Below are 72,089 nucleotides of genomic sequence, written 5' to 3'. Positions count from 1 at the left end.
CAGGTACACATGGAAAAAAGAAAGTGCAGTCCAAGTAAGATTGACATTGTGTTCCTTAAATTTGTTGTCCAGTGCAGTTCAGGCCAATCCTCCCTCAAGATCTCCATTTTTAACCTACACATGGCTTCCATTTTATGGTTTTTATTTTGTGTATTTCAAACTTTACTTTTCTCTCCTATACAAGATATTTTCTTGACCATTGCTGATTAGTATAGTTACATGTATAATTTTTTAAAAAGCGAGAAAAAGGAAAGACTGGGCTTGACCGGAGGCGCAGAATTCATCCAAAATGAGCCTGATTACAGGTTTCCACAATCTAAAAGTACAGCGTTCCTTCGAAACCTTTACTAAACCAAAATGGCATGGCAGAAGAGTATCCCCCACTTTCTGAACATTGGAACTACTTAGTTTTTATGAAAGACTTATATTAGTATGGTAATGGCTTTTTTCGTAAAAGCGAAAATGCTCTTTGGATTTCTTCTGGGTAGCAAAGCCAGTACTAATGTAAGTCTTTTATAAAAGCAAAGTGGGGCAAAGCGAACTTTAGGAAACAAGAGATAGCTGTATTCAAAATACCAAAGGGCCAGCTGGCAGGAAGCACTTTTGCGCCAGGCAAGCGTGTCTGTGGCGCTCAGTCCACCAGACTTCTGGGTTTTTGGAGACGTTTCGGCTCCAGAAAGACATGTCTATGGAATATTTTCCCCTCCAGGATTCTGGGAAATTTAATCCCAAATAGTGTGGTAATCCACATCTCTGCCAGAGTGTCGGAATTCTAGTCATTGTTACCCTTGGGCATTGCAAGAAGCAGAGTCCAGACGCTCCCAATGGCCCCAAGCACTTGTGTCCCTGGGAAGCAGGACCCGTGGACTCGCTCTCCCCGGACACTCTGGAAAGTGGAGTTTAGAAGCTCGGGGTAGTGGGAGGACTTCTGTTCCCCAAGGGCGGGGCTGTGGGTTGTGTCCTCGTAGGCATTCTGGGAAATGTAGTCCCGGAACTCCATGTAGTCTCAGGCACTTCCGTTCCCGAGAAGCCAGTCCTGGGAAATTCTGGGAAATGTTGATCTAGAGGGGCTAGTGGGGGCGGGCACTTCCGGCCCAGGTGGGCGAAGTTGTGACTATCTTTTCCCTCCCACTGGTTGTCAGTCGGGTATCCCGCTTCACTTTGGAACTTTTTTAAACCTGCTCTTGAATCAGCAACAACTCGTAGTCAGTTTGGGGGGGCGGGGAGGGAGGAAGAGCTGATGCTTGAGGTATGGGGAGAACAGTTGTAGTTCACTTAGACGGAGCCTTCTCGCGTTTGGGAAGGTTCTTGCCTCCCTGGGGCGGTGCAGCTTGGGTTGCAATTATCCGCGTTCCACTCCCCGCCGCCTCGCCCACCTACCAGCCATATAACAGTACAACATTGGGAAGAGTTACTTAATCTCTCTGTGCCTTTGTTTGCTCATCTGTAAAATAAGTTGAGAATAGTGCCTTGCTAATAGTGTTGGAATGGCCAGTGTAGTTTGTTCCAGCAATGGTGATATTTCACAGCCTCCTTTCCTTCCCCAGCCCTGATTTCTCAAGAAGCACTGCGTGGAAGTGGAGGCAGTGACCCCTTGGCTCCTGGCAGCAGGGCCCCATGTGAGTAGGACTTAGCATTCTTCTCCTACAAAAATATTCACGTAAGTTGGAGAACATGTGGAATGTGTACTTGGTCGTGAGTAATGCCAGTAAGTAAGCCTTAGTTTTTAAGTTCCAGTCTAAGGGCTTTCTTTGTACTGTGAAAAATAATAAAGGGAAACCTCATTTAAAATGGAGTGGGGAGACCAGAAAGGGGAACTCTCACACCCTATACCAATTGAGGTCAATCACAGAAAGAATTGTCAATTACAGACCCTTACAGAAGAATCTTCAACAGGAAAAGAATTAATTAAGGCCCCCACAGGAAAAGAGGTACATTGCATCTCCTACAAGCAATTGCCCCAACACCATAGCCAATGAGAAACCTCATCACTCTGAACTGTTGCCTTTCTCCAATGGACTTTCATTCAAAACCCCTCCCAATTTCCTCCTTCTCTATAAAATAACGTGCCTCTCCTTTGTTGCTCTTGACTATGGTTTTGCCATAGCTTCCATGTCCCAAATTGCACTTGTCTGCTATTCCCAAGTAAACCCGTTTTTCCTAGTAAAATAACTTTTATTATTTTTTAACTTTATTTATTATGTTCAATTAGCTGTTTTATTTTTAAGGTCAACAATACAAATTACATTTAGAGTGGTGCTATGAAATGTATATTGCTATTTAGGAATTAGTACTTAAGCTTTTAGTTTATTAATTTATTAAAAAAAAAAAACCAAACCTATAACATGAGACCATAAGTAACAGCATTTATGAGGAAACTGTATTTCCAAAAACAAATTTAATGAGAAAGGTGGTAATGTTTTAAATTTTTGTAAATCTCTTTAATTTTTCTGCCTTTAAGAAAAACAGCTAGATTTTCTTATCTTCTGTGTTCTATCTATTGTGATAATATTGTTTTGGTTGAAGTAGTGAAGATAATCCAGCCTCAGTTAACCCATAGTTACAGTTGGAAAATAATTACTTTATCTTTTTCAAACTTTATTTATTTTAGGGGTGAGGGGCAGAGGGAGAGAATCTCAAGGAGACTCCCCACTGAGCATGGAGCTGGACCAGGGGCTCAGTGTCATGACCCTAAGATCAAGACCTAAGCCAAAATCAAGTGCCAGCCACTTAACCAGCTGAGCCATCCAGGCACCCCAGAAAATACTTTAATACACTACAGTATCTTCTTTGATACTACACCAAAGCTCCACAAGTGATAGTTTCTTCTTCTTTTTTTTTTTTAGGTAGACTCCATGCCCAGTGTAGAGACTGACAAATGATAGTTTCTTAAAGATTATTGCAATGTAGAACCTGAAACCATGTCAGTGTACTTTTTGTGCTCTGTTACATTAAAATCCTTTAGTCATCTTGTACTTTGAGGGTTTTTTTTTTTAAGATTTTTAAAAATTTATTTGGCAGAGACACAGTGAGAGAGGGAACACAAGCAGGGGGAGTGAGAGAGGGAGAAGCAGGCCCCCCACCCCAAGCAGGGAGCCTGATGCGGAGCTCGATCCCAGCACACTGGGATCACGACATGAGTGGAAGGCAGACGCTCAACAACTGAGCTACCCAGGTGCCCCTTGTACTTTGAGTCTTTTATACATTCGTGGTTTTGTGACATTATGTATTGCTCATTTAGAAAATATTAAATGGCTGCGTTTTGCATATCTTTCAGATATTGACACATTTGATTTTACAATATTTTAAAAAATTACAATCATCAATATCACCACTCATGTCATCAGAAAAGTTTTGTTTCTAAAGACCTTAAGTCTTTAAGTAATGGGAACTTGTCAAGCTCTCAATGGTGCAATTTTTTCAAAGTTCTGATATTTGCTTTACCTCATAAATTTTGTCATTGACAACAAATGCTGTCAGTAATTTTCTCTCAAGTGAGTCTTATTTTGTTCATTTCCAAAAGTTCTGCCAAATACGTAGGTGTGAGCAACTGTAGTTTGTCAGTTCTTTCAAGAGAGGGGTGTCCAATGGGAAAAGACGCCTAATTCACCTCATAGCTCAAAGAATGGCACAACTGCTTTTCCTATGAACAATCATTGTATGCAGCAGTGCTTTATGCTCATCTGATAAGTAAGTAAACATAAATTTTACCACAGAATATTACAAGAACATATACTCAAGGATTGAGATGCAATAAAATTTATAAGTTTACTATTTCATCAAGTAATTCTTAAGTGAAACTTGGGGCTCCTGGCTGGCTGAGTCAGTTAAGCGTCTACCTTCAGCTCAGGTCACGATCCCAGCATCGTGAGACTGAGCCCCACATCAGGCTCTCTGCTCAGCAGGAAACCTGCTTCTCCCTCTCCCTCTGACCCTCACTCATGCCTGTTCTCTCTCTCTAGTGCTCTCTCTCTCAAATAAATAAATAAGTAAAATCTTTTTTAAAAAAGAGTTCATAATAGTTGCTGACTTACAAGTGTTTATAAATCTAGAAAATATGATTAGGTGTACATGTTGTGCATTAAGATATAAGCTCTATGAGAGCAGAGACGTTATTCACTGCTGAAGCTACAGTCTTTTTTTGCCCAAAAAGCTTATGTTTTATTTTTTAAATATTTATTTTATTGCTTTAATTCCAGTACAATCAATGTACAGTTTTATATGAGTTTCAGGTATACAGTATAGTGATTCCCCAATTCTATACATTACTCGGTGCATCATGGTAAGTGTTCCCGTAATCCCCTTCACCTATTTCACCCATCCTCCACCCACCTCCCCTCTGCTCACCATGAGTTTTTCTCTATAGTTAAAGAGTCTGCTTATTTTTTTTAAAGATTTTATTTATTTATTTGACACAGAGAGAGAGAGAGAGAGCACGAGCAGGGGGGAGCAGCAGGCAGGCAACGGGAGAAGGGGAAGCAGGCTCTCTGCTGAGCAAGGAGCCCGATGTGGGGCTTGATCCCAGGACCCTGGGATCATGACCTGAGCCAAAGGCAGCTGCTTAACCAACTGAGCCACCCAGGCACCGCAAGAGTCTGCTTTTTTGTTTGTCTCTTTTTTGTTTGTTTTGTTTCTTAAATTCCACATATGAGTGAAATCATATGGTATTTGTCTATCTTTCTCTGAATGACTTATTTCACATAACATCATACTTTCTAGCTCCACCCATGTTGTTGCAAATGGCAAGATTTCTTTCTTTTTTTGTGGGTGAGTAATATTCCATATATATATACATATATGTGGAGACTGTATATATTTCTCACATCTTTATCCATTCATCTATGGATGGACACTTGGGCTGCTTCCATAACTTGGCTATTGTAAATAATGCTGCAATAAACATAGGGGTGCACATATGTTTTTGAATTAGTGTTTTTGTACTCTTTGGGAAATAACCTGTGCTGGAATTACTGGGTCATATGGTAATTCTATTTTTTAATTTCTTGAGGACCCTCCATCCTGTTTTCCATGGTGGCTGCTTGAGTTTACATTCCCACCAACAGTGAAGGAGAGTTCCTTTTTCTCCACATCTTTGCCAACATTTTTTGTTTCTTGTGTTTTTGATTTTAGCCATTCTGACAGGTGTGAGGTGATATCTCATTGTGGTTTTGATTTACATTCCCTGATGATAAGTGATGTTGAGCATCTTTTCATGTGTTTATTTCTGGGCTATTTTGTTCCATTGATCTGTGTTTATTTTTGTGTCAGTATTATACTGTTTTGATTACTATAGCTTTGTAGTATATCTTTTAATATGGGATTGTGATGCTTCCAGTTTTGTTCTTTTTCAATATTGCTTTGGCTATTTGGGGTCTTTTGTGGTTCCATACAAATTTTAGGATTATTTGTTCTAGTTCTGTGAAAAATGCTGTTGGTATTTTGATAGGGATTGCAATAATCTGTAGGTTGCTTTCGGTACTCTGGATATTTTAACAATCAATATTCATTCTCCCAATCCATGAGCATGGACTATCTTTCCATTTGTTTGTGTGCCATCTTCAATTTCTTTAATCAGTGTTTTATAGTTTTCAGAGTACAGGTCTTCTTTCACTTCCTTGGTTAAGTTTCTTCCTAGGTATTTTTTAAAATACCTTGTAAAATAGGATTGTTTTCTTAATTTCTCTTTCTGCCACTTCATTATTAGTGTATAGAAATGCAACAGATTTCTTTATATTGATTTTGGATCCTATGACCTCATTGAGTTCATTTATCAGTTTTAGTAGTTTTTTGGTGGAGTCTTCAGGATTTTCTATATATAGTGCCCTGTCATCTGCAAATAGTGAAAGTTTTACTTTTTCCTTGCTGATCTGGATGCTTGTCATTTCTTTTTCTTGTCTGATTGCTGTGGCAAAGGCTTCCAGTACTGTGTTGAATAAAAGTGGTGAGAGTGGATGTCCTTGTCTTGTTCCTGACCTTAGGGGAAAAGCTCTCTATTTTTAACCATTGAATATGATCTTAACTGTGGGTTTGTCATGGCCTTTATTATGTTGAGGTATGTTCCCTCTAAACCTACTTTAAGAGTTTTAGTCATGAATGGATGTTGTACTTTGTCAAATGCTTTTTCTACATCTACTGAAATGATCATTTGGTTTTTATCCTTTCTCTTGTGATGTGATGTTGATTTGTGAATATTGAACCACCCTCACATCTCAGGAATAAATCCCACTTGCTTGTGGTGAATGATTTTTTAATGTATTGTTTGATTCAGTTTGCTAATATTTTTTGAGGATTTTTTGCATCCATGTTCATCAGAGATACTGGTCTGTAGGGTTTTTTTGTAGTGTCTTTATCTGGTTTTGGTATCAGGGTAATGCCTCATAGAATGAATTTGGAAGTTTCCCTTTCTCTTCTATTTTTTTGGAATAGTTTGAGAAGAATAGGTACTAACTCTTCTCTCAGTGTTTGGTAGAATTCACCTGTGAAGCTGCCTGGTCCTGTACTTTTGTTTGGTGGGACTTTTTTGATTACTGATTCTGTTTCATTGCTGGTAGTTGGTCTGTTCGAATGTTCTATATTTCTTCTTGATTCAGTTTTGGGAGGTCATATTTTTCAGGGAATTTATCCATTTGTTCTAGGTTGTCCAATTTATTGGCATATAACTTTTTCATAATATTCTCTTATAATTATTTGTATTTCTGTGGCGTCAGTTGTTATTTCTCCTCTTTCATTTCTGATTTTGAGTCCTCTCTCTCTCTCTATCTCTCTGATGAGTCTGGCTAAAGGATTATCAATTCTGTTGATCTTTTCAAAGAACCAGCTCCTGGTTTCATTGATCTGTTCTACTGTTTGTTTGTTTCTATTTCATTCACTTCTGCTCTAATCTTTTTATTTTCTTTGAAGTAAATATTTATTATTTAAAGGTGTGATCACTGTGGCCATATCTTTCTTTTTTAAATTTTATTTTATTATGTTAATCACCATACATCATTAATTTTTGATGTAGTGTTCCATGATACATTGTTTGCGTATAACACCCAGTGCTCCATTCAATATGTGCCCTCTTTAATACCCATCACCAGGCTAACCCATCCCCCCACCCCCTCCCCTCTAGAACCCTCAGTTTGTTTCTCAGAGTCCATAGTCTCTCATGGTTTGTCTCCCCCTCCAATTTCCTACCCTTCATTTTTCCCTTCCTACCATCTTCTTTTTTTCTTTTTTTCTTTTTTTAACATATAATGTATTATTTGTTTCAGAGGTGCAGGTCTATGATTCAACAGTCTTACACAATTCACAGTGCTCACCATAGCACATACCCTACCCAATGTCTATCATTCAACCACCCCATCCCTCCCACCCCCCACCACTCCAGCAACCCTCAGTTTGTTTCCTCAGATTAAGACTTCCTCATATCAGTGAGATCATATGATACATGGTCTAATCTTTATTTCCTTCCTGCTACTGATTTGAGGTTTTGTTTGTTCTTTTTCTAGTTCCATTAGGTATAAGGTTAGGTTGTTTATTTGAGATTTTTCTTGCATCTGGAGTTCAGCCTGTATTGCTAAACTTCTGTCTTGGAACAGCTTTTCCTGCATCTCCAAAATTTGGGACTGTCGTGTTTTCATTTTCATTTGTCTCCGTGTTTCTTTTTATTTCCTCTTTTTTTTTGAGCAGTACAAATAGGAAAGTTTATTAAAGTGAGAGTATACTCTTGAGACGTGAGAGTGGTGCCTGGGGTTTGGGTCTCTTTTATATTCAGTTAGCCAACATATAGAACATCATTAGTTTCAGATGTAGCATTCAGTAATTCATCAGTTGCATATAACACCCAGGGCTCCTCACATCACGTGCCCTCCTTAATGATTTCCTCTTTGATTTCTTGGTTGACCCGTTCATTATTTAGTAGCATGTTATTTAACCTCCATGTATTTGTGTTCTTTCCAAATTTTTTCTTGTGGTTGATTTCTAGTCTCACAGTGTTGTGGTTGGAAAAGATGTAAGGTATGACGTCAGTCTTTTTGAATTTGCTAAGACTTGTTTTGTGGCCTAATTCATTTGGGACACATTCCTCTGTCTCCTCATTTTGTCTAACTCTCTGTATCTGTTTCTATGGGTTAGGAAAGTCAGCTATGTCTCTTGATCTTGAAAGTAGTGACCATATGAAGAAGAGGTCCTGTAGTGCCCTGCAGTGCAATACCCCCTATTCATGAGAACCTGGCACTTCAAGTATGTTTCCTCTGTGTTATGTGCACCTGACTGTTGTGGCTGAGCTGCATTTGCCTTCAGTCCAGTCATGTGCAGTGCCTCTATTTCCTGGCTATGGGCAGGGTTTGGTCCTTGTGTTGTTAGTGGGAAGTCTGAGGCCACCTTGGGCTTGAGTTGGGTCAGATCAGGCATTTGCCAGAGATGCAGTAGTACTGAACTGCAAGGCACTCTCCCTGTGTTGTCTCCTGAGAAGCTTTCATTGGTTGGCAGGGCCTGCAATCAGACCAAATATTTGCCCCCCAGCCCATTGCTAGGGCCACAGTTGGATGGATGTGTGTGCTTATCTTTCCTTATCCCTGGAAAAGGAGTTACTTTGGAGTGGTGCCAGCCTCTGTTGTGGCTACTTGCAGACTGCCATGCTTGTGTCACCACTTTGGATGGACTCCTACTGAGGGTGTGTGCAGGAGAGTGCAAGGCATATGATGTTAGCCAGGTTTGCACAGGTCTGCTTTGGGGGACCTGTAGCCACTTTGGAATACTGCTGAGGGTGGGCTAGAGGGGGTCATCTGCAGGAGATGTGGTGGTGGAACACACTGTTAGCAAGCTAGGTGGAGAGTGTTCACACTGCACTGGTTCCTGCAGGTATCTGTGTATCTAGACTGGGGGTTGTGGAGGGAAATTGTGCCTGCCAGTTCTTTTGATCTTGCAGAAGTCTCCTAAAAATCCCTGCCCCTCTAGCACATGTTCTGAGATTAATAAATAAATCTCCTTCCCATATACCCCAGGCATTTTTCAAACTGCTGCTTCTGTGCTGTATCTCAGTGGGGCTGTTTGTTATGCTCTTTTTAAGTGGGAGGGTGGGGAGGCTCTGTTTCCTATCACCCTCCAGTTCTCCCAGAGCCAAGCCCCACTTATTTTTAAAGTTCCAGGTATTAAAGCCCACTGATTGTAAGAACTCACGAGGTTAAGCCACTGGTTTTCAAAGCCAAATGTTCCTGGGATTTGTCTTCCCATTTGTCTTCCCCCATGCCTAGGGTGCCTGATATGGTCTGCTTCTCTCGCTTCTCTGTTCTTGAGGCATCCTCTCTCATGTACAGCCCTGCAGGTCAGCTTGGTTCCTATCCACATCTTCACCCTTCCTACCCTTTTTGATGTGTCCTCTTCTCTACATTTAACTGTAGAGAGTCTGTTCTGCCAGTCTAAGGGTCATTTTCTGGGTTACTTACACTGATGTGGGTGTTATCTAGACGTATCTGTGGGACAAGGAGAGCTTAAGATCCTCCTACTCCCCCCTTCCTGAAGCTACACAGTCTTACCACTGCTTAGCACTTTGTAGTTGTGCCCAGAACTTACTCGTTAAACAGGTAAAAGGGAGAAAATGATATTGAGTTAATCTCAAAAATTTCATATAAAATTTATTCAGAAGAATCCTGCAAAAGGTCTTAATAAAATGAATTCAGGTAAATAAAATGAAGGCCAGTGATACTGCAGTCTGTGGTACTAATTGGGCATGACACTGTTGTGATCAGCTGTATCCTCTCCAAGGCCTCTGTTCCTGTAGCTCGAGTATTTGGGGGGTGATCAAAGAAAAAGACATGACCACGAATTGGCAGTAACACACAATGAGTTTCATTTGGGTGGTGCTTTGACAGATATTCATGTGAGAGGGAAGTTTCTCACAACACAAGAGCTTCCAGAGACAACAGGGTTGTGGCCCCCACCCAGAAGACGAAGAGGCAAGGGAACTCGAAAGGGAAACAGAAACTGGAAAGGGAATTTATAGGTCCAAGTGATGGTGCAATAAGGAGTCTCTGGGGCAAAGACTGCAAAAGGTGGGAGCAGTTTAGGGTCTGTTATAGCTGTAGGATTTGCTTTATCTATGGCTGGCAGATACTGGCTGCAGTTTTGCAGAATATACAAAAGAAGCATGCCCTAAATGATTAAAAATGTGCTTATTTGGGCTATAATTAAACAATTGAATGTGTTTAATTGGATTTGAGTGTGGCACCATCAGGCTTCTAAGCTAGTGGTCCCAGCATGCTCTGAAGAACTGAACAACATAGGGCCAAGATACAGAGGCCATCTTTGGCTAATTTATAAAACAGTTCTCAAGTTGGTTTCTTATCATTTGGGATTCTGTCTAGTGTTCCACTGCTTATATACAATGTGAGTTTAACCATCCTTTGTGATTTTTATGACAGTACAGCCTAACTGAAAATTATTTTTGTTAGCTTTTCAGTAACAGGATACTACATAACACTTGAATCTTATGTCCCCACTACAGTGTTAAAGTAGAATTTTAATGTAACACTTAGAAAGTGTCAAAAGTACATAATGAAAAATAAAAAAAGTAGTTACTAATGACAAAAATTGTCATAGTAAACTCTCAATTGGTAATTGCTTTTTTATTCTGTATATTTTCTTTCTTTCTTTTTTAAGATTTTATTTATTTATCTGACCGAGAGAGAGATAACAAGAGCAGGAACACAAGCTGGGAGAATGAGGGAGGAGCAGGCTTCCCGCCGAGCTGGGAGCCCGATGCAGGGCTCCATCCCAGGACCCTGGGATCATGACCTGAGCCGAAGGCAGACACTTAACAACTGAGCCACCCAGGTGCCCCTATTCTGCGTATTTTCACTGAGGCTTTGATATGATTGTATTCAGAGTGTGGTAACATTTCTTCCATCAACTTTTCAGGTAGGGTTATGTTGAATTTAAAGGATAGTAGTTTTCTCAAGTTCCCTATCCAATATTCTCTCTCCCAACCCCCAAAGGAAAAGATTGTTAGCATTTGGTCATTTAATTTTTCTTTTAAAAGTAGGCTCCATGCCCAGCATGGAGCCCAACATGGGGTTTGAATTCATGATCCTGAGACCAAGACCTGAGCTGAGATCAAGAGTTGGACACTTAACCACCCAGGCACTCCTGGTCATTTAATTTTCAAATGTATTCATTATTGGGACAGGGTTGACATCTTTACACACTTTTCTCTATGGGTGCCAGTAAAAACATGCATAGAGGTTGGAAAGGAATTGGCCAGTATATTTTAAACTGTTTAATGTGTATCTCTTAGATCTACAAATCCTAGAACAGGAAATTTAAAACAGAAAAGATAAGTATCGTATCAATGATGTCATTGAGTTTTTACAAATGGTTATAACAAGTGTTCATCAATAGGATTCCGAAAAGATTTGATATATTCTGTAACAACATGGAGTTGTTAAAATGATAGCATAAACATGACAAAACATGGGACACCTGGCTGGCTCAGTCAGTGGAGCATGTGACTCTTGATCTCGGGGCTGTGAGTTCGAACCCCATGTTGGGTGCGGAGATTACTTAAAAATAAAATCTTAAAAAAAAACATGACAAAACATAATGTAATTTACAGAAAACAGGTTTTAGTTTTCACAGATTAATATCAAAAATATGTGTTTGTGTCTGTATACATGCATCAAATAACGTGCAGGATACCTCACATAATTATTCTGATAAGGAAGATTTTATGTGGGTTTCTTCTGCTTTTAGATTTTGCAGTGAATGTCACTTTACCAAAGTAGTAAATCTATATGAAATGTAGTATCTGAAATTATTAAGTAAATATTAATCCTTTCTTAATTTCAGTTTTGGATTGTCCATTGCTAGTGAATAGAAATTAATTTTTTATGTTCATCTTCTGTAGTCTTGCTGAGCTTACTTATTAGTTCTAATAATTTTAAGTCAACTTCATAGGATTTTCAGTATACAAGATTGTCATATGCAAATATAGTTTTACTTCTTCCTTTTCAATCTGAATGCCTTTTTTTCTTCTTCTTGCCTACTGGCCCTGGCTAGAAACTCCAGTACAGTGCTGAAGTAGCAAGAGCAGATATTCTTGCATTATTCCTGAAACCATTCAGTGTTAGCCGAATGTGGGTTTTTCACAGATGTCTTTTATCCAATTGAGGAAGTTTCTTCTATTCCTAGTTTATGGACTTAATAATGTGGGTTTTGTCCTTTATTCTATCTGTATGGTACATTGCATTAATGATAACTCAGATATTAAACCAACCTTGCATTCCTGAGATAAATCCCACTGGTCATGCTGTATAATCCCTTTTATGTACTGCTGGATTAAGTTAGCCAGTATTTCATTCAAGATTTTTGTATCTATATTCACAAGGAATATTAGTCTTTAGTTTTCTTTATGATGTCTTTGTTTGATTTTGGTGTTAGACTAGTACAGGCCTTTTAGAATGAGTTGAGAAGTTTCCCTTGCCTTCTATGTTCTGGGAGAGTTTGCAAAGAATTGGTGTCAATTTTTCTTTAAATATTTGGTGGAATTCACCAGTAAATCCATGGGCCCTTTTGTAGGCCTTTGAGGCTTACCCCAACCTGAGGAGGGCTCTTCTTAGCCATCTCTCTCTCTAAGAGGTATTCTGATTTGGTTGCTGCTACCATGGAGGTACCAGCTTCCTCTTAATTCCTCTTCTCCAAAATCTCCCTTGTTTTGAACAATGACCTTAGGCTTGAACTCACCCACACTCTTTCAAACAAAGTCAGTCCCTTTAGGGAGAGCTACAGAGTTCTCTGTTCTTATGGTCTACCTCTCCTCCTGGGCAGAATGACACTCCTCTGGGGCCCACAGGGGCTAGGACAGTGACCCTCCTCTCCATAAGCAAGGTACTATATAGGGATAGTAGCCCTTGGTTTATTAGCTAGCTTTTCCTGAGGTAAGACTTCTGTCCCACGAGCAGACTGGGACAGGATCAGTCAGGGTCCATTTTTCTGGTCCTCACTCCAAGTGGGGACTGACTGTGGAAAGGAGTCCCAGACCTCTTGGCCATGCTTGCCTGGAATAGCGTTTCTGCAGTATAAAGCTGGAGGGGAAGACAAATGATGTTAGCTTGTCCCTCCTGGGTAGAAACCATAGCCCCATACTGGGAAATGGAGGGATAGGGTCTTTTCTTCTTGGCCCTACTTGCCTAGAGTAGAGCTTATGTCACACTGAGCTGGGGGATTCAGTTAGAGGAGATGATTCATGGCTGACATAGCATGGACTCATTGGTCCTAATGAGATTTAGTGGATTTTCCTGAATAAGTGTTTCTCCATTTCCTGTATGCCTTTGGGACAATTTACAGAGACTAAGTGATTGTTGTTTTCAAATTTTCACCATTTTGGTGGTTTTTCTGGGGCGAGGCCCTGTGGAGCTCCTCACATTGCTATTCCAGAAGTACTTCTGAAAAACTTCACAAGAGACAGGGAATTAGATGCTTACACAACTGTGGGCAGGGCTAAGGAAAATAAAGATCAGCATCAAAATGGGTGGTTTTCAAGAGCTTCCCCTGAGACTTCTGTCAGTCATAAGACTTTCTGGGATGACTCCATCAACAATCTGAATTTGTAGCAGGAAAGTGGGTGATCTGGAAATTGTTTTATACTTTACTTCTTCCTCCAGCCACCTTCAGAGAATAATTTCTCTCTTCTTCCACCTTCTAAATATTACACAAGGGCTTCCTTAATTGTTATTTGTAACTTAGAACCATGTTGGGAGGAGTATCTGGGAAATGGAGAGATACTGACTTATTTTCTTCAATGTAGAGTAGTCCTTAGAAGGGATCAGTGATGGTGCCAGGTCAACAACAGCCAATCCAACACAGGACTTTAAGGACTTGGCATACAGCACAAGTCTCAAGACACATCAGAATCCACACACCTGTGTCCAAACCATATAAAGGCATACCTCAGCGATATCACAGGTTTTGTTCCAGACCAACACAATAAAGTGAATATCACAATAAAGCAACTCAAATGAATTCTTTGGTTTCCCAGTGCATGTAAAAGTTATGTTTACACCATACTGTATTCTATTAAATGTGCAATAGCATTGTGTATAAAAAAGTACATACCTTAATTTAAAAATATTTTTTTTATTGTTGAGAGAGAGAGCACAAGTGGGGTGGGGGCAGAGGGAAAGGGAGAGAGAGAATCTCAAGCATGGAGCCCAATGCGGGGCTCGATCCCACAAATCCCTGAGATCATGACCTGAGTCGAAATCAAGAATCTAACACCCAGGGCGCCTGGGTGGCTCAGTTGGTTAAGCGACTGCCTTCAGCTCAGGTCATGATCCTGGAGTCCCGGGATCGAGTCCCACATCGGGCTCCCTGCTCAGCGGGGAGTCTGCTTCTCCCTCTGACCCTCTTCCCTCTCATGCTCTCTATCTCTCATTCTCTTTCTCTCAAATAAATAAATAAAATCTTAAAAAAAAAAAAAAAGAGTCTGACACCCAACCAGCTGAGCCACTCAGGTGCCCCTAAAAATATTTTAATGCTGAAAAATGTTAACCATCATCTGAGCTTTTAGCAAGTCATAATCTTTTGGCTGGGGGAGGGTCTTACCTCTATCTTGATGGCTGCTGACTGATCGGGGTGATGGAGCAGCTGTGGCAATTTCTTAAAATAAGACAGCAACAGGCGTGCCATGTCAATTGACTCTGCCTTTTACTTGAATCTTTAGAGGCCATTGTAGGGTTACTGATTCATCTATTTTCAGTGTTATTTTGTCAGGGAAGAAGGGGCCCTGCGAGAGGAAAGGAGACAGGGGACCAGCTACTGAGTGGAGGAGTTAGAACACATTTATTGACTAAGTTTGCTATCTTATATAGGTACAGTTCCTGGTGCCCCAAAACCATTACAATGGTAACATCTAAGATCACCCATCACAAATCACCATAAGAAATATAATAATGAAAAAGTTTGAAATATTTTGAGAATTACCAAAATGTGACACAGAGACATGAAGTGAGCAAATGCTTTTGGAAAAATGGGGCCAATAGATTTGCTTGACACAGGGTTGCCACAAACCTTCAATTTGTAAAAAATATATATAAAATATCTGTGAAGCGTAATGTGATATGCAATAAAACAATGTATGCCTGTATGTGTTGCTGCAGTAAGGGCTACAAGTTCTTACCTGCTTGTAGACATCAGAGTGGTTGACCATCCCTATCAGTGATGTGTGAGGCAAGGGTTTTAGTGATAGCTCAGATGGAATATTTTCAGTGTGTCAAAAAAAACCCAAAGGATGAGAAATCAAAAGGAAAACCAACAACACACATATTTAAAAAAATCAAAAGGTAAAATTAATAGAAAAAAATTGCCACAGGAAATGAACATGCAAGTCACTGAAATAAAAGTCCAAATTGTCAGTGAAGATATGAAAGGATATTCAACCTTCTTGGTAATTGGAGAAATCAAAATCACAACCAGATCCATCCCTCCAAGGTTATAAACATTAATTTTGATATCAACTATTAAAGGAATGGAGAAGCAGCTACTCTCATAAACTGCTAGTGGAAGTGTAAATTAGTGCAGTCACTTTGAAGGATTACTCAGCAGTAGCTATGAAATACTTAAATGTGCAGACCGCATGACCTTACAATTCCATTCCTAGGCCTCTTTCATAGAGGGTGCTCATACTTGAATGATCACAAGCATGCATGGACACGATGTTTTCTGCAGCTTTGTTGTAATAGTGAAAAACTGAAAACAATTTCAGTATCTTCCATCAGCAGGAAGATTAAATAAACCATATGGGCGCATTTGTAAAATAATTATGCAGCATATAAAGTGAATGATATTGTTTTCATCTTATAACAACATAATCTACACATTTAAATGGATAGAAAGTAGTCTTAAAGGATAGATACTAAACTGATGTTGGCTTCTACCTCAGGGAGTGGAAATGGGAGAGTACTAGGCAGCTATGGTGGTCAAAGGAGAATTTTGCTTTATCTCTAATGTTATGTTTACAAGAAAATAGTTTATTGTTATTTTTATGATTAGAATCAGTGTGAACATCACTACTAACAATAATGGAAATTAAATTAATAAATGGCCCATGGCATCCTAGGAATAGAAAATGCAGTTTCTCAAGCTTGAATGAAGGGAGGAAATATTTCTCAAAGTTTAACTAAATATACTATCAACAGAAGTGTGTACTGGGTGATATTCCAGATTGGCATCCTTTCAGGGAAAGCAGGCTTTTTGCCCCACAGAGAGCCATTGTTGCAAGTTGGGTTCTTTGGGCAGAGGCTCTGAAATGGACATGCAGATTGTTGATACAAGTACTCTTGAGATCACCACCTGAGGAAGGGCCAGGAAGAAAGCAGGATTGGGCAGGGGGAGACACTGACCTGCAGTTCAGTCTAATAAAAGATTCATCAGACCCCTTGGGGAGCATGAAGATACAGTGGCCCTTCAGAGTTGTCCCAAGTTGGAGCAAAGCGCTAGGTCATTATACCCCCACGTCAGCTAGTCATTGGATGTGGGTCACCCCAGGCAAGACATGTGGCTTAGGAGATGTGTCACTTTAGCTGAGGAAGTTCCAAATGCACTTAAAATATTTGTTGAATGGGGGCCACTTGGTGGTTCCGTTGGTTGAGCATCTGACCCTTGATTTCAGCTCAGGTCTTGATCTCAGGGTCATGAGTTGAAGCCCTGTGTTGGGCTCCACTTTGGGCATGGAGCCTACTTAAAAAAAATATTTGTAGGGGCACCTGGGCAGCTCAGTTAGTTAGGCATCCAACTTGTGGTTTTGGCTCAGGTCATTATCTCATGGGTCTTGAGATCAACCCCTGTGTCAGGCTCCATGCTCAGCCGGGAGTCTGCTTGGATTCTCTCTCTCTGCCCCTCCCCCCTTGATAAATAAATAAATCTTTTAAGAAATATTTGAATGAAGGAATGAATGGAAAAAAGTACAGTATTTCAATGCGCCAAGTTTATAATTCTTGCCAGACTTTCTCATTCTGGATATTTGCTTTCTCTTTTTTTTTCTTCCTTGCTTCCTTTCAAACAATTGATTTAAATTTAGTTACTACATAATCACAATTACAGCTGGGATGTATGCACCTCTTGAGCACAGCAAAACTTCTCAAACCTTGACACCAGACTGGATACTGACATCCGCACTTCCTCACTCTTGAGACACCCACTGAGGCCTTTTCCAACAAAGAGGAAGAAAGCTCTGGCTCCCTCACCTGGACTACAGGGAAGCCCATAGTGTTATTCACCTACAGGTCTGAGCAGCTGTGGGCTGTCTCAAAAAATACAGGTAACTGGGAATTAGGAGTAGAGAGGAAGGGGGGCCCATTCAGGACATCCTGTTCCTGTAATGAGTTGTTTGTTTGACTGTTTTTCTATTGGCTTGTGCCTCTTCTAATATTTTTAATATAAGCCCTCTGTCAGATATATATGTACTGTACATATCTTCTCCCACCCTGTGATTTACCTCTTCACTGTCTTATGACCTGTTTGTTTTTTTAAAGAAAAAATTTAAATGCATATAATATAACGAACCATTCTATACTTATTACTGAGTTTTAACAAATAACTCCTCATAGCTAATCTTATTTTATCTCTATCTCCACCTGCTTTTCCCAGCCTGTATTATTTTGAAGCAATTTCCAGACATTTCATCCACATGTATCTCTAAGAGAGAAGAATTTTATTTTTAAAACATACCACAATACATTCTCTTCCTCTATTTCTTTTACCCCTTCTTCTCCTCTCTGCCCCAAAGAATAAAACATTCCTTAACATCAAATATCCAGTCAGTATTCATACTTTCCCAAATGTCTTAGAAATGGGATTTTAAAAGGATTTTTGTTCACTGTTAAAATGAGGTCTCATAATGTTTTGTGATGAACAGATGCATTCTTAATTTGAATAGGGTCTAATGTAGCAATCTTTCCTTTTATTATTAGTGGACTTAGGTGCTTAATAACTTTTCCTACCCTGAGATCATAAAAGTATTCCCCTATGTTATTAGGTGGTACGATGACTTCTGATTCTAACTACCCAGAGGTAGGTCAGACTGCACATTTTAAGGGCACAGTCCCCATAAGACTTCAAGTCCTCTCAAGAGCTGCAAGTTCAGGGGCTCCAAAGCCACCATTGCTTCTGACCAGCTGACCACCAACCCCTCAGGTTTGATAATTCACTGTAACAACTCAGAACTCAGGAAAGCACTATATTTACAAATTATAGTTTTATTTTAACAAAAAGATATAAATCAGGACCAGCCAAAGGGAGAGACAAATAAGCCGAGGTCTGGGAGGGACATGTTGCCATCTCAGCACACAGATGTGTGACAGCACACAGACTATTGCCAACTGAGGGGGGCGCCTGGGTGGCTCAGTCAGTTGGGCGTCTGCCTTCGGCTCAGGTCATGATCTCGGGTCGTGAGATCAAACCCCAAGTTAGGCTCTCTGCTCAGCGGGGGTCTGCTTCTCCCTCTGCCTCTCCCCACTGCTTGTGCTCTCTCTCTCTCTCTCTAATAAATAAATAAAATATTTTTTTAAAAAGAATATTGCCAACTAGGGAAGCTCACCTAAGCTTCAGTGTCTGTAAACTTTATTATGTATACATGATCGATTGAATCATTGGTCTTGTGGCTCAATCTCTAGCCTCCTTCCTCCCTACAGATTGATATCACCTGGTTCAAAGTCCCAGCCCTCGAATCACGTGGTTAGTTTTTCTGGTGTGATCAGCCCCCATCCTGAGTCATCCCATCATCATAAACTATCTAGGGGCCCCCCATAACTCATCTTTCCAGCATAAACTAGCAGGTGTAGTCTGAGGGACCCCCATGAATAAGAAAGACTCCTATCACTCAGCAGATTCTAAGGATTTAATGGCTGTCTTCCAGGACCTGGAGACAGAGTTCAGCCAACCTATTTATTATACAGGTGCATACAATTTAGAATTGTTCTGTGTTCCTAGTGAATTTAACATTTTACCATTATGAAGGGTCTCTCTAGCAATGTTTTTTAAATGGCTGTATTGATATAATTCACATATAAAATTCACCCTTCTAAAGTATACAATTCAGTGGGTTTTCAGTATATTCATAGAATATGCAACCATTATTCTTACTCCAGAACATTTCCATCACTCCAAAATGAAACTTGGTACCTATGCACAGTCACTCCCATTCTGCGTTTCTCCTAGCCCCTGGCAACTACGGATCTACCTTCTGTCTCTATGAATTTGTCTCTTCTGGACATTTCATGTAAATGGAATCATTTAATATGTAGCCTTTTGAGCTGGTTTCTTTTATTTAGCATAATGTTTTCAAGGTTCATCCATGTATCAGTACTTCATTCCTTTTTTATGCCAAGGTATATTCCACTGTGTGGATAGACCACATTTTATTTACCCATTATCAACCCATCAGTTGATAGACACTGGTTTCCACCTTTTAGGATATTGTGAATAATAGGCTGTGAACATCCATGTGCAACTTTTCTGTGGTCTATCAATGCTTTTTGCCTTAAAATATATTTTGTCTGATATTAACATTAAAAAATTTGTCAGAATAATTTCAGGCTTAAGGTGTTATCTTTTGTCCAAAGAGGATATTCACTTGACTCTCAGGTAGCTGAGGGTATTAGCAAATTCAGGATTCTTTTTATACAGTTTCAAGGATATAGCTAATTTGGATTTGGTCTTCAGACCCCTGCCAGGGCAGATCTATAAGCTGTTTACTCTTTCCCCTAGGTGCAGTGGTTCCTGGTATCCAACACAAAATATAGGAGTTTTTTTTTATTAAAGATTTTATTTATTTATTTGACAGAGAGAGAGAGATAGCGAGAGCAGGAACACAAGCAAGGGGAGTGGGAGAGGGAGAAGCAGGCTTCCCGCGGAGCAGGGAGCCAATGTGGGGCTCCATCCAGGACAATGGGATGATGACCTGAGCCAAAGGCAGACACTTAACGACTGAGCCACCCAGGCGCCCCAAAATATAGCAGTTTTATCAGTTACCTACTTTTGGCAGGTCCTGGACTCAAACTTTTATAACCCTATACCCATGCCCATGTCAAAAATAAGTGTCTTGCTTCTCAACCTTACTGTTTCCAGGACTGGCCTATGCCCCTGAGGGGAATAGGAGCTCCAAGTAACCAGCTTTCTCTCTAGATTTCCCTATTCTCCTGAATTACAGGCTTATTCATTCTGTACACATTGTCAGCTTACTGATGCTTACCAATAGACTTTGTGTGTGTGTGTGTGTGTGTGTCTAAGTTAATGGTAATTGCCTATTTTGCCATTACTCAAAATGGAAGCCTCTGTTATATTTTTTAATTTGGCAGTCATTTTTGTCTTTCCTATTATCAGATTGATCCTGTTTAATATAAGAAACTGCAAAACAAATATTACCAAACATTTTTACTTTTGAGAGGAATCCTTTGATCTTAAAAATGGTTAATCCTTAAAATGGTTCTTTTCTTTAAAACCATTATTTTTCACATATTTACTGTTATTTTTCTATTCAGAGGAACACTGCCCAGGATTTGAATTGGCTTCAGTTGGCCTTGTTCAGATATTTCCAGTATCATCCATGGCTTTTTTGTCAAAAGAGATGAACCTAAATCTAATCAGGACTTTAGATGTAAACTTTACAGGAATTGAATCACTATATTGTACACCCGAAACTAATATAACACTGTATGTTAACTAATGGAATTAAAAACTTGAAGAGGTGCCTGGGTGGTTCAGTCGGTTAAGCGCCTGCCTTCAGCTCAGGTCGTGATTTTGGGGTCCTGGGACTGAGCCCTGCATTGGGCTCCTTGCTCGGCGGGGAGTCTGCTTCTCCCTCCACTACTCCCCCTGCTCTTGCTCTCTGTCTCTTGAATAAATAACATCTTTTCAAACAAAATAAAAACTTTAAAAAATAGGGGTGCCTGGCTTGTTCAGTCAGAAAAGCATGCAACTCTTGATCTCAGGGTCATGAATTTGAGCCCCAAGTTGGGTGTAGAGATTACTACTACTACTACTAATAATAATAAACAACTTAAAATAATAAACTTTACGGGAAACACATAGGATAGAGGAACAAATTATTTAATGACACAAAACATAATTGGAGAGATCCAGGATGTGGGACATCATGACAACTGACCCGATTCCTCAACAGGTCAAAGGTTTGAAAAAAGGAACAGAAGGGTAGTATTCAAGAATAAATGTGCCTGAGCAGATAAATAGAATGAATGGACTCTGTTTGGACATTGACTTGAACAAAGCAGTTATGAGATTTTGGAGGTAATTGACAAATTTGAATAGGGATTGGGTATGTCAAAAAGCAATTTCTGCTTACTGAATAAAACAAAGCAGAAGGATGTGTTTACTGCAAGGCTTTTGACCTGCAAACCAGGAAACTCGAGGCTACAGAAACAATGAGTTCTGAGTTGTTCACAGGCTAAGGGATATTTATGGGATAAATATAAAAGTCATTTGGCTTTTTTAGTTGATTGGTTGCCTAGTCATCTTCTTTCTTATTTGGATCAGGGTAGCTGAGTTAAGGAAAGGAAGTCCAGAGATGGCCATGAAGAGACCTGGCATTTGGGAATTGGCTGGTGTCTTCTGCTGATTTCTGGGAAGAGATGTAAATTCCTTGAAGGTTAGGTTATAAGTTTCCTTTCTTGCACTTGCATTCACCATCTCCATTTTGTCCCTGATATAAAGAGACTCCATCTTAGTTTGTTTCTGTAACCAAACTAATGTGAGTTTGCTCCTTGGTGAGTTACAGATAGAGACTGTACCAGGTGGAGTTGTCACACAAGGGAAATTTTATTTGCAGCAAATAAGGCGATCACAGGAAATAACTTCCAAAGCTGTGACTCCCCTAGCAGGGATGAGAGGTTTCTTTTTAGGGGTTAGAATGAATATTCAGCAAAGGGAGAGTTGTCATTGTATGCAAAGGTGGGCATAGGTTATGCATACTATTTAGAAAACATGCCTATACAGGCATTCTGTATTATGTAAATGAATCTTGAGTTCCTCCTAGGGTGAAAACTTTAGTAGTATAATGAAGCAGAGGTAACTGTCGGACAAGGGTAAGGGGCTATGGGCATTCTCTGAGACCCAGTATAAACTGAATGAAGGTCTTGGTCACATTGTCTTGGGTAAGGAACGCAGGGTCTTGCTTACTTTTGAAACAGCACTGGGAGTTCTACCACTGATTTATTGTCTCTGATATGGTTAGGCAATATCCTGGGCTGCTAGAGACAATTTTTGCATTTTCTTTGTTCCCTTAAAATCCACAACTACTGAGGTTTTTGCATTTCTTTGTAATTCTGACACCTCCTAGGAAGTTCTCAAAAGGTGTGCTAAGGCAAGTGGAGCCAGTAGGGCATGGATAATGGAAAATAGCTGGGGGTCTAAAGTAACTTCTGCCATGAAAGCCGTCTCTGCTTTCTTTTTCTGGAGACCCCTAACTCTTTCTGCTTACAGTTCTACAGGTATTAGGAGATATGAAGGATTTATTGGTAATTATTTATTGAGTGTGATAATGATATTGTGGGTTTGAAAGAAAATATTTTAAGCAAATATTTAGCAAAGTATTTAGTGGTTAAAAACATGATGCCAGGGTTTTGCCTGGGTGGCTCAGTCGGTTAAGCATCTGCCTTCTGCTCAGGTCATGATCCCAGGGTCCTGGGATCGAGTCCTGCATTGGGCTCCTTGCTCAGTGGCGAACCTGCTGCTCCCCCTGCTTGTGCTTTTTCTCTAATAAATAAAATCTTAAAAAAAAAAAAACATGATGCCAGAGATTTGTTTGAAAATTCTGTAACTAAAATTTAAAAATGACAGATGAATTAGATGGTTAAAACAGTATTAACTTAAATTTGGGATATGATTATATGGGGTACAATTTCCCTGCTTTTGTATATGCTTGAAAACTTTCATAATAAAAAGCTACAGATGCATTTCTGGCTGAGGAGAAAAGTCGTGGCTTCCTGGTTTCACTTGGGTTATCAATCACAAAATATTTATGTCTGGAGCAAAACAGTAAAAGTATGTAATGAAATAATCTGAAGCTGAACGTGAATTACAAAACAATTTAAATTTTATATAGACACACATCACTGTATTTTCTGAAATTCCCTGCAATAGAGCTATTTTCATCTGCCACAACTATAGAAAGAGAAAGAGAAAGAAAGGAAGGAAGAAAAAGAGAGAGAAAGCAAAAGAGAAAGAGAGAGAAAGAAAAGAAAGAAAGAAAGAGAAAAAGAAAGGGAAAAAAAAAACAAAACAACTAACGAACAGGATTAAGGAGTCACTTGCCCCCAGGACAGCAAACTAAGACTTATTTCCCAGGAGTGGAATTTTAAACCCATCAGCCTGGAATTCCCTGGTCAGCATTAGTGAGGTAATTTGCTTGGTAAGACTCCCTGCCTTCCCCTAAGACAAGGTAACCTGGCCTGAAATAATCCTTTCCTTCTTTCTTTCTTTCTTTCTTTCTTTTTTTTTTTTTTTTTGCTAATAACCTCCTTATATGGGAGCTCCCTTCCATTTACTAGAAGGGAATGCTGCTCAATTCATGAATCGTTAAATAAAGCCAATTAGATCTTTAAATTTGATTTTTTAACACAACTCATTTTTGTAAATGAAATTCAAGATATTTCTCTTTGGAGCATAATCAATGTTTGTATCAACTTTTTCTAAATTCCCAGCTTATTGGAATGAGTAGCTCATGCCACAAAACAGTGTCAAGTGCCCTTAGGTGCCTTGTGGAATAAAGGAGGCAGAGGAGTCAGATTCCCCTTATCTCTGTTCCCTCCCCTCCCCACAAGACACACTGCGTGGACAGCTTGGACAGTGAAGAATGAAACTTCCTATCTACCTCCCTCCCTTCCCACAATTTACCGTCTATGTTAACCTGTTGTCATTAGCACGCCTTTACTATTCCAGGAGATTCCTGTACAAGCAAATTGCTTGATTGTTCATCACAGGTTACATCAACTCTTCAATCTTCTATCAGCTCTTCAATCTCTTCGAAAGAAAGCAACAGTTGGCACCTAAAAACCCTTGCTGTTCCCCCCAGTCCTGAACTGTAGTACCATGATCCTTGCGCAAACCTAATCAAGTCCGTCGCATTGAAACCAAACTTGTAATTCTCAGTGAATTCCAACCTTGACTTCGTGGCCGCGTCAAGGGGCTGTATGTAAATTACGTTTATTATCGACGGTTGTATTGGTGATATCGGAGGAGCTGACATTTGATGCAGGTTTAAGATCTTAAGTTCGGCGTTAGGCGGTTCAGCCTGAGTCATTACGTTTTCCATTTTTAGCCTACCCCTTGCTCCCGCTAAAGATTTTGGTTAACTTCACAGTGCAAGCTTCGTTTTTCTCTTTTATTCCACCGAATTTTTTCAATTCGCGATTACTTTCTCGTGAGCTTTAAGAAATGTATAAAACAAAAATAAATCTGACAGTTACAGCGCCAGTGAATGACTCAAACTGAACCCCCTCTCGGTCCGAAACGAGAGCCAGCTGGTGGGAAGCGCGGTCCCGCGAGCTGCATTCTGGGAAATGTAGTCCAGCAGGTGCGCGAAACCCGAGGCGCTTCCCCTTGGGCATTCTGGGAAGTGTAGTCCAGCAGCTGGGTACAGTCGGAGGCTCGGCGGCATTTCCGCTCCGGGAAGGCGAGGTCGGGGCCGAGATTGCTGGCCGTGAGGTGAGTTAACCCGCGTCCCTGCGGTCCCTCCGAGGCTTCTCGGCCTCGGCGTGGGGCCAGCAGCCAGCCGGCGCTCGCTCCTGGGGAAGGGGAGTCGCGGCCGGAGGCTGAGGGCGGGGACAGAGGCAGCGGCGGCAGAGTGCTACTGCTCGGCGGAGCCTCCGCGTCAGGGCGGGCGCGCGTGGCTAGCGGAGTTTGAAGGTCTCCCGCGCTCTCGGCGCCCTCAGCCTGGGTCCTGGACCTGCCAGCTGGCTCTGCGTCCGCCTCGCGGTAAACCCTGGGCGAGTGACAGAGCATCTCCTTGCCTTGGTTGCCTCTTGGCTAAAGAGCGTTAGTGTCTTCCCAGTGGTGGTCTGAGAATTAGATATGAAAGCTAAAAATCAGTGCCTAGTGCAGTATTGGATGGATCCATGAATTCTGTCATCATAGTCGGGCCGCCTGTTGTTGGGAAGATCCTGAGAGCCCGCGTGGGCTTGGAGCCCCACCTGCAGCTCCGCTGGCCCTTCACTGATCTCTGCTGCGGGGCCGGTCCTGGATTCCTGGACTCTTCCGAGACACTTGTTTAGGAAGGAGAGTTATCTTCAGCCGGACCCTGAGGAAAGTTCTCCGTGGTTTATCGCAGAGAAACTATCGTGATTAGGCTTCGCAGAGTACCTGCGGCGTAGCGAGTCCTTAACTGTTCACAACGTGTCGTTAATTTAACAGCTGCGTGTCGTTAATTTAAATGCAACAGGATTTCTTAGTCTGCGGTTTTTATTAGTCGTTATTTGCCTCCGTGCACACGGGAGAAGAAACTTTGTTGAGGCCCTTCCAGCTTAATAACATGCTCAAGTAATTACACCTGTTAAAATGGTGTAATTGGGGGGAAAAAATCATGGCAGTTTATCATTAGCCGCAGAACAAATTATCTGTGGGACAACCGGTCAGAATTAGACTTTCCTAGGGTAACGGTAACTCATGGCTCTGAATTCTGGGTTTCATAAAACACTCATTTTCTGAACACATCTGCAAGGGAGGTTTTATGAAGCACAATAGCATCTGCTTGTCTGACACCGCAGGAAATAGGGAATACCGGCATTATTATGATCCCCATTTACGGGTGACTGGATTGAGGCACAGGAAGATTAACACCTCGCTCAGGGTTTACACTGCTAGGAAGTAGAAAGCAATAAGTAGAAATGCAAAACTTGAACCCAGGGACTTTGGCCCCATTAAGTTATATTAAATTATATTGCCTGGCTGTCTCTCATTACCTCTCCTACCCAGGCTCAGGAATCTACCAGAAGCACTTGAGTTAGGGACTGTTCATGAACAAAGGCAGCTGACTGAGGGGGCCCAGGGGATGCTGGAATCCAGCCCCTGTTCTAAGTTCTGCCTGGAGAAAGCAGCTTCCTGTTGGCACAAAGCGCCGCACCGACTACCAGCTCTCTCCTGATGACTTTCCCTTCCACAGTTTTGCCTTTCCAGAGCTCTGCCTCTCCCCAGAAGGAAAAGGAGAAAAATGACCAAGTTCCAGGTAAGTTGGGTTTGCCTTTCTGTTACTTAAAATGACATTTCATAAAGATTGGATGCATTTTTCCCTTGCCTGGGAAGGGTAAAAAGGAACCCAAGGCACCTAATTGTTGTATACCAGGCTCTTTTTATTTCCAAATAATAGTGTGAAAAGTAATAGATATTAAAAAAAAAAAAAATAACTCCCACATTACAAACGTGTTTACACATCAGCAGTTTTAATTGTCCCGCATTCTTTCTCATTTGTGTTGACATGTCTAGATTTATAATCATAGTTTAAGTACCATTTTGGGTTTTTCAAATGTAATTTTATATTACCTACAATTTAAATGGTCACATCATTTCCCATAATTTACCTACTGCTTTATCCCATTCTCCATTTATATGTGGATTTTACCATTTTAAAGATGTTTGCAACAACAGTTTGCTAACATATAACCTTTCTTCCTGTACAGAAACAATGAGATTTCAGCCTTTTTTTTTTTTCCCCCACCCTTTAAAGTTCCAGGGACTCCATGGTTTTCTCACATGTGGTGCCTCACATTTTGTGATAAGAATGTCTAAAGTACGGTTTGGTGCAGCAGAGTCCACCTCAGACTGAACTCAGAGAAAATAATTTCAGTTGTTTTCAAACAAGAAGAGTTAGATTTGGAGTGTGCCTGGCTGGCTCAGTCCATAGAGCGTGCGACTCTTGATCTCGGGATCTTGAGTTCAAGCCCCACATTGGTCGTAGAGCTCACTTAAAAATAAATAATTTTAATAAAAAAAAAGCTAGATTCCCTTTTTTATTTTAAGTTAAACTGTGTGTGTATTATAGTTAGATGTTTATTTTATTCATTGACATGTTAATATGTTTAGTTTTAAAAATCCTTAGTACTAGGGATTTGCCAGGCATTTACTCTGTGGAACAGCTGTGTGAGGATATAGATGGTCTTACCTGCATTTTAACATGAAGAAACAGATTTGTGAACCTTCAGATACCTACTGAAATCCACTCAGTGCCCAGTGACACTAAAGTTTCTGTTGTCTAAGCAGGGAGTTTCAGGTGTTTAATCACAGTAAATGGAAAGACCCAGAAGAAAAGAGACTTCTATTTGGGGACCTGAGGCAGGCTGCATGTGTGCATGTCTGGTAGGCAGAAGGCTACAAAAATAATATTGTCCTCAGCTAATTCCTTTCCTTAGTGGCTTTCTCTCCTTTGTCAGATATATCAACTAGTTGTTTAATATATAGATGCTCAGAACTCTAGCTAGAGTTGAGATAATTTTTATTGCCACACAGAAAAAGTTGTGAGACATACAGGAAACAGGAGCCGGGGGTGGGGTGAAGGTGGGAATTTATACATACTAGGAAAAAGGCTTAATATTCTCAGTAGGAATTTTACTGATATATAAGATACTCCAGTAGGATTATGAGCAAAGGAAATGAACAGGTAATATATTTTAAAAAATCAAAAGATGTTTTATTATTTGAATATAGTAAAGACAATTTTTTTAAATTAAATAAGTGGAGGGCGCCTGGGTGGCTCAGTTGGTTGAGTGTTTGACTCTTGGTTTCAGCTCAGGTCATGATCTCAGGGTCGTGAGATCAAGCCCTGAGTCAGGCTCCGAACTCAGCACAGAGTTAGCTTGAGATTCTTTCCCTCTCCCTCTGCCCCTCCCCCTGCTCGCATACACACACTCTCTAAAATAAATACTTTTTTAAAAATTAAAAAAAAATTAAGTTAGTGGAAAAATTTTAAAAAAGTTTATCACTTACCAAATTACCCAAGATTTTAAAAATAAGATATTGTCCAATTTTGGCCAGAAGATAGAGAATCAGGGATACTTCTAATCTCTTACAGGAAGAGTTAATTGGGAAAATTGTCATTATATTAGCAAAATAAAGGTGCATATTTTTCAACAGTGCAATTGCCACTTCTTGGAACTTATCCTAGGGAAATAGGAAGCCACAAGACAGTTGGCTGAGATCTGTATAAAAATGTTTTCTGCAGCATTAATAATTAAAAAAACATTGTTTCATTACTTGGAATCATTAAATATATTCTAGATCACCACTTTTATGGAATACTATGCAACGAGGAACAATGATGGTAGCAGTAATAATGATGGCTGACATTTGTTGAGTACTTAATGTGTGTCAGATGCTGTCCCTAAGTCCTTTATGTATTCTCTTTGGTCCTTTCAAGTACCTTATGATGTGGTACTATTACACAGATAAGGACATTGAAGTATTGAGAAGTTAGGTGACTTGACCAGGGTCCCAAAGCCAGTATTGGACAGAGCCTTAGAGGCATGTAGTCTCCAGAACATATGCTCTTAACCTCGACACTGAATGCTGCTGTGGTTGACAGATAGGGCATGCTTCTGAGATCATAGAGAATGAACTGCGCACCTGCCTGGGAGGGGTGCTGAAGGCCTGTTAGATGTGCACACGTGGACAAAATAGTGGTACTGCCCAGTGAGAGAAGGAGACAGGCACTATTAAATACTGTTGGGATGAATTCCTGTAACATTTCTTATAAAATTTGGCACTATCAGTCAAGTTCTAAAACGTATATATGCCATGATTTGATCATGACAGTTCTAGAGACTTAACTATATAAAGGGCACCATGTCACATGTACATAGGTATTTTTCTTTTTCTTCTCTTTTCTTCCCCTCCCCCCATGACTCTCGAATTTTTGGTATGATTGTGGAAGGGGAGGAGGAGAAACTATTAAGAGTTGCTCAGATCCCTCAGAATCTGGAACAACTTCCCACATAGCTCCTCCACCTCCTCAGCGTTACCCTGCTCCCCGTGGCCACCGGGTGCGAGATTGAGGTTGCGTGTGCTCGGTGTTGTAGGAGACAGTGACATTCAAGGACGTGGCCGTGGTCTTCAGTGAGGAGGAGCTGGGGCTGCTGGATTCCACCCAGAAGAAGCTGTACCGAGATGTGATGCTGGAGAACTTCAGAAACCTGGTCTCTGTGGGTGAGCACAGGATTTTTCTGTAACTCATCCCCTCAAGCAGGGTTTCTTAACCTTGGCACTATTGACATTTGGGGGCAGATGATTCTTTGTTTTAAGGACTGTCCTGTGGATATTAGAATGTTTAGTGGCATCCCTGGCCTCTGCCCACTAGTTCATGGCTTCAGGACTCCTCAGAGACCAGAGTTTTCCAGTCCCTTTGGAGAATGGAGACAAGACGTTTCTAGTCTTTGTTCCAAGGCAGACATTGTCACATGTAAATGAACTATAAATGAACAGTTAAGCTTGTCTTCACCTGGCTCCATATTTCATAGATATTTTTTAAACGTGTAGATCATGACCTATTGGTGGGTCAGGAAACTAATTTAGTAAGTTGCATCAGCAGTCTTACAGAATACTTACAGAACTGAGTAATAGTATCAGAGCTCCTTAGAATGGTGCACGTTGGTGCACATGGTAGCAGTAACAGCAGGCTGTTTCTAGTGAGGGGTGTCAGACTGGGAAGGATGTGACAAAAACAGACATTGGTTAGAAACCGCTCATTTGAGGGGTGCCTGGGGTATCAGTCGGGTAAGCATCTGACTCTTGACTTTGGCTCAGCTTACGATCTCAAGGTTGTGAGATGGAGCCCTGAGTGGGGCTCTGAACTTGGCATGGAGTCTACTTGAGATTCTCTCTCTCCTTCTGTACCTCCCTCCACCCCCTCTTAAAAAAAAAAAAGAAGAAACAGTTCATTTGATCATTTATTTCCAGACTTTGTGTGGTAATGATGTATCTCTAATGATACCAAGTGTATTTCTTACTATGGGTGGTGATAAGAAAGTGTTTGATAAACACTGCTTTGGGGAGGGGCAAGCCTTGTATTATGGGATGAGAACCAAAATTTTTCAGTACTTTCGCCCTTAATGTTTTTCACTTTTATCTTATCTTTTTATAGGGCATTCATCCTCCAAACCAGATATGATATCCCAGTTGGAGAGAGAGGAAAAGCTTTGCATTAAGGAGATCCACACTGAGAGAGGTAGGCACTCGGGTAAAAATTGTGCAGCTGGGGTCTTTGTAGGTGGCAGCCCCATTGTTCTGCCTGTGTTCTGGATAATCTTCATGCAGCAGCCAGAGAGACCCTTTGAAAACATTAATCATATCATGTCACTCATCTTTTTCAAACCCTCCACAGGCTTCTCCCTTCCCTCAGAATAAAACTGAAAGTGTTCGTGGCACCAGGGTGGCTCAGTCATTTAAACATCCAACTTGGTTTGGGCTCAGGTCATAATCTCAGGGTTGTGAGATTGAGCCCTGCATTGGGCTCCATGCTCAGTTTGGAGTCTGCTTGAGATTCTCTCTCTCCCTCTGCCCCTGCCTGTGCTCTCTCTCTCTCAAAACAAAACAAAACAAAAACCAAAATGGGTGCCTGGGTAGCTCAGTTGGTTAAGTGCTTTCAGCTAAGGTCATGATCCTAGAGTCTCAGGATCAAGCCCTGCCATCAGGCTCCCTGCTCAGTGGGGAGTCTGCCTCTTCCTCTGCCCCTCACCCTATTCATGCTCTCTCTCTCTCAAATAAATAAATAAAATCTTTAAAAAAAAAAAACAAAAAGAAAAACCAAAGTGTTCAAGCGGCCTGGAAGGCCCTATGGTATGTGCTCATTCCCCCAGCTTAAACATTCATTCTACCTTTTTCTCCAGTCATCTCCCCCCGCCCCACTGCTGTGTCTGCCAGCCTCACTTTTGCCTCAGACAGCACAAATATGCTCTACATCAGGACCTTTTCCGTTCTCTTCTCTGGCTGGAATGCTGCCAGCCCGTACACATCCAATCGCTCTGGCTTTCTTACTCATGTCGGTGAGAAGTCCTTTCTTCCAAGGCCTTCTCTGACCACCGCTTAAAATGCCATCTCCCGTCACTCTCCATATCCTTGACTTGCCTTAATTGTGTGTAAGCGCTATACCACCAGGCTTACTAGCATATATGATGTTTAAATTGTGGTAAAATATACATAACATTAAATTTATTTTAACCATCTCTAAACATACAGTACAGCCCAGCGGCATTAAGTACATTCACGTTGTTGTGCAACCGTCAACACTGTCCATCTCCAGAATGTTTCCATCATTCCAGACTGAACTCGACACATCAAACAATGACTCCCTGTTCTTCCCTTACCCCAGTTCCTAGTAGCCACGGTTCTCCTTTCTGTGTCTATGGATTTGACTCTTTCAAGTACCTCACATAAGTGGAATCATGCAGTATTTGCCATTGGTGTCTGGTTTATTTCTCTTAGCATAATGTCTTCGAGGGTGATCGTGTCGTATGTCAGAATTTCCTTTTTTATGACTAATATTTCACTGTACATACCACATTTTCTTCATCCGTTGATGGACGTTTGGGTTGTTTGTACCATTTGGTTATTGTGAATAATGCTGCTGTGAACATGGGTGTACAAATATCTGTTCAAGTCCCTGCTTTCCATTTTTTGTGTACATACCCAGAATAGAAATGCTGGATTGTATGGTAATTTTTTAAAAATTTTTTTTATTTGAGGGCGCCTGGGTGGCTCAGTCATTAAGCGTCTGCTTTCGGCTCAGGTCATGATCCCAGGGTCCTGGGATCGAGCCCCACATCGGGCTCCCTGCTCCGCGGGAAGCCTGCTTCTCCCTCTCCCACTCCCCCTGCTTGTGTTCCCTCTCTGGCTGGGTCTCTCTGTCAAATAAATAAATAAAATCTTTTAAAAAAAACTAAAAATTTTATTTATTTGAGAGAGAGAGAGTGCATGCATCCACAGGGTCGGGAAGGGGCAAGGGGGCAGGAGGGGCAGAGGGAGAGAGAGAAGCAGACTCCGTTGAGCGGAAGTCTACCAAAGGCAGATACTTAACTGAGCCACCCAGGCACGCCTTGTATGGTAATTCTATTTTTAATTTTTGAGGAACTGCCATACTGTTTTTCACAATAGCCACACTATTTTATGTTCCCACCAGCGATACACAGGATTCCAGTTCTTATTCTCACCGACATTTGTTGTTTCCTGTCCTGTGGGAGTTTTTTCTTAATAATAACCACCTTAATGGGTATGAAGTGGTATCTTGTTTTGATATGCATTTCTCCAATAATTAGTGATACTGAGCGTCTTTTCATGTGCTTATTAGCCATTTGGGTGTCTTCTTTGGAGAAATGTCTGGGCAAGTCTCTTGTCCATTTTTGAGTCAGGTTGGTGGTTTTCTGTTGAGTTTTAGGAGTTCTCTGTATTCTGAATATTAATCCCTTACTGGATATGTGATTTGCAAGTATTTTCTCATTCTGTGTGTGGCCTTTTTACTCTACTGATAGTGTCCTTTGATGCATAAGAATTTTTAATTTTCATGAAATTTTCAAATGTGTTTCTTTTATTACCTGTGCCTTTAGAATATTATCCAAGAAATCATTGTCAAGTCCAGTATCATGAAGCTTTTGCCCTATGTTTTCTCCTAGTAGTTTTATAGTTTTAGCTCCTATGTTTAGATCTTTGATGCATTTTGAAGTAATTTTTGAATATAGAATAAGGAAGCGTCTGACTTCATTCTTTTGCATGTGGATATCCAATTTCTCTAGCACCATTTATTGAAAAGACTGCCCTTTTCCCATTGAATGGTCTTGGCACCCTTGTCAAAAACCATTTGACTTTGTATGTGATGGTTTAGTTCTGAGCTCTCTAGACTATTCCCTTGGTCTGTATGTCTTTATGCCAGTACCCCACTATTTTGACTACTGCAGCTTTATAGCAAGTTTTGAAACTAGGAAGTGATTACCTCCAACTTTTTTCTTTTTTTAAAGGTTGTTTTGGCTACTCAGGATCCCTTGAGATTCCATGTGAATCTTAGGATGGATTTTTCTGTTTCTGTATTGTTGGGATTTTGATAGAGATTGCACTGAATCTGTAGATCCTAAACCTTCCAATCCATGAACATGGTCTGTCATTCAATTTTTTTGTTTTTAATTTATCAGTGTTTTGTAGTTTTCAGTGTACATGTCTTTTACCTCCTTGGTTAATTCCCGAGTAGTTTATTCTTTATGATGCTATTGTATATGGAATTGTTTTCTTAATATCCTTTTAGATTGTTCATTGTTTATATATAGAAATGCAACTGATTTTGTGCATGACTTTGTACCTTGCTACTTTGCTGAATTCATTTATTAAACAGTTTTTATATGGAATCTTAAGCATTTTCCACATATAAGATCATATCATCTATGAACAGTTTTACTTCTTTCCAATTTGGATGCCTTTTATTTCTTGCCCATTTCTCTGGCTAAAACTTCCAGTACTATGTTGAATATTAGGGACAGAAGTAGGCATCCTTGCCTTATTCCTAATATTAGAGGAAAAGCTTTTATTCTTTCACCATTGAGTCTGATGTGTACTGTGTGTTTTTCATTTAAGACTTTTATTATGTTGAGGCAGTTTCCTTCTATTCCTAGTTTGTTGAGTGTTTTTATCATGAAAGTATTTTGAGTTTTGTCATATGCTTTTACTACATCAACTGAGATGGTTATGCCGTTTTTTCCTTTATTCTGTGAATGTGGCATATCACGTTGATTTTTTGTGTGTCAAACCATCCTTGCATGTCAGGAATAAATCCCACTTGGTCATGTGGTAGTATTCTTTTAATATACTACTGAATTTCATTTGCTAGTATTTTTTAGATCAGTGTTCATGAGGGATATTTGTCTTTAGTTTCCTTTCTTACTGTGTCTCTGGCTTTAGTGTCAGGCAGTACTGGCCTTACAGAATAAGTAGGAAGTGTTCCTTCCTCTACCATTTTTTGGAAAAGCTTAACAAGGATTGATATTCTTCATTTTTATTTTTTAAAAGATTTTTATTTATTTGAGAGACAGAACGAGAGAGATCACAGAGGGAGAGGGAGAAGCAGGCTCCCCGCTGAGCAGGGAGCCTGACATGGGGTCCGACCCCAGGACCCTGGAATCACAACCAGAGCCAAAGGCAGATGCTTAACCAACTGAGCCACCCAGGCACCCCAAGGATTGGTATTCTTTAAATGATTGGTAGAATTCACCAGTGTAACCATCTGGTCCCTGCTTTTCTTTGTTGGGAAGTTTTTGATCACTTATTCAGTCTTTGTAGTAGTTATAGGTCTACTTAGGCTTTCTGTTTCTTTGTGATTCAGTCTTAGGTTTGTTTCTAGGAATTTGTCCATTTTGTCTAGGTTATCCAATTTATTGGCATACAATTATTCATAGTACTGTCTTACAATCTTTTGTGTTCCTCTACAGTCAGTAGTAACATCCCCACTTCCTAATTTTAGTAATTTGAGTCTTCTCTCTTTTCTTAGCCACTCTAGCTAAATTTTTGTCTATTTTGTTGATCTTTTGAAGAACCAACTGTTTCTCATTGATTTTCTCTATTGTTTTTCAATTCTGTATTTTATTTATCTCTGCCCTTTGTTATTTCCTTCTGCTAGCTTTAGGTGTTTAGTTCTTTTTCTTTTCTTTTTTTTTTAGAGAGAGAGAGTGTGCATGAGCAGGGGTGGAGGGCAGAGGGAGAGGAAGAGAGAATCTCAAGCAGGCTTCACACTCAGTGCAGAGCCTGATGTGGGGCTTGGTCCCACGACCTTGAGATCATGACCGGAGCTGAAATCAAGAGTTGGACACTCTACTGTTTGAGCTATCCTGGCACCCCAGTTTGTTCTTTTTCTAGTTCCTTATGATGTAAAGTTTCATTGTTGATTTGAGATCTTTTTAATTTTTTCCAGTATTATTGAGGTAAAATTGACATATAACACTGTCCACATTGTACAACATAATGATTTGATATTTGTATATATTACAAAATGATTAATAAGCTTAGTTAACATGCATTACCTCATATAGTTAATTTTTTTCCTTGTGATGAAAACTTTTAAGATCTACTCTTTAGAAACTTTTAAACATATAATACAGTATCGTTAACTATAGTTATCATGTTGTACATCTCCAGAACTTACCTTTTTTTTAAAGATTTATTTGAGAGAGAGGAGGGGAGAGGCAGAGAGAGAGAGAGAGAGAGAAAGGGAAGGACTTTTGCCATTTTATTTGTTTCATGTATGTCTTTTTTTTAATTTAAATTCAATTAGTCAATATATCATTAGTTTCAGATGTAGCATTCAGTAATTCATCAGTTGTGTATAATACTGAGTGCTCATCACATCACATGCCCTCCTTAATGCCTAGCACCCAGTTAAATTCAATTAGCCAACATATAGCACATCATTAGTCTCAGATATAGTGTTCAACAATTTATCAGTTGCATATAACACCAGTGTCTTAAACCTTTTTTGCCCCTATTTCATTATCACATTTGTTTGTGTTTATTTGATTTTTTTTGTAGTGACACATTTCAATTCTATAATTTTTTAAAGATTTATTTATTTTAGGGCGCCTGGGTGGCTCAGTTGGTTAAGCGACTGCCTTTGGCTCAGGTCATGATCCTGGAGTCCCGGGATTGAGTCCCGCATTGGGCTCCCCGCTCAGCGGGGAGTCTGCTTCTCCCTCTGACCCTCCCCCCTCTCATGCTCTCTCTCTCATTCTCTCTCTCAAATAAGTAAATAAATCTTTAAAAAAAAAAGATTTATTTATTTTAGGGGCGCTGGGTGGCTCAGTCATTAAGTGTCTGCCTTTGGCTCAGGTCATGATCCCAGGGTCCTGGGATCGAGCCCCGCATCGGGCTCCCTGCTCAGCCGGGAGCCTGCTTCTCCCTCTCCCACTTCCCTGCTGTGTTCCCTCTCTCGCTGTGTTTCTCTTTGTCAAATAAATAAAAAAAAAAATCTTTAAAAAAGAAAGATTTATTTTAGAGAGAGACCATGTAAGCAGGGGGAGGAGCTGGGTGGAGGGTAAAGAATCCTCAAGCAGACTCTCCACAGAGCACAGATGCAGGGCTCAGTCCCACGACCCTGAGATGATGACCTGAGCTGAAATCAAAGAGTCAGACCCTTAACCAACTGAGCCACTCAGGCACCCCTCAATTGTGTAATTCTTACACCAGTTCTAACATGTGGAGGTTATTGCCATACTAAGCAATTAGTCAAGATACCAGCTGGGTGTCATACATTTCTACTCAATTTTGACACCATCTGTCTAGAAATATAGCATCAGATCCTACAGGTTAAGGGCTTGGTTCTACAAGATTCTCACTCCTCACCCTTCAACGGCCTTTCAACGGCCAGTCACAAGTCCAGGTTGTTAACTGTGCTTTAGAGGTTCCTGCAGCCCCCACCTCGGGTTCAATTAATTTGCTCAGTGGCTCACAGAACTCAGAGATATAGTTTATTTACTAGATTGTCAGTTTATTCTAAAAGGATATAACCCAGAACAGCCACACGGAAGAGATGCACAGGGCAAAGTATGTGGGAAGGGGTGCGGAGCTTCCAGGCTCTCTCTGAGCTCACCACTCTCCCTGCATGTCCACTGACCTGAAAGCTCACTGAACCCCTTCCTTTCAGGTTTTTAGGGAGGCTTCATTACTTAGGCATGATCAGTTAGGTCATTGGCTATTAGTGATTGATTCAGCCTTCTGCCCCTCTCCCTTTCCCAGAGGTCAGGAGGTGGGACTGAAAGTTCCAAACCTCTAGTCATGGTTGATTGCCCCACATCATGGCAACCAGCCTGCCATCCTTAGGGGATTTCCAAAAGTTACCTCATTAACCTAAATTCAGATATAGTTGAAAGAGGTTTATTAGAAAGTACAGGACCCATGTCACCTGTATGGCTGCAGAAGGGTTTCAGGAACTGAGAACAAAAGACCAAATATTATAACAGAGATATTCCTGTTGTTCTTTTGTCTTAGGAAATTCTAAGGGTTTTGGGATGTGGGCCAGGAACTGATGACCAAAATACATATTATAAATCACAATATCATATTTTATAGTATTCAGTGGATATGTTTTATTAATCTTTAATTTTTCAGAAGTTTATTTGATGCTAAATAGAACTGTTTCATTTTTCAGTTATTTGCTTTTACAACTTAGGAATATAATCAGTTTTTGACATCAACCTTGTAGGCTGCAGTCTTCCCATGTTGGTATATTCTAGAGGCATTTTTGTACTTTTTTTTACATTCCTAAAGATTTTCTATGTAGAAAATTGTGACACAAAAATGTACATTCTTCCTTCTTTTCCAACGTGAACACCTTTTTTTGATGGCTAGTTTGTTCACCTGAATGCATGTGGACAGCATTCAGTCTTTCACCACTGATAATGGTGTGAGCCACAGGTTTTCTTATTGGGTTGAGTTCCCGTCTGTTTTTAATTTCAGAATTTTTATCATGAATGGGGATCAATATATGTATATATGTATTTCATAATATGCTTAGTCTGCATTTACTGAGATGATCATAAGATTTTCTTCTTTATGCTGTGAATATGGTAAAATGCATTGGTGATTTCACATGTTAAAACAACCTTGCATTCCTTCTACTAAACAAAATTCAGCTGACTACATTTTCAAGATCTTACTGGCTTTATTCAGTGATTCATGAATCCGGCAACATTCATTACAGGAGATAGAAAAGCTCCCTGAGGAGCTATATAAAATAAGAGACTTTTATAGGCAGAAGGGAACAGGAACCAGGAAGTTAGATGAGGCAAAAAGAAAAAAAAAAAAAAAGCCAGTTGATTATTGCAGGGTTAGTTTCCCTTAAAAAGATAGCAGGGGTACCTAACTAGAGCAGATGGGGATTGGTTTAAGATTTTGTTTCTGGGTCAGCCAAAATTGTAATTAAGTCTCAGTTTGGTGGCATGGGGCTTGCAACTCCATTTGGGGCCTGTTGTCTTGTTTTAACATGTGGGGATTAACCCCACTTATTCATGTACTAGTATTCTTATTACGTTTCTAGAAACAAAGAAGATTTGACCTTTGTTAAGGATTTTTGCACCTGTGTTGAGGAGGGCTTTTGTCATTTTCTTGGGACTTGATGTCTTTGTCTGGTTTTGATATCAAGGTAACACTGCCCTTAAACAATAACTTTCAAGTATACCTTCCTCTTCTGTTTCCTGAAAGGACTTTGTATAGGACTGGTATTACTCTTTTCCTGAGTGCTAAGTGGAATTCACTGGTGAAGTCATCTGGTCTTTTTGTGTGAGTGTGATAATTTATGAATTAAATTCCTGAACTATTTAGATTTTTTGCTTTTCTTGCAACAGATTTGGTAATTTGTATGTCTCAGGGTATTAGTACCTTCTTAAAAAATCTAAGTTGTTGAATATATCTCATTTTAATGCCTCTAAGATCTATAGTAAAAGTCTATCTTTCATGCCTGAAGTTGAATTTTCCCTATTGTTTCCATTTATTTGATTTTTACTCTGATTTTCTTAATTTCCTCTTTCATGACTTCTTGAGATGGAAACTTAGAAAACAAAAAGTCTAAAATCAAAAATCTAATATAAACGTTTAAAGCTATAAAATTATCTGAATGCTATTTAACTGCACATCAGAAATTGTGATTATTTTCATCATTTCAAAATTTTTTGAGAGCCAAATTGAGACTTTTTTTAAATTTATTATGTTCAGTTAACCACTGCATAGTATATCATTAGTTTTTGATGTAGTGTTCAGTGATTCATTAGTTACATATAACACCCAGTGCTCATCACAGCACGTGCCCTCCTCAATACCCATCACCCTGTTACCTCCTACCCCCACCCCCTTCCCCTCTGAAATCCTCAGATTGTTTCCTGGGGTCCATAGTCTCTCATGGTTCATCTCCCTCTCTGATTTCTCCCCCTTTGGATTTCCCTCCCTTCCCCTATGGTCCTCCGTGCTATTGCTTATGTTCCACATATGAGTAAAACTATATGATAATTGTCTTTGCTTGACTTCACTTAACATAATCCCCTCCAGTTCCATGTGGGTGCGAATGGTGGGTATTCATCCTCTCTGATGGCTGAGTAATATTCCATTGTATATATGGACCACATCTTCTTTATCCATTCGTTTCTTGAAGGGCATCTTGGCTTTTTCCACAGTTTGGCTATTGTGGACATTGCTGCTATGAACATTGGGGTACATGTGGCCCTTCTTTTCACTACATCAGTATCTTTGGTGTAAATACCTAGTAGTGCAATTCCTGGGTCGTAGGGTAGCTGTATTTTTAACATCCTGAGGAACCTCCATACTGTTTTACAGAGTGGCTGTACCAGCCTTGTATACCCATCAACAGTGTAAGAGGGTTTCCCTTTCTCCACATCCTCGCTAACATTTCTTGTTTCCTGTTTTGTTAATTTTTGCCATTCTAACTGGTATAAAGTGGTATCTCATTGTGGTTTTGATTGATATTTCCCTGATGGCTAGTGATGTTGAGCATTTTTTCATGTGTATAAATATTTTCTAATTTTCCATGCAATTTCCTGTTTGACATGTGGGTCAGAGTGTATTTAACTTTGATATATTATTAGGACATTTCTGGATATCTTACTGGCTTTTTTTAAATCTAATTTTTTTATTGAAGTATAGTTGACATAATGTTACAGTAGTTTCAGGTGTACAACATAGTGAATAGACAACTGTATACATTGTTACTGTGTGTCACCATACAGCACTGTTACCTGACCGTTGACTGTGTTCCCTATGCTGTACTTTTCATCCCTATAACTCATTCATCCCACAGTTGGAATCCTGTACTTCCTACCCCCCCTTCACCTATTTTGCCCATCCCTCAACCCCCTCTGGCAAGCACCAGTTCTCTCTTATTTATGGGCCTGTTTCTGATTTGTTCACGTGTTTTGATTTTTAGGTTCCACATATAAGTGAAATCAAAAGGTATTTGTCTTTCTCTGACATATTTCACTCAGCACAATACCTTCAAGGTCTATCCATGTTGTTGCAAATGGCAAGTTTTCATTGTTTTTTTATGACTAATCCATTATGTGTATGTATGTCTGTGTGTGTGTATGTGTACATCTTCCTTATTGGTTCATCTGTTGATGGACACTTGGGCTGCTTTCATGTCTTGGCTCTTGTAAATAATGCAGTAAATATAGGGGTGCATATATCCTTTTGAATTAATGTTTCATTTTCTTTTGGTAAATATCCAGTAGTGGAATTACTAGCTTATGTGGTAATTCTAATTTTTTGAGGAACCCTCATACTGTTTTCCATGGTGGCTGCAAAAATTTACTTTCCCACCAGCAGTACACAAGGGTTCCTTTTTCTCCACATCCTCACCAAAACTTATTTCTCATCTTTTTTATTCTAGCCAGTCTGACAGGAGTGAGGTGATATCTCATTGTGGTTTTGATTTGCATTTTCCTGATGAGTGATGCTGAGCATCTTTTCATGGGTCTCTTGGCCATCCATAGGTCTTCTTTGGAAAAATGTCTATTCAGGTTTCTGCCCATTTTTTAATTGGATTATTTGGGTTTTTGGTGTTGAGTTATAGAAGTTCTTTATATATTTTAGATATTAACCCCTTATCAGAGCTATCATTTGCAAATATCTCCTATTCACTAGGTTGCCTTTTTATTTTATTGATGGTTTCCTTTGCTGTGCAAAGGCTTTTTATTTTGATGTAGCCCCCATAGTTTATTTGTGCTTCTGTTTCCTTTGCCTGAGGAGATAATCTAGAAAAATGTTGCTAAGACTGATGTCAAGGAGATTATCGCCTGTGCTCTCTTCTAGGATTTTTATGGTTTCAGGCCTCACACTTAGGTCTTGCATCCATTTTGAGTATATTTTTGTGTATAGGATAAGAAAGTGGTCCAGTTTTCCCAGCACCAGTTATTCAAGAGACTGTCTTTTCCCCATTGTATAATTTTGCCTCCTTTGTCATGCCTTCCTTAATGCCCTTCACTGTTTTACCTCATCCCCCCACCCCCCCCCCCTTCTGTAAGCCTCAATTTGTTTCCCAAAGTCCAGAGTCTCTCATGGTTTGTCTCCCTCTCTGATTTCTTCCCATTCAGTTTTCTCTCCCTTCCCCTATGGTCCTCTGCTCGTTCTTTATGTTCCACATATGAATGAAACCATATGATAATTGTCTTTCTCTGCTTGACTTCACTTAGCATAATACCCTCCAGTTCCATCCGTCTTGATGCAAATGGTAGGTATTTATCTTTTCTGATGGCTGAGTAATATTCCATTGTATATATGGACCACATCTTTATCCTTCATCTGTTGAAGGACATCTCAGTTCCTTCCACAGTTTGGCTATTGTGGACATTGCAGCTATGAATATTGGGTGCAGGTGCCCCTTCTTTTCACTACATCTGTGTCTTTGGGGTAAATACCTAGTAGTACAATTGTTGGGTCATAGGGTAGCTCTATTTTTAACGTCTTGAGGAAACTCCATACTGTTCTCCAGAGTGGCTGTACCAGCTTGCATTCCCACCAAGAGTGTAAGAGGGTTCCCCTTTCTCCACATCCTCGCCAACATCTGTCATTTCCTGACTTGTTAATTTTTGCCTTTCTAACTGGTGTAAGATGGTTTCATTTTGGTTAAAGTGGTTAACTTTAGGGGTTCAGATTTGTTTTGTTTCACTGATTTTTTTTTTATGGTCTAATTGTTTTTTCAGCAACTAAGAGAAGTGTGTTGAAATCTCTAACTGTGGTTTTGTCCATTGCTCAGTTTTTGCTTTATTTTGTAGTCTTTGTTAGATACATAGGCATTTGTAATTGTTACATTTTGCCATATTGACACTTTTGTTACAGCTCTGTCTTTAATGGTGTTCTATTTTGTAGTCACTTTTTTTCTGATATTAGTTTAGCCACTTAAGCTTTCTTAGGCTTTGCAGAATGTATTTGTATGTCTTTCTATTCTTTTAATTATTTGTATTTAGAATAGGTTTTTTGTTGACAGCATATAGTTGGATCTTTGTTTTTATGTGATCTGCCAACATCTGACTTCTGATTTTAGAGTAGTACATTTACACACAGTGTATTTATTTATTTGGGTGTGTTTACATTTGCCATCATGCTTTTGTTTTAGTCTTCTATTTTTGCTCATCTGTTCTTTCCTGTAATATTTTGGGCAGATTGACTATTGTTTAGTTTTGCTCTAATGTCTCTATTGACTTGTGGCTGCTGCTTTTTCAGTCCATGCCCTTGGGGTCTTTGCTACATCAGCATGGTTGAGAGATCTGCCAAAGATGTGGGCAGAGTTTAGTCCTAGTTAGGGACTGACCCTCTGTGATTCCCCTACCTTTGATTTTTCTCCCTTAAATTTCCAGTGGTATTTCCAGCCTTGAGTTCTGACCTCTGACACCTCAAACTGTGTGTGGGTTAAGTAATGCATTGAGTCAAAAGAGAATCAAACGCAAATTTTACCCTGTGCCATTAATGGTCAGCCAGGGATTTGGGAGGAACTTAGATTAATGTTACTCCTGTGGCTCTCAGGGCAGAAATTCTGGAAGCCAAAGTTTCCTACTCCCTGGCCCTGAACAGTTTTGGCTTTTTTCTGTCTGATCTGGAAGGGGGGTTAATTTGGGAAGCACTCTAAAGCAAAAAAAGTCTTTAAAAGTTGTACAAAATTCTCATTCCCATTTGTAATCTCTCCCTCTCTCTCCTTCTTGTCCCACGCCTGTCCCTAGGCAACTACTGATCTACTTCCTGTCACTCTACATTACTTTGAATTTAAAAAAATTTTTTTATAAATGGAATCACACAATATTTTTTTCAGTTGTCTTATTATACTCAGTATAAGTTGAGATTCACCCATGTTGTTGCATCTATCAGCCGTTCCTTTTTATTTCCAAGTAGTAGTCCAGTGTGGATATACTACAATTTATTCATTCACCTGTTGATGGAGGTTTGTTTCCAGCTTTGGGCTATTACAAATGAAGATCCTGAATGTTCTTCTATCCATGTGTGTATTGCCATAGGCCTTCATTTTTCTTGGGTAAGAATAAGGAATGGAATGGTTGGATCATGTGGTTGGTATATATGTTAATTTTCATTTTTTTCACTGATTGTGTGTACATATATATAACACACAATTTTTCACACCACTTTTAGGTTTACAGCAAAAGTGAGAAGATAGTTCCCATAGATCATGCACACATGCGCATGCACACACATCAGCTTTCCCCTACCAACATTTGATACTAGAGTGGTATTTTTGTCATAACTGATGAACCTACACTGATACATCGTTGTCGCCCAGTGTCTATAGTTTACAGTAGAGGTCACTCTTTGTCTTGTACGTTTTGTGTGTTCAGATTTATAATGGTATGTATCTACCCTTAAAGCACCATACAGAATAGGTTGCCTTACAATTCTCTGTGCTCCACCTGTTAATTTCCCTTCCCCTCTCTCCACGGTCAACTAGCGATCCTTTTGTCTCCACAGATTTGCCTTTCCCAGGACACCCTACAGGTAGACTCTTAGAGCTTTTAGTTGTTTCAGACTCACTTCTTTCACCTAGTAATTTACAGTTACTTGAAGGCTCGGTAGGTCTTTTCTTTTGAGCACTGGATAATAGTCCATTGTCTGGATGTACCAGTTTATTCATCCATTCAGTTGATTGCTTCCAAGTTTTGACAGTTACAAATAAAGCCGATGTAAACTTCTGTGTGATGATTTTTGTATGGACATGTTTTCAACTCATTTGGGTAAAGACCAAGGTCCACAATTTACTTTTGTAGTTTTAAGAGAAACTGCCAAATTTTCAGCAACGGTGAACTGAGAGTTCCAGTTGCCCCACATCCTCACCAGCAATGGTGTTGTCATTGGGATTTTGGCCATTCTAACAGGTGTAGTGGTATCTTAATTTGCAGTTCACTAAAGACATATGACGATGTCGAACACCTTTTCGTGGGCCTGTTTGCTGTCTGTATAATTTTCTTTGGTGATGGGTCTGTTCATGTCTTTTTACCCATATTTTATTTTTTTTAAAGGTTTTATTTGACAGACAGCGACACAGTGAGAGAGGGAACACAAGCAGGGGGAGTGGGAGAGGGAGAAGCAGGGTTCCCGCTGAGCAGGGAGCCCGACATGGGGCTCGATCCCAGGACCCTGGGATCATGAACCAAGCTGAAGGCAGACGCTTAACGACTGAGCCACCCAGGCGCCCCTACCCATATTTTAAGTGGATTGTTTTCTTATGGTTGACTTTGAAGAGTTCTTTGTGTATATGTTGAGTAACATTCCTTTACCACATATATTTTTCACAAATATTTTCTCCCTGTCTGTGGCTTGTCTTACTCTCGACAGTGGCTTTCACAGAGCAGAAACTTAGGAGTATGACAGTTTTGTATTTACATTAAGGTCTATGATTTAATCTTTGTGAAAAGTTTTTTTTTTTTTGCATGTGAATGTCCAGTTCCAGCACCATTTGTCAAAAAGACTGTCTTTGCTTCATTGTATTGCCTTTACTTTTTTGTCAAAGATCAGTTGATTATATTTGGGCCTATTTCTTAGCTCTTTATTCTGTTCCAGTGGTCTATTCATCTGTTCTTTTGCCAGTACTACACCATCTTGAATACTGCAGCTTTAGATAGTAAACTTAGAAGTTGATTAATGTCAGTCCTCCAGCTTTGTTGTTCTTCAATATTGTTCTGGCTCTTCTGGGTCTTTTGTGTTTCCATATAAACTTTTAAATCTGTTTGTCAGTATCCACCAAATATCTTGCCAGGATTTTGATTGGGATTGCAAAGGACTGACATCTTGACAGTATTGAGTCTTTTTATCCCTGAATTTAGAATATTTTTCCATTTACTTAGATTTTGTTCATCAGAGTTTTATAATTTTTCTCATACAGATCTTGTTAGATTCATACCTACATAGTTCATTTTGGAGGGTGCTAATGTAAATGATAATGTGATTTTAATTTCAAATTCCATTTGTCCATTGCTTATGTATATGAGAGCAATATACTTTTCTATATCTTGTGTCCTACATCTTTGCTGTAAGGGTTTATTAGTTCCAAGAGTTTTTTTGGTTGATTCTTTGGGGGTTTCTACATAGACAGTCATATCATCTACCAACAATGAGTTTTATTTCTTCCTTTGCAATCTGTACCCTTTTTACTTCCTTTTCTTGCATTTGCTGGGACTTACAGTATTGAAAAGGGGTACACTTCAAATCAAAAGCGATTTTAAAAAAGACATCCTTTTTCCTGATTTTAATAGGAAGGTTTTGGGTTTCTCACCATTAAGTTATGGATAAAGAAGATGTGGTCCATATATACAATGGAATATTACTCAGCCATCAGAAAGGATGAATATCCAACTTTTACATCAACATGGATGGGACTGCAGGAGATTATGCTAAGTGAAATGAGTCAAGCAGAGAAAGTCAATTATCATATGGTTTCACTTATTTGTGGAACATAAGGAAAAGCACGGAGGACATTAGGAGAAGGAAGGGAAAACTGAAGGGGGGAAATCAGAGGGAGAGATGAACCATGAGAGACTATGGACTCCGAGAAACAAACTGAGGGTTTTAGAGGGGAGGGGGGGAGGGGGTGGGCTAGCCTGGTGATGGGCATTAAGGAGGGCACGTACTGCATGGAGCACTGGGTGTAAAACGAAAACAATGAATCGTGGATCACTACGTCAAAACCTAATGATGTACTGTATGGTGACTAACATAATAAAATTAAAGATATTAGCTGTTAGTTTTACAGTTGTCCTTTATCCAGTTGAGTAATTTCTTCTATATTCCTAGTTTGCTGAGAGTTTTTATTATAAACGAGTATTGGATTTTATCAAATGCTTTTTCTCTCTTTTGATAGTATCATGGGATGGATATTAATTTTCACGTTTTGAACCAGTCTTACATGCCTGGTGCACTTGGTCACAGTGTGTAATTCTTTTTATACATAGTTGCATTTGATTTGCTAATATTTTTGATGATCTTTGCATCTTTTTTTAATTTAGGTTAGTCACCATACATCATTAATTTTTGATGTAGTGATCCATGATTTATTGTTTTCATATAACACCCAGTGCTCCATGCAGTACGTGCCCTCCTTAATATCCATCACTGGGCTAACTCATCCTGCCACCCCCCTCCCCTCTAAAGCCCACAGTTTGTTTCTCAGAGTCCATGTGTTAATGAAATACATTGGTCTGTAGTTTTCTTGTATCTTTGGTTTTGGTGTTAGGGTAATGATGGCCTCATAGAATGAGGAAACATTCCCTCTGCTTCTGTCCTCTGAAAGCTCTTGTAGAGAATTAGTATAATCCCTTTCTTAACTGTTTGGTAGAATTCACACGTGAACCCACCTGGGTCTGGTGCTTTCTGTTTTGAAAGATTTAGGTCTATTCAGATTGAGATTTGGCAAATTGTGTCTTTCAAGGAATTGGTCCATTTCATCTAGGTTTATTAGATGTGGGCATAGAGTTATTCATAGTGTCTGTTATTTTCATGTCCATAGTATCTGTATTGATGCCTTTTTTTTTTTTTAAAGATTTTATTTATTTATTTGACACACAGAGACACAGCGAGAGAGGGAACACGAGCAGGGGGAGAGGGAGAAGCAGGCTTCCCACAGAGCAGAGAGCCTGATGTGGGGCTCAATCCCAGGAGCCCGGGATCATGACCTGAGCCAAAGGCAGACGCTTAACAACTGAGCCACCCAGGCGCCCCCCTTTTTCTAATTTTATTATGTTAGTCACTATACAGTACATCATTAGTTTTTGATGTGGTGATTCATGGTTTTTGTATAACACCCAGTGCTCCATGCAGTACATGCCATCTTTAATACCCACCCATCACCAGGCTAACCCATCCCCCCACCCCCCTCACCTCTAAAGCCAACAGTTTGTTTCTCCTTTTTCTTTTTTTATTAAGATATAATTGACCTAAGCACTAAAATTTTAAGGTGAATATCATGATTTGATTTACATATATTACAAAATGACTTACCATAGTAAGTTTAGTTAAAATCTATTACCTCGCATAGGTTTTTAAAAAAAACGGTTTTTTGGGGCGCCTGGGTGGCTCAGTTGGTTAAGTGACCGCCTTCAGCTCAGGTCATGATCCTGGCATCCCGGGATCGAGTCCTGCATCGGGCTCTCTGCTCAGTGGGGAGTCTGCTTCTCCCTCTGACCCTCCTCCCTCTCGTGCTCTCCATCTCTCATTCTCTTTCTCGCAAATAAATAAAAATCTTAAATAAAAATCTTAAAAAAAAACGGTTTTTTCCCTTGTGATGAGAACTTTTAGGATTTACATTCTTAGCAATTTTCAAATATGCCATAGAGCAGCGTTAGCCATATTCATTGTTACAGTACATCCTCAGTACTTATAACTGGAAGTAGGGACCTTTTGATCCCTTTCATCCATTTCCCCCATACTCAGTAACCACAGATTTTATCTTTTTTGAGTTTTTTTCCTACCTATGAGAGATTATACAGTATTTGTCGGACTTATTTCACTTAGCATAATGCCCTTGAGGTCCTTCTGTGTTGTCATAATGGCAAGATTTAATTCTTACGTATGGCTGCAGAATATTCCCCCCCCCACTCACACACAATTTCTTTACGCATTCATCCATCAACGGACACTTGTTTCTGTGTGTTAGCTATTGTAAATGCTGCTGCAGTGAACATGGTGCAGATATCTCCCCCGCATACTGATTTTTGTTTCCCTCAGATATATACCCAGAAGTGGAATGCTGGGACATGTGGTAGTTCTGTTTTAAATGCTTTGAGGAGGGACACCTGGGTGGCTCAGTCAGTTAAGCATCTGCCTTTGGCTCAGGTCATGATCCCAGGGTCCATCGGGCTCCCTGCTCAGCAGGGAGTCTGCTTCTCCCTGTGCCTGCCGCTCCCCCTGCGTGCGTGTGTGTGTGTGTCTGCATCCTCTCTTTCTCTCTGACAAATAAAATCTTAAAATCCTTTGAGGAACCTCTACACTGTTTTCCATACTGGCTGCCCCAGTTTACAATCCCACCAACAGTGCACGAGCTTCCCTTTCTTCAACATCCTCTCCAACATTTATTACCTCTTGTCTCTTTTGATGCTAGCCATTCTAATAGGCATGAGGTGGCACCTCATTGTGGTTTTGATTTGCATTTACCTGATGATTAGTGATGTTGAACATCTTTCATGTACAGGTTTCCTCTGCTCTCTGAAAGGGGGTTCCTATGGGAAAAAAAAATATATATAAAAGGACCTCATTCATAACAGCAACAATGACAAAAAAGATAAAACTCTTTGGGATTAACTAGAAATATGCCAGATTTATATGAAGGCAATTATAAAACTTTCCTGAAGGCCATGAAGAATGGCCAGAATCAGTGAAGAGACATATTGTGGTCCTGAATGGGAAGAGTCAATCAATAGCTTAAAGAAGTCAGTCCTTCCCAGATTAATTATACAACCAATGCAATATCAATAAAAATGCATGAATTAAAAAATATTTTGTAAACAAATGGCATAAAGAAACAATTACCAATAATTTCTATGGAAAATTTTGGCTGTTCCCAGACCGCAAAAATAACCTCTCTCGGGCTTTTTTGGTACCTAAGACACATCTTGCTAGTGGATGCACGGAATAAGTTGAGATAAAGCACAGATGCTCCCAGACACAGTTCAGAGCTATAGTGGCTTCAATGCCGAGATGCTGAATGGAGTTCCTGAGAGCCTAGCTGTTTGCCGCTGAGGGTACACACTGCGTCTATAAGGGCTCACTGCAAAACAAACACTAAATTCGATGTTCACTTTTCACCTATTTTCATAAAAGTGAAAATCCTTTTTGGGTTTCTTTTGGTTAGCAAATGCCAGTACAAATGTAGGTTTTTGTCAAAATGAAGTGGAGTTAACACAAACTTTCAGAAAGCAGGTGATACCTGTAACTGTTGGCTATTTGAATACAGGCGTACCTCACTCTACAGCACTTCGCAGATACCGGGTTTTTTGTACTTCTATTTGTGGGTTTGTTTTTTTTTTAAATGTTAGTCACCATACAGTACATCATTAGTTTTTGATGTAGTGTTTCATGATTCATTGCGTATATACACCCAGTGCTCCATGCAGTACGCGCGCTCCTTAATACCCATCACCAGGCTAACCTATCCCCCCTACCCCACCCCCAAAACCCTCAGTTTGATCCCGGTGTCCATAGTCTCTTATGGTTCATTTCCCCCCCCCGATTTCCCCCCTTCTCCTAATGTCCCCCATGCTATTTCTTATGTTCCACAAATAAGTGAAACCATAGGATAATTGACTTTCTCTGCTTGACTTATTTCACTTAGCATAATCTCCTCCAGTCCCATCCATGTTGATGCAAAACTTGGGTATTCATCCTTTCTGATGGCTAATATTCCATTGTATATACGGACCACATCTTTATCCATTCATCTGTTGAAGGGCATCCCGGCTCTTTCCACAGTTTGGCTATTGTAGACATTGCTGCTATGAACACTGGGGTGCATATGGCCCTTTTCACTACATCTGTGTCTTTGGGATAAATACCCAGTAGAGCAATTGCTGGGTCATAGAGTAGCTCTGTTTTTATACACTGAAGGTTTATAGCAGCCCTGCATCAAGTCTTTCAGCACTGTTTTTCCAACAGCATTTGCTTGCTTCATTTCTCTGTGTCACCTTTTGGTAATTCCCACAATATTTCAAACTTTTTCATTATATTTGTTGTGGTGATCTGTGATTATGCCTTGTTCCTGATCTATAGAGGAAAGTGTTTCATCTGATTTTTGAATGTTAAACTAACCTTGCATTCTCGAAACAATCACTCCATGATTTAGTGCCCTTTTTATACATCATTGGATTTAGCTGGCAAAGCTTTGTATGGATCTGTAGTTGTCTTTTCTTGTAATGTCTGTGTCTGATTTTGGTGTCAGGGTAACGCTGGCCTGATAAAATACCTTGGGAAGTAGTCACTCTTATACAGACTCCTCCAGAAGAGTGAATGTCATGATTACAGTTTTGTAATTCAGCTTGAAGTCCGAATTTTGATGCCTCCAGCTTTGGTTTTTTTTCAGTATTCCTTTGGCTATTTGGGGTCTTTTCTGGTAGGTTTGGTTTTTTGGAGATATTTTCCTTTGTAGGAGTTAGGTTTCCTTGTTTGCAACCAGGAACTGGGCAGCCTCCTCCCACCCTTGCCACACACTCACCAGGAGGGGTGGGGCGGGCAAAAACTCTGGGAAATTGGGGGCGGAGCAAGATGGAGGAGTAGAAGACCTGGATTTCATCTGGTCTCAGGAATTCAGCTGGATACGGATCAAACCATTCTGAACACCTACGAACTCAACAGGAGATCGAAGAAAAGAATAGCAACAACTCTCTGAACAGAAAAGCGACCACCTTCTGGAAGGTAGGACGTTCGGAGAAGTGAATACGAGGCGATATTCGGGAGGGTAGACAGCAGGGAAGGGGGCCTCCGTCCGCCGCTTCTGGCAAGTGATAGAGCCCTGGAGCAGCCAGGGCGGGACAATTCCGCCTCAGGCAAAGACATTTGGGAACCACGGCAACAGGCCCCTCTCCCAGAAGATCAGCACGAACAGCCAGCCAAGACCGAGTGTACCCATCAATGAGAACAGAACTCCAGCACTAGGGGAATACTGCACATAGAATTCATGGCTTTTTTACCATGATTCTTTAGTCTTTCAAAGTTAATCTTTAAGTTTTTTTTGAATTTTTCTTTTTCCCTTTTTCAACCATTTTATCCTTTTAAAAAAACATTATTATTTTTAGAGTCATATTCTAGCCCTACAGTAGTTACCCTTAGTTTTGGCATATACATATATATATATGTATATATAATCTCTTTAAAATTGAGATGGTTTCTTCTAACAGATCAAAATATACCCTAAATCTCTAGTATGGCTTTGTTCTAGTCTCCTGCCTGATCACTTTTTTTAAATCTTTTTTTCCAAACTTAATTCCTTTTATAAAATTTTTTATAATTTTCATCTTTATAGTCATATTCCATCCCTTCATCATATCAACCCTTATATAGAAGTCTTTAAAATTTTGGGAGGCACTTCCTTCTAACAGACCAAAATACACCCAAAATCCAGTGTGTGCCACTGATCTATGCACCAGCTGGATCATATTTGATCATAGTTTTTTTTTCCTCTTTTTTCTTTCTTTCCCTTTTCCCCTGGTTTCAGGTCTTTTCTGATTTGTTTAGAGTATATTTTCTGGGGACGTTGTTACCCTGTTAGCATTTTGTTCTCTCATTCATCTATTCTCTGGACAAAATGACAAGATGGAAAAAAATCACCTCAACAAAAAGAACAAGAGGTACTACCGTCTGCCAGGGACCTACTCAATATAGACATTAGTACGATGTCAGACCTAGAGTTCAGAATCATGATTTTAAAGATACTAGCTGGGCTTGAAGAAAGCATGGAAGTTATTAGAGAAACCCTTTCTGGAGAAGTAAAAGAACTAAAATCTAACCAAGTCGAAATCAAAAAGGCTGTTAACAAGGTGCAATCAAAAATGGGGGCACTAACTGCTAGGATAAATGAGGCAGAAGAGAGAATCAGCAATATAGAAGACCAAATGATGGAAAATAAAGAAGCTGAGAAAGAGATAAACAACTACTGGATCACGAGGGCAAAATTTGAGAGATAAGCAGTACCATAAGACGAAACATTAGTATAATTGGGATCCCAGAAGAAGAAAGAGGGGCAGAAGGTATATTGGAGCAAATTATAACAGAGAACTTCCCTAATGTGTGGAAAGAAATAGGCATCAAAATCCAGGAGACACAGAGAACCCCTCTCAAACATCAATAAAAATAGGTCAACACCCCGACATCTAATAGTAAAACTTACGAGTCTCAGAGACAAAGAGAAAATCCTGAAAGCCGCTCAGGAGAAGAGATCTGTAACCTACAATGGTAGAAACATTAGACTGGCAACAGACATATCCAGAGACCTGGCAGGCCAGAAAGGACTGGCATTATATATTCAGAGCACTAAACGAGAAAAATATGCAGCCAAGAATACGATATCCAGCTAGGCTGTCATTGAAAATTGAAGGAGAGATAAAAAGCTTCCAGGACAAATAAAAACTAAAGGAATTTGCAAACATGAAACCAGCCCTACAAGAAATATTGAAAGGGGTGCTCTAAGCAAAGAGAGAGCCTAAAAGCAGCATAGACCAGAAAGGAACGCAGACAATATACAGTAACAGTCACCTTACAGGCAATACGATGACACTAAATTCAAATCTTTCAATAGTTACCCTGAATGTAAATGGACTAAATGCCCCAATCAAAAGACACAGGCTATCAGATTGGATTAAAAAACAAGACCCATCAATATGCTGTCTGCCAGAGACTCGTTTAGGACCCAAAGACACCCCCAGATTGAAAGTGAGGGGGTGGAAAACCATTTACCATGCTAATGGACACCAAAAAAAAAAAAAAGCTGGGGTGGAAATCCTTATATCAGACAAATTAGATTTTAAACCAAAGACTGTAATAAGAGGTGAGGGAGGACACTATATCCTACTTAAAGGGTCTATCCAACAAGAAGATCTAACAATTGTAAATATCCATGCCCCTAACATGGGAGCAGCCAATTATATAAGGCAATTAATAACAAAAGCAAAGAAACACATTGACAACAATAATAGTGGGGGACTTTAACACCCCCCTGACTGGAATGGACAGATCATCTAAGCAAAAGATCAACAAGGAAATAAAGACTTTAAATGACACACTGGACCAAATGGACTTCACAGACATATTCAGAACATTCCATCCCAAAGCAACGGAATACACATTCTTCTCTAGTGCTCATGGAACATTCTCCAGAATTGATCACATCCTAGGTCACAAATCAGGTCTCAACCAGTACCAAAAGATTGGGATTATTCCCTGCATATTTTCAGACCACAATGCTTTGAAACTAGAACTCAATCAGAAGAGGAAAGTCGGAAAGAACTCAAATACATGGAGGCTAAAGAGCATCCTAATAAAGAATGAATGGGTCAACCAGGAAAGTAAAGGATTAAAAAAAATTCATGGAAACAAATGAAAATGAAAACACAACTGTTCAAAATCTTTGGGATGCAGCAAAGGCAGTCCTAAGAGGAAAGTATATAGCAATACAAGCCTTTCTCAAATAAGAAAGGTCTCGAATACACAACCTAACCCTACACCTAAAGGAGCTAGAGAAAAAAACAGCAAATAAAGACTAAACCCAACAGGAAAAAGAGAAGTAATAAAGATCAGAGCAGAAATCAATGAACTAGAAACCAAAAGAACAGTAGAACAGATCAACGAAACTAGGAGCTGGTTCTTTGACAGAATTAACAAGATTGATAAGCCCCTGGCCAGACTTATCAAAAAGAAAAGAGAAATGACCCAAATCAACAAAATCATGAATGAAAGAGGAGAGATCACAACCAACACCAAAGAAATACAATTATAAGAACATATTATGAGCAACTCTATGCCAGCAAATTAGATAACCTGGAAGAAATGGATGCATTCCTAGAGATGTATCAACTACCAAAACTGAACCAGGAAGAAATAGAAAACCTGAACAGACCTATAACCACTAAGGAAATTGAAGCAGTCATCAAAAATCTCCCAACAAACAAAAACCCAGGGCCAGATGGCTTCCCAGGGAAATTCTACCAAACATTTAAAGAAGAATTAATACCTATTCTCCTGAAACTGTTCCAAAAAATAGAAATGGAAGGAAAACTTCCAAACTCGTTTTATGAGGCCATTACCTTGATCCCAAAACCAGACAAAGACCCCATCAAAAAGGAGAATTACCAATATCCTTGATGAACATGGATGCAAAAATTCTCACCAAAATACTAGCCAATAGGACCCAACAGTACATTAAAAGGATTATTCACGACCCACACGACCCACCCACACACGACTAAGTGGGATTTATCCCTGGGCTGCAAGGTTGGTTCAACATCTGCAAATCAATCAACGTGATACAATACATTAACAAAAGAAAGAACAAGAATCATATGATCCTCTCAATAGATGCAGAAAAAGCATTTGACAAAGTACAGCATCCTTTCTTGATCAAAACTCTTCAGAGTATAGGGATAGAGGGTACATACCTCAATATCCTAAAAGCCATCTATGAAAAACCTACAGCGAATATCATTCTCAATGGGGAAAAACCGAGAGCTTTCCCCTTGAGGTCAGGAACGCAGCAGGGATGTCCACTCTCACCACTGCTATTCAACATAGTATTAGAAGTCCTAGCCACAGCAATCAGACAACAAAAAGAACTCAAAGGCATCCAAATTGGCAAAGAAGAAGTCAAACTCTCACTCTTTGCAGATGATATGATACTTTATGTGGAAAACCCAAAAGACTCCACCCCAAAACTGCTAGAACTCATCCAGGAATTCAGTGAAGTGGCAGGATATAAAATCAATGAACAGAAATCAGTGGCATTCCTATACACCAACAAGACAGAAGAGAGAGAAATGAAGGAGTCGATCCCATTTACAATTGCACCCAAAACCATAAGATACCTAGGAATAAATTTAACCAAAGAGGCAAAGGATCTGTACTCAGAAAACTATAAAATACTCATGAAAGAAATTGAGGAAGACACAAAGAAATGGAAAAATGTTCCATGCTCATGGATTGGAAGAACAAATATTGTGAAGATGTCAATGCTACCTAGAACAATCTACACATTCAATGCAATCCCCATCAAAATACCATCCGCTTTTTTCAAAGAAATGGAACAAATAATCCTAAAATTTGTATGGAACCAGAAAAGACCCCGAATAGCCAGAGGAATGTTGAAAAGCAAAGCTGGCAGCCTCACAATTCCAGACTTCCAGCTCTATTACAAAGCTGTCATCATCAAGACAGTATGGTACTGGCACAAAAACAGACACATAGATCAATGGAACAGAATAGAGAGCCCACAAATTGACCCTCAACTCTAGGGTCAAGTAATCTTCGACAAAGCAGGAAAGAATGTCCAATGGCAAAAAGACAGTCTCTTCAACAAATGGTGTTGGGAAAATTGGACAGCCACATGCAGCAGAATGAAACTGGACCATTTCCTTACACCACACACAAAAATAGACTCCAAATGGTTGAAAGACCTAAACGTGAGACAGGAGTCCATCAAAATCCTAAAGGAGAACACAGGCAGCAACCTCTTCGACCTCAGCCGCAGCAGCTTCTTCCTAGAAACATCGCCAAAGGCAAGGGAAGCAAGGGCAAAAATGAACTATTGGGGCCTCATCAAGATAAAAACTTTTGCACAGCAAAAGAAACAGTCCACAAAACCAAAAGACAACTGACAGAATGGGAGAAGATATTTGCAAATGACATATCAGATAAAGGGCTAGTATCCAAAATCTATAAAGAACTTATCAAACTCAACACCCAAAGAATAATCCAATCAAGAAATGGGCAGAAGACATGAACAGACATTTTTCCAAAGAAGACATCCAAATGGCCAACAGAGGCATGAAAAAGTGCTCCACATTGCTCGGCATCAGGGAAATCCAAATCAAAACCTCAATGAGATACCACCTCACACCAGTCAGAATGGCTAAAATTAAGTCAGGAAACGACAGATGTTGGCGGGGATGTGGAGAAAGGGGAACCCTCCTACACTGTTGGTGGGAATGCAAGCTGGTGCAACCACTCTGGAAAACAGTATGGAGGTTCCTCAAAAAGTTGAAAATAGAGCTACCATACGATCCAGCAATTGCACTACTGGGTATTTACCCCAAAGATACAAATGTAGGGATCCGAAGGGGTACGTGCACCCCGATGTTTATAGCAGCAATGTCCACAATAGCCAAACTGTGGAAAGAGTCAATATGTCCATCGACAGATGAATGGATAAAGAAGATGTGGTATATACATGCAATGGAATATTATGCAGCCATCAAAAGGAATGAGATCTTGCCATTTGCAACGTGGATGGAACTGGAGGGTGTTATGCTGAGTGAAATAAGTCAATCAGAGAAAGACATGTATCATATGACCTCACGAGGATTTCTTAATCTCAGGGAACAAACTGAGGGTTGCTGGAGTGGTCGGGGGTGGGAGGGATTGGGTGGCTGGGTGATAGACATTGGGGAGGGTATGTGCCGTGGTGAGTGCTGTGAATTGTGCAAGACTGTTGAATCACAGATCTGTACTTCTGAAACAAATAATACAATATATGTTAAGAAAAAAAAAGATAGCAGGAGGGGAAGAATGAAGGGGGGTAAATTGGAGGGAGAGACAAACCATGAGAGATGATGGACTCTGAAAAACAAACAGGGTTCTAGAGGGGAGGGGGTGGGGGTATGGGTTAGCTTGGTGATGGGTACTAAAGAGGGCACGTTCTGCATGGAGCACTGGGTGTTATGCACAATGAATCATGGAACACTACATAAAAAAACTAATGATGTAATGTATGGTGATTAACAATAAAAAATTTAAAGAAAAACTTGGGAAATTTTGTAGAGCTTTGAGTACATCTTTTACTTGGTTAAACATTGTATTATTGCTGCACCTTAACTGGTTTTCAGAGTTCTCACAAAGTCATTGTTGTCTGTGTGGTGTTGTTTATCTGTTGCTCCTGTGTGGTACCGAGGGCTGGACCATCCCATTCTGCCTTCCTGCTTACATTGCTCTCTTGTTTAGCTCTTTGAGTGTATTTCAGACAGTTCTAAAGACCTTGTCTGACACTGCTGATACCCGTCACAGACTATTCGTTGCTGCCACTTTATTCCTCCAAATAGGCATTTTTCCTGTTTTTCTTTTTCTTTTTTTTTTTTTTTTTTTTGGTATGCTTTTGAAAACAGCTCTTTTTTTCAGGGAAGACCTTCACTAATGTGCAGGGTGTGTTGTGAACCCCGGGGTCTCCCCATGGTGAGGGCTTAAGGTCTTCTCAGGAATGTTCTGAGCCTGTGTCTTGCCTGGGCTTATGTGTGTGTGTGTTTCTCAACTCTATCATATACAAAGATGCTTTTAAGTGTCTGAACCTCCCAAAGATCGTCACCCTAGCTTTATGGGGACATAGGTGTTCTTTTGCATTCCTTCACATGTAATCATTCTCCCCAGCCTTCTGCAGGTCTGTAATCCCCCTGCAGCTCCCCCGAGGCCCTGTCTCCAAGTCAGACAGAATCGACACTGGTCCCTCCAGCAGCCCCCAAACAGGTTAGACCAGTGCAAATAAAGTCTGCTCTGCTCTGCCCAGTTTGAAGTAGGGAATTGCGAGGTGGGCTCCTGCATCCTTCAGACTGTACCTTACCATAAGTAAAACTGCCACTACATTTAAAAGTAGCTGCATATGGAGAATGAGGAAAAGCCCACACAGCCCCAAGGTAAGACATACTCAGTAAAGACCTGAGAAGACCTTAAACCCTCACTTTGGGCTGATCCCAAATTTCCTCCCATTTTAAGTGTATTTTTTTCTACTGGATGGTCCCTTGTTTGCTATAGATCCTTTTCAGCTAGGCTTTTTTTTTTTAAATGTTTTCTTTGGGGAACAAGGGCTTGGAGTTTCTGTTTACCAACTTGCTGATGTCACTCTTTCTGTCCCTAATTCTTTATCCTTATTCTTTCAGGAGGTAGGAATCAAAATGAGGTGGAGACTCTTCATGAAGCAGGAATAAGGTGCCTTTCGTTGGGAGAGCTTTCATGTTGGCAAATCAAGAGACGTGTTGTGAGCAAATTAAACAAAAATCAAGACTCTGTGATAAATAGTCAAGGAAAGAGTTCTCAGTTCCCTGACCAGTGTGATTCCCCCTGTCAAGTGGGAGCAGGAATATGTATTCAGGCTTCTGTGGAGGACAGCTGTATCATGAATCTTCTAGAGGATCATTCCAAGATTATTGAAAAGCAAGAATTTCTGGCTGGGAGAGCTCATAATTCTTGGAGTAAAATATATCTAAGTGAAACACAGAATTACCAGAGAAGTTGTAAGACTCAGATGAAAAGCCAATTATGTATATTTGCTCCATACGTTAACATTTTCAGTTGTATTTCACACCACCATGATGACGATACAGTGCACAAGAGAGACAAAGCTCACAATAATGACTGTGGTAAGGTGTCCCCTCTTATCCAGCAGACCTACCACTGTAGTGAATGTGAGAAAGCATTCAGTGATGGCCCCAGTCTTGAACTTCATCAACAGGTACACTCGGGAAAGAAGTCCTCCCCTTACAGTGCACATGAGAAGGACACCAGTTATAGCTCAGCTGTTCCCATTCAGCAAAGTGTTTACACAGGAAAGAAACGCTATTGGTGTCATGAGTGTGGGAAGGGTTTCAGCCAGAGCTCAAACCTGCAAACTCACCAGAGAGTCCACACAGGGGAGAAGCCCTATTCGTGCCTTGAGTGTGGTAAGAGCTTTAATCAGACCTCACATCTTTATGCCCATTTGCCTATCCACACAGGAGAGAAACCCTACCGATGTGAAAGTTGTGGGAAGGGCTTCAGTCGTAGCACTGATCTGAATATTCATTGCAGAGTTCACACTGGAGAGAAACCTTACAAATGTGAGGTATGCGGGAAGGGCTTCACTCAGAGATCACATCTTCAGGCCCACGAGAGAATCCACACTGGAGAGAAACCATACAAATGTGGAGATTGTGGTAAACGCTTTAGTTGTAGCTCAAATCTTCATACCCATCAAAGAGTCCACACTGAAGAGAAACCATACAAGTGTGATGAATGTGGGAAGTGCTTCAGTTTGAGCTTTAACCTTCACAGCCACCAACGAGTCCACACCGGGGAGAAACCGTATAAGTGTGAAGAGTGTGGGAAGGGTTTTAGTTCAGCCTCAAGTTTTCAGAGCCATCAGAGAGTTCACACAGGAGAGAAACCATTTCGCTGCAATGTGTGTGGTAAAGGCTTCAGTCAAAGTTCATATTTTCAAGCCCACCAGAGGGTCCACACTGGAGAAAAACCATACAAATGTGAGGTGTGTGGGAAGCGCTTCAATTGGAGCTTGAATCTTCACAATCATCAGAGGGTTCACACAGGAGAGAAACCTTATAAATGTGAAGAGTGTGGGAAGGGCTTCAGTCAGGCCTCAAATCTTCAAGCTCATCAGAGTGTCCACACTGGGGAGAAGCCATTCAAGTGTGAAGCGTGTCAGAAGCGATTCAGCCAGGCCTCACATCTTCAAGCCCATCAGAGAGTCCACACTGGAGAGAAACCATATAAATGTGATACGTGTGGTAAGGCCTTCAGCCAGAGGTCAAATCTTCAAGTCCATCAGATAATTCACACTGGAGAGAAACCATTTAAATGTGAGGAGTGTGGGAAAGAATTTAGTTGGAGTGCTGGGCTCAGTGCTCATCAGAGAGTTCACACAGGAGAGAAACCCTATACATGTCAGCAGTGTGGTAAAGGCTTCAGTCAGGCCTCGCATTTTCACACACATCAGAGGGTCCACACTGGGGAAAGGCCATACATATGTGATGTCTGTTGCAAAGGCTTCAGCCAGAGATCACATCTTGTATACCATCAGAGAGTCCACACTGGAGGAAATCTGTAGACATGTGAGGTGTGGTGTAGCCTTCAAAGTTCACATCCTCCTCTCTACTGGAAAATCGATGCTGGGAATTGTGGGAAGTTCCTTCAGAATTCAGAAGCCTCAAGGAATCTTCACATGCAAGTAAGCTCTGTAAAGTGCTGTTTTAAGGACTCGGGAGATAAATTCTTTACAAACATCAGATTTCACAGAGAGAAAACCTATAAATACAGTCAATGTTTGAGTTCTGAATGTCCCAATTTTCAGGATGCAACGCAAAAGAATTTCAAAATTCATCTGAGTCTACCCAGGAAAGAGGCCTTATAAATGAAGATTAGGGGCAGAACTTTAATGAAAGTATCATGAGGGACAAGTAAAATTAACGGCAACGGCAATGTAACCTCCATGTAGGGAGGGATGTTTTTCACTGCTTTATCTCTACCATGTAGAAGTGTGCTTGGCTCCTAATAGATGCCCAGCAATTACTGAATAAAGGGAGAAAATCTATCATTAGGACAAGTATTTAAAAATTGTACTCCCCTACCCAGATTTCATAATAACATACTCAAAAGGAATCCTGCAAGTAGCCTTAATGAGATTTCAGGAAACGTTCAAGTACAGAAAATCATGTCATGCTGTCATCCACAGTAAGGCAAATTTGGATGAAATTTGTGAATGGCCCCCATCCTCCATCCAGCCCTGGTTCTTTGTAGTATGTCAGCCCTTGTGTACAGTGTAATATTTAGTATCATTAGTTTGTATTTTATAGACTGATAATACTGTTTTTAACTAATAACATACTACAATTTATATGCCTGGAAATTTTGGACCCTAATTCATTAAGGTAGGATTTCACTGTTACTCTTTGAAAGTGTTAAAAGTAGTTACTAATGACAAGAAGTTTTTTAGTAAACTTGAATTGTTAGTAATTGGTTTCTTCTCATTATTTCCCTTCATGCTTAGGTCAGATTGCCTTCCCTATGCACAGTCCTTCATCCAGACCTGTGTAGGCAGGGGCTTTGGCAGATTAATTTTGTCACACCCCATCCCCACCTCTCCCCCACCCCCCATGGAAGGCAGAGCAAGAAACCAGTTGGGTTTTTATTGAAATTTCATTAAATGTAACAATTTAGGTGGATTACTGTTTACAGGGCATTCTGTGTTCAATACCTCTTGTCAGGAGTGGACATTAACTGGTCAATATATATCAAAATACCCTTTGACCTGGCAATCCTAGCACTAGATGCTTTGCTTAGGAGATTATAGCAAAAGTGAGAGTGTACACAAGGATGTTTATACTGATTTTTTTAAAGGAAATAAGTATTAGCAAAGTAGTGGAATAAATATATTCTAATACACAGCCACACACACACACAAAAAGGACATGGTCTGTAAGGACAGAGAACCATCATTCATGAGAAAGCTACATTAGAGCCTTCCCAGTATGTGTGGCCCAAGTAATAATATGTATACCTACAGATGTGCTTACATACAAGGAGGTAATATGTAGAGGGACGTTCATGGACATGCTACCTGGTTTACTCTGGCAGAGAGGCTTAGGGTGGTTTTAGCTTTTTGAAAAATTATCTACAGTGACCATTATTACTGTTTACCAAAACAGTAAGACTGTGAGACAATAAAATTGCACAAATAAATATTCCTTAATGCTAAATCTAATCTAAATCTAAAGTTTGGGGTGCAAGCATCTGCCTTCAGCTTAGGTCATGATCCCAGGGTCCTGGGATCAAGCCCCACATCAGGCTCCCTGCTCTGCAGGAAACCTGCTTCTCCCTCTCCCACTCCCCCTGCTTGTGTTCCCTCTCTGGCTGTCTCTGTCAAATGAATAAAATCTTTAAAAAATAAAATAAAAAATAAATCTAAAGCTTAAAGCTAAATCTAATAATCTTATCTCACCATAGGGCATGAAACCTATTTACAGATCCACATGAAAAGATGTTCATTGTTTCATTGTTGGTAATGGCACAATTTGCATTCATCCGTTAGATTGACAAAACAATTTAGGACTTATCCATTCAGTGGAATATTATGCAGAATGCAATGAAAAAATAAATTTATGGTTACTAACATTGGTAAATACCCAGGTTATACATAGAAAAGTGGCCAGAGACATAAGGTTTTGTAGGAGATACATATACACGTAAATCTCTAATGCCCCCTTTAAAGGTAACCAGATCATATTCATACCTATAAGTGTATTGTGATCTATATGTAGAATATTCTCATATATGTATAAATATGATCTGATTTATTATATTAGTCACCATACAGTATTTCATTAGTTTTTGATGTAGTGTTCCATGATTCATTGTTTGCGTATAACACCCAGTGCTCATTGCAGTACGTGCCCTCCTTAATACCCATCACCAGGCTAACCCATCCCCCCACCCCCCTCCCCTCTGAAACCCTCAGTTTGTTTCCCCAGAGTCCATAGTCTCTCACGGTTCGTCTCCCCCTCCGATTCCCACCCCCCTTCATTTTTCCCTTCCTGCTCCTGATGTCCTCCCTGCTATTCCTCATGTCCCAATGTTCATAGCAACAATGTCCACAATAGCCAAACTGTGGAAGAAGCCAAGATGCCCTTCAAGAGACAAATGGATAAAGAAGATGTGGTATCTTCGTATCTTCAAAGAGTATGGGATATACAATGGAATATTACTCAGCCATCAGAAAGGATGAGTACCCACCACTTGCATCGACATGGATGGGATTGGAGGGGTTTATGCTAAGTGAAATAAGTCAAGCTGAGAAAGACAATTATCATACGGTTTCACTTATTGCCACTACATTTTTAAACTTGTAATGTTTTGAGAGTTTTAAAGCCTATATTTTCAATGTATTCTCAACTTTCAAGAAAGATGCAAGAACAACAAAATTCCTATATAGCCTTAGTGTATCTACTGTGATTAGAGTCCAACCAGATCATTCAGTTGTCTAGCACCTGAGCTGAGAGAACCCAAACAGCTTTTGTTCCTCAAGCATGTCTTTCTAGCTTTATGTGGACCCTTTGGCATGGCCACTTCATACTGACTGGATGCTATGTGGAGGCTCAGAGTATCCCAAGAGAAACCAGCAGGAGTACTATGGCCTTGTCTAATCTACCCTTGGAGGTTACAATGTTAGAATTTGAGGAGGCAGTCACAAAAACCTATCTAGGATCAAGGAGAGGGAGCATGGACTCCACCTCTTGATAAGAGAAATGTCAAGGAATTTGCAAACAAATTTTAAGACTACCAGACTTTGCTTATAATATTTTCTAATCTACAACTTATTCAAATTCCACAGTTGTCCCACATATCAATTTTTTTTTTCCTATTCCAGGATCAAATCTTAAGATGGGTCATACCCTGCATAATGTCATGTTTCTTTAGTCTTTGAATCTGGATCAGTTACACGGCCTTTCTCTGTCTTTCATGAAATTCGTATCTTCAAAGAGTATGGGATATTTTGTAGATTATCCCTAAATATGGGTTTGATTCCTTGTGATTAAATTCAAATTAGCATGGCAAGAGTATTCCATGAGTGACACATAGTTCTCACTGCATTACAACAGGAAACATGTTTTATCAGTGATAGTTTTGATCCCTTGAATATACTGATGACTTCAAGGTTCTCCACTATAAAGTTGCTGTTTTGCCCTTGAAATTAGTAACTAATTTGTGGGGAGATCTTTATGTAATAACTACCTCATTATCTTTCACCTACTAGTTTTAGTGTTCACTGATATTTTTGTCTGAAACATTACTGTGATGATTGCAAAGTGATGGCTTTCTTGGTCCGTCTTCCTCTTATATTTAGCGTTTGGCATTCTATCTGTAGAGCTTTCCCCTCTTCCCTAGGTCTCTTTTCTCTATCATCAATATGAATGCTTGTTTTCTGGTATAATATCATCTTGGGTTTATCTTGTATACTGTCTGCTGCAGCCACAGAGTCTACAGTAGAGACCCGATTCCTTTGAGTGGTTTGGTATTTAGAAACTAAGATCTGGGTGCTGTGTGTTATCATTATTGGGATACCAGTCTTTCATGTTTGTTTATGTATGTATGTGTAAAATGTGGATACCTTCAAGTAAGTATTTCTAGTTTTTCTGTATTCCATGTTAACTTCCAACAGTCAAATTGGCTCCTACTATCATCAATCTATTTACTGATTTGTTCAGTCTTCTAATACATAGCAAGTAGTTTGGAGTTGCTACACAAGAGCATTGTAAAAAAACAAACCTGATTGTGTTCAGGATTTGTTTACGGTTCTTTTTTCTCTTTAGGCCAAGTATATATAGACAAAGTACTTTGTTTAAAAGTTAGTTTGCCTATTTCTTTTATCTCCATTCAACCAGTTATATTATTCATGTGAAACAAAGATAGATTATTTTCTTAAATGTTGATATTCTCTTTCAGGTTCTCCTCTCCCCATCTTGTAATTTATAAAAATTGGGAAGGGAATTAAGTTCAGATGAAACTCTAGTTCCAAAAGTACCCTAATATATTTTTTATTTGTATTGATTTTATTTAGATATATGGTTTAGACATGTTTATTAAAGTTTTTGATTTACCGCCTTAGAAATATACAGTAAGTACTTTTTTTCATGAAATTAATCTTTAATGACTGTATTATAGTCCTTTGGGTAGACAGGTCACAGGAATGGGGAGGTTATAATGCATGGTGGAAATTGGGTAGATTCACAAAAGTTGGATGGTTTGGAAATGGTTGGATGGCTTGTAAATGGTTATATTTTTCTTTATATTTGAAATGTGCCAGGATTAAAATTTATATATATTTTTATATATAAATGAAAAGAGAGCTAGTGAGTATAGACTTTTAGGGTCAAAGAAAGTTTACCAACTCCACAGTTGCTACAGTTGCTCTGAGGCTTGGACAGTTTAATGGGAAATAAATTCTACCTGTAAATGAGGCATTGTTAATAACATTATGAAAGTTCAATGAAGAAAGTTGTCACCCCACCAAGGACTCAAACTCTTCCAAATGGTATCCTGTTTTCTCTCATGCTCCTTGCACTAGTTACCAGGCTTGGGCAGAGGATGTATGTATCTTTGTTCATTTTCCCTTCCAAATGATTATCTCCCTCTCCCCTCATTAATTTGCACAAACTACCCACTATTCCTTCATGCAGCCACCTATCAATCTCTGTTCATTCTTCCTTGTTCCTTGATTTTATCTCCAGAACCAGTCTTGCTACCTTGTCACTACTCTTGTCAGACTACTTGTAGATTATTATATCCACTTCCAAAACCCTGGCCTCTCAGTTCCTTGACTACTCTGCCACCAATGGTCTTGTCTTCCAAAGCACCTCAGCTCCTGGCTCCAAAGGTAACATCTTGCCAGCAAGAAAGTAAACAGAGGGAATGTGATGTAATGAGCACTGGGTGTAATATGCAACTGATGAGTAACAGAACTCTACATCTGAAACTAATGATATACTGTATGTTAATTAATTGAAATAAGATAATGTAAATGGAAACCCCTCTGTAATCTCAGATTCAAAAATTCCATTCTATCTAATCACCAATTCTTGTTTTACCAGCTTATACCCTCTTTGTTCTCATTTTAATAACTCTTGGAACTCACAAGGACCTAAAATCCATTACTTCTACCCCCTCTTCACTCTCTCTTAATTCTCCCTATATCTGGAAAGGAGAGCAGACTTCCATTTACATCCCAGTGTCCAAAACTGTGTCTCATGGCAACCTCTTAACACAGGAAGAAATACTTCAAGAGTGTTTATGTTTCCCAGTCTATAGAAGAGGCAGAGAAGAGCAAATTGGGTTAGGAATATATGCTAGACGAAGCAATCTACAATATGTGGTCCAGATAGGCTGTGACTTATGTGTATTTTTGCCCACTAGTTCCAACCCCAATTTTTATCTTTCACTTAATATTGCAATTCTCAGAAAAGGCTATTACAGTAATAATGCCAACACTAGGGATTTAAAAAAAAAGTTTCAGACTTTTGAGATTGATCAATTGTTAGAATAACTTATCTGTGCAACATTTCATGAGTTGTTATGATGTAGCTGGAAAATTACTGCTTAATAGTGTAAATATATGTAAACAAGTAACCATAAGTAACCATATATGAATTTTATGATAATGATAGAAGCATTTTAAATGTGCTGGCCAAGTAGTTCCTATTGCATTAAAACTCCAGCTGATAACAAGTATAAATTCTAGACCAAATATTAAAACTATCCAAAGGCACTGGAGAATGAACAAAAGCAGGCAGATTCTGGAGATGGGTCAACAGTTGGAAGAAGGAAATAATATAAGGTCAGTTTCCTACTTTTTATGGCTTTAACCCTGAAAGCAAGTCCAGTCTGCACTATTTTAGGGCAGCTAAAACATACATGGAAAACCTTAAGTTTTCCAACAAAAGGGTACAAGGCCTATACGTAACTGCTATTGGAAAATGAGGTGTGTAGGATATTCTGGAAGAGGGCCAGGGAAGGGAAGCTCCAAATTCTGTGTAGAAGCACTTCCCAAATATGTGGCTGACTCCTCAGCTATAAAGGACAGAGAATATTTAAAGGAGCCAAGCCAATACTAACAGAAGTGAATTAAAATTTGAGTTGCCACCCAGAGGAAAGTTGAGCCCAACTAAATTAAGTGCCTAATAAAAATATTTTTTAAAATACTCTGGAGGAACATAATGAAATCCAGTTTCCTCAGTATATTAATCATAATGCCCAGGATATAATTTAGATATTTGAGAAAACAAAAACTGGAAAACATGACCTATTCTCAAGAGAAAACAGATCAATGGAGATCGATGCCAAGATGATCCAGATATGGGAATCAGACAATGATTTTTAAAAGCTATTATTTAAAAAAAGCTATTATAGGGCGCCTGCGTGGCTCAGTTGGTTAAGCGACTGCCTTCGGCTCAGGTCATGATCCTGGAGTCTCGGGATCGAGTCCCACATCAGGCTCCCTGCTCAGCAGGGAGTCTGCTTCTCCCTCTGACCCTCTTCCCTCTCGAGCTCTCTATCTCTCATTCTCTCTCAAATAAATAAAATCTTTAAAAAAAAAAAAGCTATTATAAACTATGCTTAAACTGTAAAGGAAAATATCCTTACCATGAAGGAAAAAATAAGAAACCTTAACTAAGAAATAAAGACTATCAAAAAATAACCAAATACAAGTTCTAGGGGGTTGACAGAGGAGTAGGAGGACTCTAAGCTCACCTCTTCCCACAGATACACCTAGATAACACCCAAATCTGTGTAAATACCCCAGAAAATGACCCAAAGACTAGCAGAACAGACTCTCCAGAACTACATGTAAAGAAGAGGCCACATCAAAGAGGGTAGGAAGGGCAGAGACACGGAAGCTAAACGAACCTGTGAAACGGCCTGGGGAGGGGGGGCAGAGGACACACCATGGATGCAGAGGGGGGAGAAAACCAGACCCCAATCCAGGCACCCAGGCATGGGGGACCCACACAGAAGAAAAATCTCCGTAACATTTGGCTTTGAAAACTAGAGGAACCGAATTTCATGAGTCTTTAACTATCAGTGGAACTGAACAACTGGAACTTTAAAAATTAGCAGGTGGCTCTGCAAGAGCTTGGAGGGCAATAGGAAACTGAGTTCTTATCCTTAAAGAGACAGCAAAACAAACAGCCCTACAGAGATACAGCATAGAAGCAGCAGTATGAAAAATGCCATGCATTCTCCTGTGGACCTGCCCTGCCCTAAGCAGGAATTTTGGGTGGCTGCAAGTCCCCTCTTTAGCTGACCAGTGCTGACCTTGCTGGTATCATGCACCCTGTCCCCACATTCTCCTGAAGACCTGCCCCCCCCCCAGTATGTCCTTGGCCAGATCCTATCCAAAGCAGTGCCACAAGCCTGGCAGTGTTCAAGCATCCCTGACAAAGGCCACCACACAACCACACACACACCTGTTGGACTGTGGCCCCAGCAGTGGGCATGGGGGCAGACATTGTTTCTGAGTACAGACCCCACCCACCAATGAAAGCTTCTCCAGGACAACACAGGGAGAGTGCTGTTCAGTGCTGTTGCAGCTCTGGAAAATGCCTGGTCTGACTCAGTTTAAGCCCAAGGCAGCCCCAGACTGGCTCACTAACAACCCTGCCCTCAACAGGCAAAGAGAACCATTGCAGATGATTGGACTAAAGGCAAAGCAGCTCAGCCACAGCAGCAGAGTGCATATAACACATATAGGAGATACTCCTCTAAGTTCCAGGTTCTGGAGAACAGGGGACATTTCACTGCAGGGCACTACACTATCTTTTCTTCATAAGGCCACTACTCCCAAGAGCAGGAAACATACCTGACTTTCCTAACACATAAAAATAGTCACAGAGAGTTAGACAAAATGAGGAAACATAGGAATATGTCCCAAATGAAAGAAGAGGACAAAATCAAAGAAAGAGCTAAACAAAACAGAGATAAGTAATATGCATGATAGAGAATTAAAGTACTGGTCATAAAGATATTCACTGGACTTGAGTAAAGAGTGGAGGAGCTCAGTGAGACCCTTAACACAGAGTTAGAAAACATAAAAAAGAACCAGAGAAGAAGAACTCAGTAACAGAAATTAGAAATACACTAGATAGAATGAATAGACTTGAGGAAGCAGAAGAATGGATCAGCAACCTGGAAGATGGAGTAATGGAAAGCAATCAAGCTGAACAGGAGAGCGAAAAAAAGAATAATGAAAAAAAAAAATGAAAATAGGTTAAAGGAACTCTGACACAATCAAGCCTAATAACATTCACATTATTGGGATCCCAGAAGGGGAAAAGGGGGCAGAAAAATTATTTGAAGAGATAATAGCTGAAAATCCAAATCTGGGGAAGGAAATCAGATCCAGGAGGCAGAGAGCCCCCAACAAAATCAACTCAAGGAAGTTCACATCAAGACATATAGTAAGTGAAATGGCAAAAAGCAGTGATAAAGAGGGAATTTTAAAAGCATGAGGAAAGAAAATAGTTTTGTACCAGGGAAACCCCAGAAGGTATTCAGCTGGTTTTTCAGCAGAAACTTTGCAGGCCAAGAGAGTAGAGAGTGCCATGATATATTCAAAGTACTAAAAGAAAAAAACCTGCAACCAAGAATACTCTATTCAGCAAGGCTATCATACAGAATAGAAGGAGAGATAAAGAGTTTCCTTTCCCATACAAACAAAAGTGAAAGGAGTTCATGGCCACTAAAGCAGCCCAATAAGAAACGTTAAAGGGGACTATTTGAGTGGAAAGGAAAAACCATAAACAGGAGTAAGAAAAACAGAAAGCACAAAAGGAAAAAAGTATATCTATAAAAATCAGTCAAGGGACCCACAAAATAAAAGGATGTAAATTATGACACCATAGACCTAAGATGGAGAGTTGAGGGGAGTAAAGAATGAGTTCAAACATAAGCAACCATCAACTTAATATAGACTGTAAATATGTAGATGATATTATATACAAACGGAATGGTAACCATGAATCAAAAACCAGTAACAGATATGCAAACAATAAAAAGTCAAGTATATCGGGCGCCTGGGTGGCTCAGTTGGTTAAGCAACTGCCTTCGGCTCAGGTCATGATCCCGGAGTCCCGGGATCGAGTCCCGCATCAGGCTCCCTGCTCAGCAGCGAGTCTGCTTCTCCCTCTGACCTTCTCCCCTCTCATGCTGTTTCTCTCTCTCTCTCTCTCAAATAAATAAATAAAATCTTTAAAAAAAAAGTCAAGTATATCAATAAACAAAGCTAACAGAGAGAAGACAGCAAGAGAAATAAAATAGAACAAAAACAACCACAAAACAAGTAAACTGGCAATAAGTACACAGCTATTAATAGTTACTTCGAATGTAAATGGACTAAATGCTCCAATCAAAAGACAGTGAAAGCATCAAAAAATTAAAAATAGAACTACCATATGATCCATCAATTCCACTACCGGTATTTACTCAAAGAATACAAAAACGGTAATTCAAAAAGCTATATGCACCCCTGTGTTTACTGCAGCATTATATACAATAGCTGAATTATGAAAGCAGTGCAAGTGCCATTGATCAATGAATGGATAAAGAAGATGCAGTGTATATATGTACACATCTTCCTGACCACAGAGGAAAATCTTTCAGTTTTTCCCCACTGAGATGATATTAGCTGTAGGCTTTTCATATATGCCCTTTATGATGTTGAGGTATGTTCTCTCTATCCCTACTTTGAGGGTTTTTATCAAGAATAGATGCTGTACTTTGTCAAGTGCATTTTCTGCATCTATTCTAATCCTCTCTTCTATTAGTGTGGTGCATCAACATTGATTGGTGAAAATATTGAACCACACTTGCAACCCAGGAATAAATCCCATTTGGTCATGGTGAATAATTCTTTTAGTATACTGTTGGATTTGGTTTGCTCGTATTTTATTGAGAATTTTTGCATCCCTGTTCATGGAGGATATTGGCCTGTAGTTCTCTTTTTTTTAGTGAGGTCTTTATCTGGTTTTGTGTCAGGGTAAAGCTGGCCTCATAGAATGAATTTTCAAGTTTTCCTTCCATTTTTATTTTTTTTGGAATAGTTTGAAAAGAACAGGTATTAACTCTTTAAATGTTTGGTAGAATTCCCCTGTGAAGCCATCTGGCCCTGGACTTTTGTTTGTTGGGAGATTTTTTATTACTGACTCAATTTCTTTGCTGGTTATCAGTCTGTTCAAGTTTCCTATTTCTTCCTGTTTTGATAATTTATATACTTCTAGGAATTTAGCCATTTCTTCCAGGTTGCCCAGTTTGTTGGCATATACTTTTTTTTCTTTTACTTTATTTCCTGAACCCCCTTGTCTCCAAGTCTTAGTAAGCAACGGTTTCTTCATCTGAAAACTGTGGATAATACTTGTCCTGTCTACCTTAGAAGAGAAACAAAAATTATGTTTAATGTGGTACTGGCACAAACAGACATATAGACCAATGGAACAGAATAGAGAGCCCAGATATGGACCCTCAACTCTATGGTCAAATAATCTTCAACAAAGCAGGAAACACTATGCAATGGAAAAAAAGACAGTCTCTTCAATAAATGGTGCTGGGAAAATTGGACAGCTATATACAGAAGAATGAAACACAACCATTCTCTTACACCATACACAAAGATAAACTCAAAATGGATGAAAGACCTCAATGTGAGACGGGAATCCATCAAAATTCTAGAGGAGAACATAGGTAGTAACCTCTTCGACATTGGCCACAGCAACTTCTTTCAAGACCCGTCCCCAAAGGCAAGGGGAACAAAAGCAAAAATGAACTTTTGGGACTTAATCAAGATAAAAAGCTTCTGCACAGCAAAGGAAACAGTCAACAAAACAAAGAGGCAACCCACAGAATGGAGAAAATTTTAGAAATGATACTACAGACAAAGGGCTGATATCCAAGATCTATAAAGAACTTCTCAAACTCAACACCCAAAAAACAAGTAAGTCAAAAAATGGGCAGAAGACATCAACAGACACTTCTCCAAAGAAGACAGACAAATGGCTAACAGACACATGAAAAAGTGTTCATCATCATTAGCCATCAGGGAAATTCAAATCAAAACCACAATGAGATACCACCTTACACCAGTTAGAATGGCAGAAATTGACAAGGCAAGAAACAACAAACGTTGGAGAGGTTGTGGAGAAAGGGGAACCCTCTTACGCTATTGGTGGGAATGCAGAGCCACTTTGGAAAACAGTGTGGAGGTTCCTCAAAAAATTAAAAATAGAGCTGCCCTATGACCCAGCAATTGCACTCGTGGGTATTTACCCCAAAGACACAGATGTAGTGAAAAGAAGGGCCATATGCACCCCAATGTTCATGGTAGAAATGTCCCTAACAGCCAAACTGTGGAAAGAACTGAGATACAATTCAACAGATGAATGGATAAAGAAGAGGTGGTCCATATATACAATGGAATATTAGTCAGCCATCAGAAAGGATGAATACCCAACTTTTGCATCAACATGGGTGGGGCTGGAGGAGATTATGCTAAGTGAAATAAGTCAAGCAGAGAAAGTCAATCATCATATGGTTTCACTAATTTGTGGAACATAAGGAATTAGCATGGAGGACATTAGGAGAAGGAAAGGGAAAATGAAGGGGGGGGAATCGGAGGGGGAGATGAACCGAGAAAGACTATGGACTCCGGGGAAACAAACTGAGGGTTCTAGAGGGGAGGGGGGTAGCGTATGTGTTAGCCTGGCGATGGGTATTAAGGAGGGCACATACTGCATGGAGCACTGGGTGTATATATGCAAACAATGAATCATGGAACACTACATCAAAAACTAATGATGTACTGTATGGTGACTAACATAATACAAAAATTATGTTTAATATGAAAACTTACTGAAAACAGAAAAGGGATAACCTGCAGGGTTTCAAAGAAGTTACATATTGAGAACTCAGTTTTTCATAATATTCTCTTCTAATTGTTTGTATTTCTGTGGTGTTGTTTGTTATTTCTCCTCTCTCATTTGTGATTTTATTTGGGTCCTTTCTCTTTGCTTTTTGATAATTGTCTGGCTAGGGGGTTATCGATT

General features: G+C 39.9%; 1 protein-coding gene across 1 annotated transcript; it reads left to right on the top strand.

The window, feature by feature from the left end:
- The first annotated feature begins 24,621 nt into the window (after positions 1-24,621).
- On the top strand, positions 24,622-60,508 carry ZNF235 (zinc finger protein 235). The gene is made up of 5 exons (XM_028087953.1): positions 24,622-24,693; positions 26,147-26,209; positions 29,052-29,178; positions 30,113-30,196; positions 57,615-60,508. The coding sequence occupies exons 2-5, from the start codon at positions 26,195-26,197 to the stop codon at positions 59,552-59,554; spliced, it is 2,166 nt and encodes a 721-aa protein (XP_027943754.1). The 5' UTR covers positions 24,622-24,693; positions 26,147-26,194; the 3' UTR covers positions 59,555-60,508.
- The last annotated feature ends 11,581 nt before the right edge of the window (positions 60,509-72,089 follow it).

This window comes from Eumetopias jubatus, unplaced genomic scaffold (genome assembly GCF_037043125.1).
Source record: "Eumetopias jubatus isolate StellerSeaLion01/CBP00866 unplaced genomic scaffold, mEumJub1_p1.0 scaffold_10, whole genome shotgun sequence".
Taxonomy (NCBI): Eukaryota; Metazoa; Chordata; class Mammalia; order Carnivora; family Otariidae; genus Eumetopias; species Eumetopias jubatus.
The sequence above is the reverse complement of the archived record's forward strand: the minus strand, read 5'-3'. Positions and strand labels throughout refer to the sequence as shown.

Bases quoted from the DNA above. Each gene is read 5' to 3' on its own strand.
- ZNF235 (XM_028087953.1), top strand. The intron at 29,179-30,112 runs GTGAGCACAGGA...ATCTTTTTATAG, and splicing joins CAGAAACCTGGTCTCTGTGG to GGCATTCATCCTCCAAACCA. The intron at 30,197-57,614 runs GTAGGCACTCGG...TTATTCTTTCAG, and splicing joins GGAGATCCACACTGAGAGAG to GAGGTAGGAATCAAAATGAG.